At 43.9% G+C, this 57,115-nt stretch overlaps 1 protein-coding gene across 1 annotated transcript; it reads left to right on the top strand.

Moving 5' to 3' along the window:
- Window positions 1-13,800: 13,800 nt before the first annotated feature.
- Window positions 13,801-41,221, top strand: TTC9 (tetratricopeptide repeat domain 9). The gene is made up of 3 exons (XM_066321327.1): window positions 13,801-14,303; window positions 34,751-34,933; window positions 40,066-41,221. The coding sequence occupies exons 1-3, from the start codon at window positions 13,937-13,939 to the stop codon at window positions 40,143-40,145; spliced, it is 630 nt and encodes a 209-aa protein (XP_066177424.1). The 5' UTR covers window positions 13,801-13,936; the 3' UTR covers window positions 40,146-41,221.
- The last annotated feature ends 15,894 nt before the right edge of the window (window positions 41,222-57,115 follow it).

The raw sequence follows: 57,115 nt of genomic DNA, 5'->3' as shown, positions 1-57,115 counted from the left end.
CAGTCTGCAGAGACTGAACAAATAAACTAGCTATACACCATCAGATGAAAAGTATTGTTTATGAATCCCTATCATTAAACTCTGGGTGGTTTCCAAAGCATAATAGAGGCTCCTGAACAAGGGTATCATCACAGCACCTCAGATTCTGCCCACCTGTATTTGAACTCACAGATTAATAGTAAATATCTTCAAGTCCCATTCTGTGTTCAAATAAATCTAATCCAGAAATGAAGCACAAGGGAAATTTAAATTCTTATGCTAATGAAAAATTGCTGGGCTTGAACTACTTATGAAACGAGCAACTTGCTACTGGTTTATAATAAATAGGAATGGGAAAACACTCTTTTAAATCCTTATCTCATGGTTTGAGGGAAAGACATGCAAACAAACCAGACAGAGAAACGTATGGGCAATGCAAAGAAAATGCTGAAATCACAAAATTTGTAAGGAGGGAAAGGAAATGTTTAAGGGGGCTGCTATGAGTTCATCACCTGTATTTTGTTTTAACATTTTTGCTTGTGAAGTTTGTTTCTTTCCACCCTGAAAACACTCATGTTGCTGGTATATTCAGATGGCATTACACATGCAGTCATTTGCAAAATAGCTTCCAGTAGGCCTCAAAAGCCATCACTGAATTGTGCTTTAGAAACCCACAGCACAGCCAAATTGCAAAATTCTGATTTTTAAATCCTTAATCAGGCACTTTTGCTGACTTCAGAGTCTGTTAATTTCTCTTTTCGCTCAGTGCATCTGCGTGTTCTTTTCCTTTTCCTGAGATGCTGTTTTCTGCACAGTTTTTATAAATACTGCTAATCACATGCATTGACTATAAAAAAACATAGCCAGGCTTGTAAGCTCTTTTTTTTCCTCTGGAAAAATGCCACTGGGAAAATCTAACTAAAGTGGCTGCAATGATGGCTGCAGCTGGTGCCCTGCTCAAAATTGTGTTCCCCCCCACCTTGTTGCTCTCTGCTCTGGGCTGTAAAGAGCAGAGGAACTGGGGGACACTAAAAGTAATGTTCCTGGCATCCTCAGAGAATTTTAATACATCTCAGAGTGCTTTAGTAGGGTGTCCTGTTTGAAAGAATGGTGAAAGAAAAGATGAAACCCTGCTAACAGTCTAAAAACTTCCTGAAAACAATTAATCTGCCAGTAAGCCCCAACAGGCTATCTGTCAAGAAGTTAATAAAGATGAAATGTCAGGATGCCACATGGCTGCTAACAACTGCAGGCAGGAGGGGAAATGAGCTTCCAAGCAAAGAAGCACAAATTGTGTCATCTTGCATTTGATCATGTATTAAAACCAGCAACTGCAGATGTTGTCTTTTGTGTCTCTGCAGACATCTGTGACCTTGGCATCTCTGCTGCTGCATTGGCATTGTCAATGCAAAATCCCAGGACAAAGAAAGATGCAGCAAGTACAATCTACAGGTGTTGGATCACCCAAAGGGGATTGTTGGGAGAAGCAGAAGCTGCCTCCTGTCCCTAGAGCTGCACAGGTCACATACAGGCCAATGTCCAGCAAGAGGCAGATGAAGCTCTCAGGCAACTCTGGGAACAGCCTCCATCCCATACAGCTTTACTTGTGTGCATTTGTTTGCTGGATTAGGAGTCCACGAATGTTTTATTTCCCCCCCATTTCCAAAGGGCAGATCAGGGCCCTGGAGTAGAGCCCTGGCCCAGTCACTGCCAACAAGCAAACAGTGTCTGCTGACAATGAAGGCTTGCCCAGGACAGGGATGGGGAGAACATAAAAACAATCTTCTCACCATATATCCTGTTTATTGCACATGTCCAGCAATCTAATATTCGCAATCTCTGGACTGCAGCACAGTCTTATTGTTTGGCAGATACCTCTCATTAGGCTTTGAATGCCATCACTTTTCTCTGCATTGCAACCCCAAGTAGGGTCAAATTGCAAAGTCTATCTTGATTTCTATGCCTCTAAGTCAGGCACTTGGCTGATCTGAAAGAGCTCTTTAATAAAATAGTCTCTCTAGTCTCATGAAGAAATCAAGAATTGTTTTCCTGATTTACTTTATTTTCTATTGAAAAACAGAAGGCTTCGGTTTGGCAATGAGCCCTGTGTTTCCCAATGGGAGGATGCAAAACATGGACAGGCTGACCAGATCAGAAAGTGAAAAGAAACACTTAATTTATATGTTTTAAGATTGGAGAGAGGTACAAAATCCAGCAAGCAGCAATGGTGGCAGAATTTTAATGAAATTATCTAGCAATATCTCTGTTTTGACAACTGCAGGCCTTATAATGCTAAAAGGGATCTATTTCACTTCAGTGAAGAATTTTCATTTCTGCTCTGTCCATTGAGTCACAAATGCTTTTTTTCTGCAGGTTCCATCTATCTAAAACAGATATCCTTGCCCACCATTAAATCTTAGTGTGCACACTTCATCACTTGTCACAGGTACCTAATGGTCCTGGCAGGTCTTTAATTGGAGCCCTTTTTCCCTGCTCTTCTTTTGCATTTTTTTTTCTGGTGTTGGTTTCCTGTTAACTCTAACACCTTTTCTTCCTTCACAGGAATTTTACATGTCCATCCCTCAATGGGTACTGAAAAAACCACATTATTTCCATTCTGGCTGCACTGTTCTTCTTCACCTATGTCTCCACACTATACAAAATTGAAAGTAGGCAAGTAGCCCAAGAGTTGAGCCCAGGTAATGGCTGCATAGCCAGGGCTGCTCATCCCTGGGTTCAGAGCAAGCAGGAGTTTAACACAAATGTCTGAGCTAATCTATAATCTACAACCTGGCCTATTTGCTGGGCCTGTGAAAAATGATCTATAACAAAGTGTTCCTTCCCTGCTGGGTAATACTGCATATATCAAAGGTTATATCAAAGGTAATTGGACACTGTTTTGGAGAGAGAAAAGGCCCAGTTTGGTAGAGGTGGCATGAGTTTATGGGGGCCTTTCATCTCAACAGCTACATGGGCTTTTGACTGCTTAGTGTGATCAAGGTATTTTCAGAGAGGGGATTTCCTTGGTCACTACAAATCTTGCTGAGAAGGTCTGTGTTCCTCTTACCTTCCCTTCACAAGTGGCTGCAGAGAGTGTCATTATAGGCTTCACTTTGTCGCCCTATAGCCTCTAAGGTGCAAGGTCCTCTATGGGGTAGGAAATTACTAGTGAATTGGTGATCAGCATTGGCTCTGGGATCTGCAATTTATAGAGAAATCCCACTCTCAAGAGCATCTATCCCTTCTTCTGCGGGACTAACAAAATTCCTATTACAGGCTACATTAAAAAAATTCCAGGTTTCCCTACCCAAATACAGGTTATCTTATACTTTCCTTCAGCAGGATCCCAAAGAAGCAAGGTAGATCCCTTGGGTATCAGAACAGTATCAGCCCATCATCATCAAAGGCTGAGAGCAGAGTTGCTATGCCTCTTCACAGAAACTTGCAGAGCCTGTACTTGAGACCCTGAGCTCAGGATGTACAAAGCTGGGACAAAGCAGCTTAGCAGGAGGGCGCTGTATTTGCACATGTGAGAACCCTCCATCTGCGATATTCTCTCAACCACATCAGCCAAGAGTGAGCCAGTTGCAAATACTTTACACTGGGCTTTGGTGGGAAAGAGGAGGTTAAATTAATTAAGCTCACATCACAGAGATTCAGCGTCTGCTCCAAACAAGTGATGTGCCCACACTGATACCAGAGCCTCATCTGTACAATGGAAAGAGCCACAGCACCCCTTTGCTTTGCAGATCATACTGAAGTCAGCAGGTATGTGGCAACTTACAGAACATGCTGGGATATTTGCACATCCAGCAAAGAACTAGTAATGTTTTCCTATCAGTGCAATAGAGACTGGAGCAAGGACGCTTACGGATTAAAAATCAAATTATCTTACTTGATCATTTCCTCCAGTCTCTTCTCCCTAGTGTTTTAAACATTCCATTTGTTGAACAGAAAAAAATTAGAATAGCAAGGCAGGAGATACATGAATATAGCTGATCTACTGGAGTGAAGCCAAACCAGCAAAGCCAGGCATGCGTTTCTATAGTACTTAGCGCAGTGGGGCTCCACTGGGACTCAGAAGCTATCGTGATGCACTGATAAATAATGGTAATAGGAACATCAGGAGATGAATACAGACAAACTGTATGTCCTACAAATCTGTCAAAAATTAGCATTTACCATCAGCATACACCACATGACTGTCCTTCACAGCTTGATTCAGTGCCATGAAGCGTATACTGTTGTTCAAGGGAAAAAAAACATAAGGCAGGGCAATGATCACCCTTCATCAATAGGGCTGTTTCTCCAGAATGGACTTCCTCAGTATGGGAACAAACAGCAGCAAAGTGTTTTGTTCACATATAGAGTGCTGCATCTGTAAAAATCTGCATCTGTGGGAAATTGCATTTCTGCCCAGCAGGATATGTCCTTACATGATCAGCTGGGGCTCTGTACTGAAAAAGGACAGCTTGAGCCTTACTGAGCTATGCACGCTTATACAGCTGTACAGCCCCAAAATGATCCTTGTTTAGTGCCTGAGACTTTACTAAGTCTCTCAATCATGTTAATATTTGTTTTAATTCCAAGTTGTAACAAAGTTTAGATTTAAGGAAGGGTAGGTTAAATGAGTTTTCTTGCCTTTGTAAATCCACTACAAAACCTGTGGTGAAATCAGTATCTTTCAGATTTTAATTCCAGAATTACTGGAGTATCTCTTCCATCCATATTATCCATCTATTCAACTCACTGTTGTTCCTTCTTAAAGAGGAAAGGTGAGTGGAGAGGAACATTATATGGCCAATGACTTACCAGCCTTTGAGATGAAACCTTGGACTCTATTCTGGGCAGAATAATTGATCACTTCAAACTGATTCTCAGCTGAGTATCAAGGATACAGAAGCAGTAGCCTGAATTTTTGTGTTGCTCATAGGTTTTCTACTTTCTCATCCATACTGGCTTTTATGGCAGATCAAATGCCGCCTCTGTCTTTGAACATTTATAAAAGTGGAGATGGAAAGCTGCATTTATCCCGTATTTCTCTTTCTAGATGAATTTTGTCTTTTAAAATACATGTGTTTATCCATTTTATATTCCTCTTTAATCAAATTTATTCAGTACAATTTAAAAATTCCCAGTACAGAATAAGCAATGTTGCTAAAAAGGTCAAGCATAGCTTATTCTTCTAACTATTCTGCATTCTTAGTATTGGTATTTCTAAGCCTAGAACTGTGGTGAAAACAAATAATTGTAGGTAGGTAGGTAGGTAAGAAGGAAGGAAGGAAGGAAGGAAGGAAGGAAGGAAGGAAGGAAGGAAGGAAGGAAGGAAACAGCCCAATGAGAGATTTGTGGGCTGATCCTCACAAGCAAACCATACTTACTTGAAAACCAATGGGTTAAGAATTAAACGAAGTGTGGATGCTACAGTCATTGGGTAGTTAGTTGACAGGACATGCAATCAGAGAAGCAAATAGAGGCATGATCAACAAGTAACTTAAAAAATCTATATTAATACAAATATTTTCATTTTGGAGGAAAATAGTTCATTTTGATTCTATTCAGTCTCCTGAACACCAGGAAATCTTTATTTCCTCAGCTGCCGGGACACCCCTGCTCAGGGCTAGGAAATTATTGTGACAGGTGTGCACAGACAAGTAGGTCCATAAGGACTGCTCATCTGACTCTCCTCAGGGCAATATTGTTAATGTACGCTGTGCATTACAGCTTATGGGGAAAGAAATATCTTTCAAACAGCCTACAGTGTGCTAATATAAATAACAGTGTGTTGCAGGAACGACTAAATAAATTTTCTGCAATGATATCCTCAGTGAGCTTCAACTAAATAGGGATACTACTAATCTCTACATGTTCACACTTGAGACCTTACATAGGCAATATTACACGGACCTACTAAATGAGTTTGAAAATTGTTCACACATCAAGATCCATTAGAATTTCTCTTCTCTTTTTAGGATGAAGCAATGGTATTCCCTCACTCAAAGTTCATTTAAGCTCTCAGTATACACACAGTTATACCACACAATGCTGGCCACCTTCCATCACTGCAGTGTCCTCGAAGATGAGACCTGTTCTGGAAAGCTGTTTGGATAGGGAATAGAACCATTTTTGCAACAAAATTTGAAATATGAGAACCTCATGTAAACTGCAGGGCTGATGCTACTGAGATTGTACACAGATGGTAAGTCTGTGACCACACTGCCTGGAGCTTTGTGCTCATCAGATCTCACAAATTTGTTTGTAGGAAATCTGGGAATACGCGTCCTCAGGAAAACCCCATATGCTGCACGATGAATGCTGGAGATACAGCAAGAAATGTTCCTCTTTCCTATTTTTTATTCTTTTTTCTTATAAGCAAATCACCCATATATGTGGTAAATGAGCTTAACGATCTCCATGCAGCTTTTACTCAAATGGTTTCACTTGAGCACTTCTTTAGATACAAGAATCCCTGTGCTCAGAACTGGATCTGTCTCTAGGATGAAGTGAGCCATCTGCTTAGCTGTGCACTGCAGCACCCTCAGCATATTAGGAGAGAGAGAGAAAAGCAAACAGAATAACTACATCCAACTGGAAAAGCAAGTACAAATGCATTTACACTGAAATTTGACCCAGGCCCTGCAGTTTACCCTTCAAACTCAGTAACAGCATAGGCATGTTAAAGGTCAGGACCATAAAACACCTTTGTCTCACCTCTCTTCCAAAGATAGCACAGCTAACTGAGCTGCAGGCCCTGCCAGTCTGCCGACAGAGTGGCTAAGTGCTCTCTTAGGGGACAGTACCATTTACTGTATCGTCAGCCACACTTCCTGAAATAGCCTGTTTCTCCTCAGAGGCCACTCTGATCACCATCAACAACTTGCAGGGACTTTTGAGACCAGACAGGAAAACAGCACAAACTCTTTCTTTGACATCAGCCCAATCAAGTATGTCTAGCACGGCAAGAACCTTCCCAGAGGCCAGGGTTTGGTATCCCTCTGGAATGACAAAGTTAGTAGGCATTAAACTGTTACCTTAGCAAAGATTGTGCCATGACATAAGACAATGAAAACAGATGGGATATGCAAGACAATTCATGTAAGCCCTGGTTTTCAAAGACATTGCCAAACTAGGAACTTTCCAGACAACTCTGCTTGTTGTGAGACAAGTTAACTCCTTCACACACTGCCAGACCAGATATTTAAAAAGCAGACACTTCTCTAGCAGGTCTGCTTGCTCTATAAAATTGCTGCTTGCAGTTTTCTTCTTGCAGTTCACATGAAGTTGGGAATACCCGTGTCTCACACAGAGCAAGCAATTAGAAGCATAAACATTTCCATTTGTTCCCATGTGTCATTTTTAATCTCATAAAAAAAGGCTAAGCCACAAAATTAAGAGAGATGTTTTTACCAGCTTAGAGGTAGTTAGATGCACTTTTAATGTGTGCCTATATGATACCGTAGAAGAATTCAGCTGTATGAGTTACAGCTATATGTGTGAGTTGAACCCAAGGGTGCTCCTGTGAGCTCTTTAGGTAATGGCCAAGTAACATTCCACTTATCCTGGAATGCAGTTGCAATCAGTGCTCGATCCTGAAGATGTAAGCATGGTGTAAAGACTAGGCAACAGCCCTAATGTAGACAAACTAAGCAGACCTTACTGCTGGTGACCATTGGATGGCATTTCTCTTCAGAGTACCAGCAATTCGAAGCTCATGGGGAGTCAGTGCATTTTAGGATTCTTTTTTGTGTTGTTCAGTAATTCAGTTTCCAGTTACACTCACATATTGTCTCATTAGACTCAAACCCAAGTGACTTAGTCTGCACTCCTGTACATACTGAAAACAAAGTGTCACCTAGTCACTCTTGGAGTTAAGTGACCTTTACTAACATTGAACTACTTGCCATTTACCTAGGCAGTAGGAGGATGCCAGACATGAGCAGACCTGCAGTAACTGCTTCTATGCAGTCTCTGATTCCTCACTAATGCCTCTCCATATGCATCTTTCAGCATTACAGGAATGAGAGCCTTCACTTCCATGGAGGGTTGGAACAGGCACCCTGCCAGGCTGGTGGAACAGCTGATGCGCAGTAACTCGAGCCCATAATGGTGTGGTGCAGCATTAGGCAGTTCTGTAGGTCTCCCTGGGGCAGTAGCAACTAACAGTGGAGCAAGGGTCTGCTTCCTTAGGGTCTCAGAAAAAGCATTGTTCTCAAGTCAGATCTAGGTCACTGCTAACTCAAAAACCTCACACCACTCTCCTTTGCCTGGCATAGATGTGCCTTCAGAATTAGGACAGCTTTGGATGCTGGAAGATAAGATAGAGGAAAAATGAGGGCTGAAAGATATAGGAGTGCCTACTTTGTGGTTCTCAATATCCGTCTGATAAGCAAGATGTGGGTGTGATTTTTCCCAGATCTATTCTTTTCACATACAACAGAGGAATCAACCTTGCTGCTCTTAAGTTCAGCCTGAGTAAGGTGCAAGAGCTACCCAGAACACTGGGGTTCACTTGGGAGATTATAGCTGCAGCCTTCAGATGGGATGTCAACAACTGATTAAGAGGTTAAAAGTGTTTTTCAAACTTTTTTTTTTTTTTTTGCATCATTCCCTTCCAGTGTGACTGTTCTGCAAATCAGAGTACTCATTTTTAATTAAAGTGCAAAAAGAAACACTGGGAATGATGTTAAAGTCTTTGATTTGACTTGTCCTAGGTTCATGGGTAAGCCTCTTAGTTAGCAATTTGTTACCACATTTATGAAAAAGAAAGAAAGAATCCTAAAACCAGAATTTAGAACAGTTGTTTTAATTTTGAACAGCTACTCTGTTTAACCATCTACCTCTTAGCATTGTCAGCAAGCATTTTTTGTGACAGAGATGCTCATATATACACACAAGCAACCTCTTGTCATGGAGGCTCTCTTATTTGCCTCCAAACACTTCTGTGGGCTATTCTTCCTTGATTGTATACTGTTCCTGGGAAAGTCATTGTAGTCCCAATTAACCATTCTCAACCAGGCAGTCAGCAGGCATCAAATAGCCAACAAGATGAACTGACTCGACGCAGATTGCAGACTGGGGACGAAGACAATACTCTCCAAGTGTGTTGCATTTGATGGACACTTGTAAATAAAGGATCTCAAAAAGGAATTTTTGACTGCAACAAATTATATTAAGAGATCAAAGAAATTTGTACCAAGGTGGCACCTTCTGTTAAATGTGATTTTATTTCCCTCTCTTCCTTGGATATAACTACATAAGACAATTTCCTCAACAAAGGATTTCAGAAGCTTCTCTGTTTTTGTTTTCCTGGCCTTTCACAAGTTCTTTCTCTTCTTTTCCCTGTATATGGATATAAAAGGCTACACTGCAGAGCTTTACATACAGTTTGGAAATAAATAATGGATGATTGACTAAGCTGGTGACAGACTGTAGCAGCAGCAGCTGTGTATGCTTGAAGCTTGCTGCTGTTTGGAATTCTGCAGCTGAATGGAGGCAATGAGGGATCTCTTCTGTTCACAAGGGATTGACACCATTTTCATCACAATAGGAAATAGGTGAGGCTTGTGCTTCAGCAGGAAGGATTTGATGAAACAACTCTCACATGATCAACAGTCCCATCAACATGAATGAATGCACAAGAATTGGACTGAGGCTTTACATGCTATACCACTTTCCAAGTTGATATCTGGTTTTCCATGTATATAAACTTGCTTCCCCATAGCGGCCCTTAGAGTTCCAATTTATAAAAAAATCACCTAACAGCATAAATGCTACAGTGGATTCACATCCATCTGGAAGAATTGTAGAATGGTTTGCGTTGGAAGGAACCATAAAGATCATCTTGTTCCAACCTACCTGCCATGGGCACGGACACCTTCTGCTAGCCCAAGGTGCTCAACTCAAAGCCCCATCCAGGGCCTTGAGCATTCCTAGGAATGCATTCTCTAGAAGCTTCTCTGGGTAACCTGTTCTCATGCCTCACTCCCCTCATCATAGACAAATGTCTCCTTTATGTCCAGTAAATCTACCCTCTTTCAGTTTAAAGCCATCCTCCCTTGTCATAACACTACCTGCCCTTGTTGAAAGTCCCTCTCTGACTTTTTTCTAGCCCCCTTTAGGTAATGAAAGGCTGCAATAAGGTCCCCCCTCCAAGCCTTCTTTTCTCCAGGCTGAACAACTCCAACTCTCTCAGCCTGTCTTCATAGGAAAGATTCTCCAGCTCTTCAATGCCCCACCAGAGCCCAAGTGCCCAGCCTCCTCAACTGTCTCGGAGCCTTTCCAGTTTCCTTACAGCAGTACCCTGAAATGCAGATAATCTGGTTCACATGCCTGTAAATTAATTGTCGTGTGTGCAGGCAGAAACAATTGCACCTGGAGGAAGGCTGAGACAGCTCACAGATATGTAAGATCCAATATTTTTCACAATATTTACCATTTCCCCCACATCTTCCAGCGACGAACAGGACTCCACAAAGACAATTTTCTTCAGGTAACCTGTGAACGGGAAATTATGGTTGAGTGAGTCACAGATCCTAAAATATCCTACGAAACATGTGACCTCTGCATAATACTATTAATAATAATTAAGCAATACAAGTGTATGCTTTTGGAACATGCTGAGGAAAGCTCAGTGTGGAGGAGGAGAGACAGGCACATTCAGGCAATTTTAGATACTCACAGCACCTGGGGCCATCCAGACAGACAGGTACACCCCATCTATTACAGAATAGGATAGATAAGCATGTTCTGCTTCTATGGACAGAAAATCCCTCACCACTGGACAAAAGAAAGGCACAACAGCTAATCCTGACCAATACCATGACCTCATCTCATGGCATACAGGGAATGACTGCAAACTGGCTTAATTTTATCTGAATGTACGTATGCTTTATTTCACAGTTCAGTGCATCAATATAATACATAAACTTACTCTTTCTGATGTTTTCAGGTTCCTGTCATTTCTCAAGCTGAATATCACTAAAGGTGTTGACCTCTGGCAAGCCTGTATGGGGAGTCTAGTGGGCCTGAGACAGCTGAAATCTAGACCTGAACATCATGTCATATGTTAAATGAAATGTGAGTTCTCTCTGAATCACAAATCTTGTCTGACCTGGACAGGTGACAGCTTCTCATGTTTTCCTCCAAGCACCACATTCCTCTTGAAAAGGAAGCAAACTAACAAAAGCAGTGCCTTATGCTGTGGTCAGTGTGGTGACCCTATGACTGGGTAGGGTCACCACACTGGTGGTGTGATGCTTCCTAAATGTTTTAGTACAGCCAACACTACTTAACTCCTCTCCAGGAAGAAGGATCTGGTGGAGTAAACTCACCTGTGCCAGTCATCCTGCATATCTTACAGCAGCTTTGAATTCTCTGGCTGAGAGATCCAGCTCTCACCTGAGGGATACTCTTTGCTATCAACAAGGAGTCTAAGTTGGCCAATAAACACCAATCATTCAGACATTTCTGTTATAGTCAGTTTTGGGATTTACAAGGTTGTGGCATTCATCTTCATAGGCACCAGCAATGTCAGGAAGAGAGTTTGGACATTTCTGGAAGAACTGCAAGGCAGAAAACTCATTTGCGTGCCTAGGCAACACTGGAGACTACGCCACAGTTTGGTATATTCAGTATAGTTCATAATGCAAGGACCTCCCAGTTTTATCACTATTTTGTGACCATTTCTGGCTACATCTGCACCCATAATGCCAATGGCCACTGTCAAACTCTTCTGTAAGAAAATTTACACTTTTCATTGCTTGTTTCAGACTAGCACTATTGACCAGTAACCAAATGAAGAAATCTGAAAGATCCCTTAAGCAGAGGGGGTGGGACAGAAGAAAAAATCACTTATATCTTAGTGCCCCCTATGCCATGTAAGTCCATGGGCTCAGGCAAATGCTGAAAAAAGGAAGCAACTACTCACAATGTCACTTTGCTACATCACCCTCCAAGAAAACAGTTCCTTCTTTGATAGCTTCTGCAGCTGCTCAGATCTCAGCAATTAATCCTCTGTGGCAATCTCCTTTCCTCTGGCAAAGTCAGCGTTCCAGCACAAAGGATATATGTTGTCCTTGTGAATTCTCCCAAGCAGCAATCAATAATGGTACAATGAAACCTCTGAAATTATTTAAACTTACTTGGTGTAATATGACTAGTAGGCAGACTAAATCCCAACAGGAATTTTCATTCCTTAATGTTTAGATTCCATACATCAATTCCACTCTAGCTACTGTGACTAATATCCACCCCTGCCACACCCGCCCCCCAGGATTTCCTGATTTTAGACCACATGTACTTTGAGCAGGATTTGTAAGTAATTTATCTCACTCTTGGCTTGAGGTATCTGAAAATGCCGAGCATCCATTTTCATAAAGTAAGATTTCTTGAGGATGTATCTAGTAGGGCACCTGGAAATGAAAGCACTTGAAATCATGTAATCACTCCTGAATATCTTAGCTATAATCCTCTTGTAAAAGCATTTTCAAAATTGTACTTCTATCACAATAAGTGTGATGCTGTTTGCTTCTCCTTGTGGCTCTGGCTTTTGGACTCAAGTGAGCAGATGTGTGTCTGTCCCACACTGTGACCACAACCACAATAAGGTCCAGAAACTTAGCAGCAGGGAGTAACATTACCAATGCATAAAGCCCAACTCATTGGCCCTCCTAACACGGAATTATCCAAGCACCAGTCCCAGACCTGCATTAATACCTTTACATGGAGCTATGCCACATAGCTATCCCAGTTTGCCCAGCAGTGCAACACCACATGGCACCACAATAGACTGTACATACCCCAGAAAGAAACTCAATCTCCATTTTAAAATGTCCTCATGGTTGCAGAGAGAAGCTTGAATGCATTGCACCATGGCTGCAGCCTTACCATGTAAGACTTGCATGGGTAATGAAAAGATGCATTCCAATATATTATTGGGGGGAAAAAATCACTGTGTTTTTTTTTAATCCATCCTCTGTTTTTTAAGCACAAGGTAAGGCACAATAATGCACCAAATACATCCAACTGTTCTAATATTCAATGCAGACATGGTGTTAGGCCTAACAAAACAATGTTTCATGCTGTGCACAGCTTTCTGCAGTTGGTCCACAGCAGGAGAGTCGCTCCCCACTGATACCCCCAAACCAGGACATGTTCTAGGCGTCAGTGAGCATCAACTCATTTTCCAGCAGCAAATGGGAAAATCTGTTTCAGGAAAATAGAAGTCCCTGGGTGACTGGCGCCAGGGCAGTTACCAGGCCTTGGCTTCTGCTGCCCTGGTGCAGAAGACACAGGAGATTTCATGGTCTGGCACTTATTTGCCCAGTGATATGGTGTACGCACACCAAAACACTTAGAGGGACCATGAACAGGTGTTGAAGGTGGATGCCCACCGATGGGATCTGGGAGAGAAGATGGAGCGGGGAAACTGAGGTGAGGAGGGGAATGGAGGAGGTGGAATCCCAGCCCGCAGACGGGGAGGCGAGACGCTCAGGTACGGGAGGGCAAAGGCACAGGGGAGCAGGAGGGACCTGGCTGCGGGGGCTGGAGGGAGCCCAGTCCCAGGGAGAGCAAGACAGCGGGCGGGAGATCTGTGGGGTCGGCCGGTGCAGGGAGCCGAGGGTCCCGGCGTACGCTCACCCTTTGCCGGGCCGGCGCGGTGAGCGGGGAGCGGAGCGGACGCATCCCCACGGCCGGGGCTCGCCCCCGCCGCCCCGCGCTGCGCCGGGCGGGGGTCGCGGCGGAGCGAAGGGCGGCGGTGCCCGCGGCGGGCGGCGGGGGCGGGCGGAGGCGGGCGCCCCGCGGGCGGCGGGGCGAGGGAGGAGGAGCGGCGGCCGCCGGAGGATGGGAGCGAGCGGCGGAGCCGCGGAGCGGCGCGGGGGCAAGGCCGGGAGCGCGGCGGCGGGCGCCGCGGCATCGCCCGCGTAGGGCGGCGCGGGAGCCGGGCGGCGCCGCGGCCATGGAGAGGGCGAGCCCGGCGGCGGGCAAGCTGAACGCCGGCGGCCGCGGGGCGGGCGATGGGCACGGCCCCGCCGGCGGTGCCCAGCCGCGGGCGGCGGCGGCGGGCAGCGCCGAGCCGGGCGAGCTGATCGGACGGGCGCTGGATTTCAAGAGCGAAGGGGCGCAGTGCTACAAGGACAAGAAATTCCGGGAGGCCATCGGCAAGTACCACCGCGCCTTGCTGGAGCTGAAGGCGCTGCTGCTGCTGCTGAGCCAGGAGCCGGCCGGGCAGCGCCCTCCCGCCGCCGCCGCCGCGGCGGGGCTGAGCGAGGAGCAGCGGCAGGCGGTGGAGGCCATCGAGGTCGACTGCTACAACAGCCTGGCAGGTCAGCGGGGCCGCGGGCGAGGGGCGGCGGGTCCCCACCTGCGCCGCGCACACCTCCCTCCCCCTCCGCAGAGCAGCGCTGCCGCCCCGCTCCGCTCGCCGCATCCCCTTCCCTTGCGCTGGCTTCCATTTTCGCGTTCGCGCTCCCGCTGGGCACGGCCGTGCTGCCCCGGGCAGCTCTGGGGAGGGGACGCGCGGCCGCTCCTGGCGCTCGGGCTCGCCTGCGACCCCCCAGCGCTTCCCCCGGGCGGCTCCATCCGCCCCCGATGAAGCCGTGCCCTTCTCCCCCGGGAGACAGGTGGCAGGGCGGCGGTGCCTGCGTGGGGCGCTCCGGCTGCCAGAAATCGTGGCTCGCGAAATGGCCAAAATTGCCTGCTGTGCTGTACCCTCAGCCCGAGATGTCCTTCAGTCCCTTCGCCACAGCTCCGACTCTGGAGCCTATAATTAATGGTATTACAGAGAGACGGACTCCTACCACATTTGATGTAAGGAAGGGGAAGGGTTTGGGCGCGACTGCAATGCCTCCAAATAGTTCGATCAGATATAAAAAGAATTTTTTGGCTTCTTAGCTCTTAAAGTTGAAAGCCAATACAGTCCTGGCTTTTTGCTGGCTTCCAGTCGTCATTGTGGTCAGCAGACATTTGATCATGCCTCCCTTTGCTCCCTGCCATCTGTTCAGAAGTGCTGCAGGAAGGTGGAGAGGAGTGGTGGGGGGTTTAACTACTTTGTAGAGAGATTCTGAAGTCCTTACAGAAACAGAACTCCTGTTGACTTCAAGGAGCTTTATCCAAACAAGTGCAGGATCAGATGTTACTTTTGGTCCCCAGCAGCACGTTTCTTTCCTTTCCAAGCCTGAAAGCATCTCTACAACAAAAACTTGTGCCTAGGTACATATGGGGAAGAGAGCATTAAAAACTTGGACAAATACACAAAATGACAGTATTAAAAACGCTCTGCTGTTTTCCAGAAGGATGAAGGGTCACTCATCACCCTTTATATCCTTGGGGGTAAAAAATGGCGCAAATGAGGACATTAGCTTTTGGTTTTCTAGACAGAGTTGGTTAGCTTTGTTTCCTGTTCTCTAGTGCTAGAAAAGATGCAGTGTGAAGTGAACGGTTTGAAACACCAAGCCAGCATCCTCTCGTCATAATGCATGCCAGTCTCTTACGTTCAGCATGCCTTTTGGGATGTAATGGGGAGCACAATTTAGCTCCTTTTCATCATGTTTCCAAATACTCTTCCTTCGAAAGCCTATTGAAATCTTGTAGGTGGAGAGGCAAGTGAGATTTCAGAGCAATACCATAATTGCACAGATGTAATTATGTCTCTACAAATTTCTGTTCACAGGTTTATTAAAATCCATTGTATTTGGCAAGGGTCATTAAGATTGGCAGGGTTACACAAGAAGCCCATAATACTCTGAAAAATAGACCTTGGTGAGTTTCTGGGCTTGAAAAAGTGCTCACAGCCACTATCTTTGCTAGATACAAATGAGACATGGTAGATGGAAGGTAAATGAAGAGGGAGAAATGGAATTTGCTTCTGAGGCACTTTCTGCCAGTACGCAATTCCACTTGCAAGAAATGTCTTGATTCCTGCTGATGGAGTTGTCCTGTGTCATTGTCATTGTCCAGCTCTTTTTTTTACAATTTCTTGTTTGTGCAAGGAATTTTTGTCACTGTTGGTTGTATTTGATCTTGTCAGCAGTAGCAATTGGTGTGAGAAACATTCTCCGTCTTTATCCTAGATATGAACAGATTTTTTCCTAAATTTAACCAGTATGAACACAGGAGGAGGTGAGTATAATTAACCCTGGACTTACAAGCAGTGCTTTTCCTGGGATAACCTCACAGCAGGTCAAGCTGTCATTTTGCACAGGCGGTTGTCACATGTTTTCAGTAGATGGCATGCACAGAGCAGAGAACAGCATTTGTCTTAGAAATGCATAGTTTTGTGTGTGTCTGCTGGGCTATCTGAAGCAATTTTAAAGAAATGCCCTGCATGCTGAAGAGGGGAGTGTGCAGTTAAACTGGAATTGCAGTGTTTTTACTCCTAGCCCAGTCACAGAGCTCCCATTCTAGCAGGAGGATCAGTGAATTCATGTTGAAAGAGAAAGGAAGGGAGGAGAGAGTGTTTCCCCAGAAATGTAACAATAATTAGTATATATTTCTAATAGCAGCTTCAAGACATGCAGCAGTGGGACTTCATTTTCTAAGTGTGATGCAGCAGGAGACACCAGTTTCTTTACACAGTGGGCTCTAGCAGCGGCAGAGCACGTACTGTTACAGCTGAAGTCAGTGTTACTTGACATGGGGAGCAGAGGAGATGCGGGGAGTTTTGCTTCTGAGAACTGCTGGCTGCCTAGAGGTGTTTCTAAAATAAATAAATCTGTATAGTGCAGAAAGCGTAACAGCAGTACATGTTAACTCTGGAGAAGGCAGCTTTTCACTTAGCTCTGAAGTATAGCCGGTAGCGTTACCAGCTGTCATCTGAGTGTCCTTATTATCAAGTTCTTTTAGCACCTCCGCTTAGTCTCTAAGCCTGGCATTTGAGAAGCCCACCTTGCCTTCTCACTGTCGTTTTTCATGTGGGCACCACACATCCACCTGTCAGAGATGCTTTGCAACACAGCTACAGATGCACACACACATTGACTTGTTTGGATGCAGCATGAGAGTCAGAAGAGAGCATCAAGTACAGGTAAATATGCACATAGGTGAGAAATACACCCAGAGGGGATTTTGTGTGATTTCATGGATAAATGCTAGGGTTGTTAATTTGTTGGTTTTTTTTTAATCTGACCAATTGCATGAGTAGGCACATGTGGGCAAATACTAAATGGTTGTCAGTGCCTGACACTGCCGGCCAAAGGTAAATTCAGTCAGAGATGTGCTCACAGATTCTTGTTTAGGTCCACTTGTTTTGTAGAGAACCTCCAACAGGCAATTCTACTGTAAGACGGCATGGCCAGCTCTCATATTTATTGAAAGCCCCCCAATACTTGCTGTATTTTCCAAGGTCTGCTGTGGTAGAGCCATGTGGCACACCCACAGCCTAAACTATTTAGCCCATTTGAAAGGATCCCAGATCTGCTGGGTTTTAAGTTCTTGTAATTTTTTTTTTTTTAAATTACTATTTTAAATCAGCCAAGGATTTTCAGAACTTGCCATTGGCAGAGCTGCTCATGTTTCTTTCACTAAGCTGCTAGCTGGGCTTCATTTTAAGCTCCAAGAGTTTCACCTGAAAGGGACTGCCCTTCACATCTGCGCTGCTGCGTTCTTGCGTGGGCCTGCCAATACCCCATCATTTTACCACAAGTTGTTGTGATGAATGTCACCAGAGGCAAGAGCAGCAGCATGGCCGAGGCTCCCAGAAATTGCTAGGGTAGGCAAAGACAAAAGCCTACCAGCAGCATAGAGCCTTGCGGAATGAATGCAGGGTTGTAAGGCAAACAGTCCTTTCTTTATGACTCACTGACGGTCTCTGACCTTGAGGAAGTCACTTGACCTCTTTTTGCTTCTCTCAGCCCTGTTGAGAAATAAAGAACAAGGACCATGATCCCATCCTGATGGTGCATTTAACTGAGTTTTCTGCAAGTTAGTGGTTTATGTTCTTTTGAAAAACAGATGGATGTACAAAGAATGCTTGTGGAAAAGTAAACTGGCCAAATACACCTCAGGTCTTAACCTCCCTTCCACTCGTACAGCGTATTTCATCGAGAAGAAGCTCAAATGCTTTATGTACTGCATGCAGATGGGGGTAATTTACCAACTACAAATGCAACCATTAAATGCAAAGATTATTTTATTCTACCATTACTGCCTAGAAATTTACAGGATTAAAAGTACTATGGCTGCTCTGCAGAGAGGAACAGTCCTAGTCATTCCAAACCAGCAAAATGCTAAGGGTAAGCACAGTTTTAAGCTTCTCTGGTGAGTTAGTGTTGCTGTGTGATAAGCAAACCTTTGTTGATTTTCCTAAGCATGCAGAAATTCTAGAGCTAATTCTGGCAGGAGAAATGGAACCAGAGAGAGAGATCTGGGGATGACGAGTGGCACCAGGGGATCTGCTTGCTAATCCTCCCTCTTTGTATTAACCAGCGGTATTATCTTCACCAAATCTTTCCTTAACTTCAGTTTATCCATCTGCATTTTTGACTTCCTGGGACTACTGTAAAGCATGTTTACATTGCCATTCAGGTACCTGTAGTTTACTATAGGAGTCTTGGCAGAAGGCCACAAATGCCTGGACAGATGATTAAAAATTTAGCTCACCTAGATATATCTCAGTTTAGAAAATGATATATGGCTTCCTATGCTGATAGAAATTTGTACTGGTACCACTCTAATGACTATGTGAAGGTCATAGTGACAGTCTCACAGAATATGACACTTCCAGCAGCATAGGAACCTTCTAGCATCCTCACGCTGGGGTGTAGGTACTACTTCCAATTACCGCCAGTTGCATGGTCTTCTGTGAGTAGTTCAGTGAGAAATCCAAACAAAAATACTTAAAATACGTAATCCAAGTAAAAATGTAATGAAACATGAGAAAAGCTGGTAAAACTTTCCACTGACCACCCACAAGGAGACGTCAAAAAGAGTCTCTGCTAAAAGCCCATCCCAGTATATAGCCGTTAGCAAGTACAGACTCTACCAGGACACATGGTACTGTGGGTGTTAAAGCAGTGTTGGATTGTTGCTTGATGTGATTTTTTTAACGTGCTGCATCAACAAAAACACCCTCTATAAGGATGCCATACAGTGGGAAAGAGGGGCAGCAGTAAACAGAGCAGCAGGATGTGGTCTGCATTTTCACTGCTTGGCAGGGGATGTTTCCTGACACTCTTGTTTTAGATACATCTGACCAGCCCAGAGTGCTTTGAAACTCCTTGTTTTACAGGACTGATGCAATTACTGCTCCAGGGAGGTGCAAGTGCAGAAGAGAATAAATGCTAATGACTGTGTGTGGATTTTTTAGTGATAGGCCCAAACTCTGACATGTATTTAAGAAAGATGTAGAATTTCAAGCCATTGTCATGAATTGCTCTTTAGAAATACTCAGTATTTACCTATTCCTTTTTATTTAGGATAACAAAAATCTCCCTTGTTCATGAAGTTGCTTGTGCATTGAAAGGGTGGGATGGAAATACATCCAGATACCAGGGGGCTGAGAGGGAGGGAAGAGAAAGGATAGCAAGCTGCCACTAACCTTGGTTTAAGTAATACATGTCTGAGAGCACCTCTAGCTGAGGCAGGAGATGTGTTTTTCTGCATGTGTGTCACTATTCATCCCAAGCCTTTTCAAAACTTGAGGCTCTGTGGGTTGCAGATTTTTTTGCAGCCACTTCTATCACAAGTTTAATTCCCTTTGCATGAGGAGAAGCCTATCCCAGCTGACCTTGTCAGCATTCGCCTGAAACAAAGAACTGAGAAGGTGTAGATCCCCTGGCCAGACTGTCCAGAGGAGCTGCAGTCTTGGTGACCTGAGATCCCTCAAAGTTTAGATAGAGTTTACCATGGGACATGAAGCAGGAGATACCAAAAATCACAAAGCTTCTCCAATGACAGTGGTTGTTTACCTAGAGTACTGCTTGTTTTCCACTGTGAGAACGCTGCTGTTTTCTCAGAGTTCTGTAGTAGCACATCCTTCCAGCTTTACTCCATCCTCTTCTGAAATGTTGTCCTAGAGTTTCCTTCGGCAAGAGTTATGCAATGAGTCACAGCCTCTTACACCTCCACAGGTTCCCATCAGTGCTGTGCTGAAGATGGTTCAGCTGGTTCAGTAAAACCAAGTGTTAAAACTGGGTCCCAGTCAATTGGTAAATATACCCATGAGCTCCATAGTTACCACCTTTTCTGGGAGCTGGGCCACTTCTGAATAGTTCAGCAGGTGGAGCATCCTTCTCTTCTTGCTGTTCACTTGGGCTCAAGCCCAGAAATGTCTAAGCCAGCTCCAGACCTCTTTCTCCAGCCTTTCTCTTAAAACTCCTTATCAGTACAGCAACACATCCAAAGATCCTTGTCACTGTCCTCTAGCATTTCAATGGATGTTCCAAAAGTGGAGGATCAGCAGGAGTTCTCATATTAGGATTTGAGGATGGTAAAAGAGCTGCTGTGAGGAAAGGAACAGTAAAAAGTAAAAGTAAACTGTGTAAATAAAAGGGGAGGTCTAAATGTTGCCAGCTTCTTGACATTGTGTAGTCTCAGAAAGTAACATACAAAGGACTGTGAAATGGAGGAAACATGAAGAAAGGGAGAAAATGCTTAATAAACTTTTGAGGAAAAACTACTGGCTATTTATTTGCTTCTTTGTTCTCCTGCATCATGGATGAGAAACTGATAGGGAAGGAAGACAACGGTTTATTAATTCTGGTTTCAGCTTACTCAGATGACCATACCAATGCCTAATATTGAGGGTTAAAAATGCTTTGAAAAAGAGCCAGAATTAATTACTGTTAACTAGAAAGGTGTTACTAATGGCTTCTCAGGAATCTTTCTCCTTTTGTTCATTTCTGCACTGCATCTTGGATGGGAAACAGTAGGCTCAGGACATTGATGGATGAATGCAGGTAAATCTTAAAGTGGCATGGAGCACTACTATTCTGTTCTGTTTAACAAAGATTGTAGAGTCAGTGCAGTTTGTGGAAGCTTTGCTGGAATTGCTGAACATAACTCCAGCTGGGGCACACTTGCTTGAGTGAAGCTGAAAGGTGGGAGTAGTGGTTTTATACACTTGCCTAGGCAGTTGAAAATGGCAACCATTGAATGTGGATCTGGAGCAGAAAAATCCATCTCAGGATAGCTGTTTGGAGTTTAGGACACTGCTAGAAACAGTACTAAGACAGTTCATGGAAATGGTTTAGGCACAGTCATGTTTTATCTCTGATAACCTAGTGATAGCTGGGAGCAGTGGTCTTTAGTTGTCATAGATTGACTTGCCAGAACTCATCTATTACTATGCATAGGCAATAACTTGATGTCATGATCAAAATCTGCTCCATTTTCCCCACTTTCCAAAATACTTGACATGCCTTTGCTCTGAAGCTCATAGGCTGGATAGCACCATCTGCTTCTCCTTGTTTTTGTCCAGTGTACCCAGTTCTCCCATCATATGTCTCAGTACAGAAGTCAGGGCTCCTTGCACAGTCCGTGCCTCTACCCTTTGAATTCCTTTACTCTCTGTCCCAGTTGAAACACAGCTATTCAGACTTTTTGACAGACTCTCACACAAAGCTTTGTTCCTTCCCAGACACCCCCCATCTCTGTTCTGCCAGTGAGGTCCTCTCATCCCCTCGGTGGGCAATGTGACATTTACAGGAAGCCAGTCAGTTGGTGCTGGTTACCTGTTTTTGTGTGACATCTCTACAACAGACTCTGTGTGCAAGCATGAGACTATATTCCCTATCTTTACATGCTGTATCACTCACCTTGATAAAATTACCAATTCTTCCGATCAGGGCCATGAATTCTAACGCATACTTGTCCTGTGTGGCCATGACCACAACTCTGCCCATCACAGTAGCACATACTTAACCTGAAAGCCTTAGGCAGTGTAAGTCACCGTCACTGAACAGTTCTCAATAGCCTCCCAACAGAAGTCTGGGGGGTAAAAAGCAATTCCATGCTGTTTGCACCTTCAGTAGTTGTGGATGTTTTACAGAAAAACCATAATTGCCTGACAAGTCCTGTGCCTCAGGGTCCTGACTGTGGTGACATCTCAGTCCTTTTCATTCACATGTACCATCAACAAGGTAGGAACTGCAACCCTGTACATGTTCCTGGGTGCAGAGAACAGCCATCCTTATATTGGTGCATAAGCTTTTCAGGACCCAGGACACGGATTGTTGCTTGCAAGGCTACAGCATTTTTCCTTCTCCAGCACATCTGTGTTTGACAGGTCAAATCTCTGCCCTACTAAAGCAACTACTTCTATAGCCATTGCTCAGTATTCCCTTTCTTTCTTTAGTGGGAACACTGCCCACTGCAGTTACTTGCTGCCAGTTTAGGGGGCTGTCATGTAGATTGTTCTGCATCAATGGCAACAGCAACTCCTTTCATATCAGAGTGGCAGACAGCAAAATTCTGATAATCTAGCTGTCGATCCAGTTGCCTGGGAGCTGCTGGAAAGAAACAGCTGGGTCAGCCAGCAAAGAGCCACCAAACTAGTGTTCCTCAAATTTTGATTCCAAAGCTCCTTTGATGCCCTGATTACAACTGTCAGTTTCCACGCCCCCGGCAGTGTTCTGGCCAGGCCACATCAGTGACATCTGACAAAAAGCTCATTTCCTGCCTGATGAAACTCAGATGAGTGTAAGTCACCTTATTCTTGCTATAAGTCACCTTATTCGGTAAAGCAAAAGGGTTCAGGGCCCTCTTGGTAGAACCCAATCAGGCAATGGTGAAAATTTGCCCATCTGATGTGTCTATAAGGTTTAGCCTAACACCTAAAGACTGCTTTCAGATCAGCTCAGTTGGATGCTGCTTATCTTCATCCTTTTCCAGCTTGAAAGACTCCACTCCAAAGCTGTTTACTGCTACCTGAAGCAGAAGGAGAGGAGAATACAAAACAAGCGGTGGGGTTTGTTGCCGCACACATTCCTTGGTGTATGGGAGAGGAAATTTACTCCTGGAAGTAAATTAAAAGCAGAGGACGTGTCTGGGACTTGAAAATTTACGTCAGACCTTTAGTGCTTCCTTTGTCTATTCCTGGACCAATGTGACTAACAAACATCTACCCCTGGTGTGCTGTGTTATCCCTGCAGTCACCGTGAAATCCAGAAATGTACTGTGACATGAAAAGCATCTTTATGATATAATGGACAATCTAAGAATCTTTCAACCATCTGTAGGGAAGAAGCTGTGAGAATTCACATTCCTCTGCTCCACTGAGGAGCAGTGAGAGAGTGCTTCCAGAGAGGAGGAGGGCAGAAAGATTTTATTTCATCCGCACTTTCAGAGAATAAATCCAAGCAAGCAGGAGCTGCCCAGGGAGATCATCACTCCACCTAGTTGATCATGAAAAAGCAGAGCTGCAAGATCAGCTGAAAGACTGAGAGAAGGAGTGTCTTGAGTGGGTTTTCCAGAGTGGGTGCTCTGGAAAACCATCCTAAGCCAGCCCTAGCTGTTGTTCTGCAAAGGCACCTTTTTTTTTGTCTAATGATTCAGAAAGGATCAAATCAGAATCTCTGTACCATGCCTGAAGCAATCTCTCTCATCAAACAATGTGGTGGAAAGTTAAGTCTCAACTCCTTTAGTCACCATATATTTTTAATACTAACATAAGTCAAATCCTAGCTTACTGTCCTCTTAAATGCTTTGCAACGATTAATTGCTTAAGACACAGTAGTGTGTCCATGTTGCAAGGAAACCAGAGCAGTGTAATATCCTCACCTATACCAGAAGTACAAAGCAAATAGATTGATTTTCCTTTTTACATTCCCTAACTACTTGTGATGGAGCTCAAACTGAGGCAGCTGAGGAGTTTTGCTCATGGGGTGGGGTGGTAAATTAAATTAATAGATTAATACAAAATAATTTTTAAGCCCCAGGTCTGATTAATTTGGAGCACAGTGCCAGAAGGTATCATGGAGTTAAAGAACGTAATAAGGTTAGAAAAGAAAGCTTAGACATATAGCTAATCAGAATATTCACTGCCCTATTAAATAGGATAAAAATTGAAAAGCAAATATTACATTTTCATGCTTGAGAACCACTGACTGGTTTGAATTTTTGAATAAACTTCTCTAAGATTTTCATTTCCCTCTCTACAGCCATGTCACATAAGTGACTCAGTCATTCTTTGATCATCTGGTGTATTCACACCCTTTTTCCTCTTAGTTTTTTTTTTTTTTTTTTTTTGTTGTTGTTGTTTGGTTTTTGGGGTTTTGTTTGTTTGTTTGTTTTTGAGGTTTTTGTTTTGTTTTGTTTTTTGGTTTTTTTCAGCTCATGAGCTCACAAATTCAAGTACAAATTCTTAGTGGTCCCATAGAGTATGGTCTTAAATTTTGTATCACCAAATTCTATTCTGAATAAATTTACTTCTGTGTACCAGGTTATGTAGTTCTTTATATATCACATTGTCATCCTTATCCCTTTTGACAGTATCTTTGAACTTGACAGTCAGTAGGTCACTCTGACTTTTGCATAGGGCTATTAATAAAGCACTAAACAAGCTCCATTCTGAAATTATTCCTGAGATACTCTACTAGTGATCCCTTTTCAGATCCTTGTCATCAGAACACATTTCATCACATAATTGTTACACTGTACTTTCCCCTTCCTCAGCTTAATCAAAAAGGCACAGTCAAGACAGAGAATTGTCTTGATTCAGTGCAATGATTTCGATGTTCCTGGTGCCTGAACACAGCCCCTGTTGGGGTGGAAGTTACCCCAATCAGAAATTCACTCCTACCTCATTCTTCCACTGCCAGCAATTCATCACGCAGATGAGGTTTATGAAGGTTTTGGGAGTTAGCTGAGATTTTTACCTGAAGCACTTTGCCACAGCTTATATTAAAGAGCAGACATTGTATTAAAGGACTGGCTTATGCTTCTGCATAGTTCAAACCCTGACTTTTTCAAGCAAATAATATTCTGAATCATCCCTCTGGTCTTTAGTTTATTCATTTTTAGCCTGATTTCCAAAGGAAATGAGTCATTAGTACATATGTTTTCTGCTGTTTGCCTGTCAGGTCCCCTCTCAGTAACTTTCAAACCTGTTGGCCAGCTCAATTTGATAGGAAGACAGATGTGTCAATGATATCAATTAATATGGTATAAATGGAGGATAGGGAAGAAGCAGGAACACTTGAGGTCCAACTGCATGACAGGGTGATGCTTAAACTGCCCCTTCGTGGTCTGTGAAAGCTCAGGCGGGTGGCAGCCTGGTACAGGCAGGGTTAGTTTGCTGTTGCTGACCAATCACTCTTCTCAGTAAGTTTGTTTAATGCATTTTTAAGGAAAATAAGGTTGAGAACTTTGTTTTACACCTCTGTTCAGTTAGCTAAAAGACAGATGACTTAGGCATCCTCTGCCTCTTTGATTCTGTCGGTTGTTCTCTGCATCCCTCCCACAAAGGCCATAAAAGTTTCTCGCTGTTTCAAAACATCATTAAATTGGAAAGGCTTTGGGCTACAACGGACCTGGATAAAACTCATATGAATGAGTAATTATTTAATGAAGGAAATACTCCTCCTCATTTGACATCTCCATCTTGCCAGATGAATCTTTTCAGCTAGAGAGAGTGCAAAGAAAATCCAAAAGCATTTCAGTCCCTATCAATTTTACATGGTAAACCTGCTCTCCACCCCTCAGCAGACTCTGCAAGGGTCAGCTCTTTCATGTGTCCTGGGAGGTGAACCATGAGTTGCCACAGGGCACAGCACACAGATATTACCCAGCCACGTCATTGTGTCTTGTTTGTGGTCATCAACATCATAAAGTGCTAGCTTTCATCCCAAACTGAACATGCTGCAGTAAGCCAGGCTTGAGGCCATCATGGCATACACAAGTGTTGTGACTTCACTGGAGAGCCTTCATGCTGTTCCAGCTGCATTTCACAGCACTGCTGTCAGTTGTTTGAACTACTGTGAGCAAAGGGTGCATTTCTCATCAGCAGAGATAGCAGCTTGAAATCCCCCATATCCTCCAAAGTGCTTCCCTATTTACAGAAGTCCCCCTTTGTCTTATACGGGTTTTGAAAAAATACCATAATTTCATTAAGACCATAACTTCAGTATTTAGTATATTCCAGTAAGAATTTAAAATATTTGATAGCACCTGTTGGAGTTGACTGCTGCTGAACACCAGATATTTACTAAATGGTTGTCTGGTGTTGCTGATCTCTGTTAAAATTCGGTGTACTTTTCCCTTGTGAAAACCAGTCAAGATTCCCTCACTGAGTGTCAGTAGCAATAGGGGGCCAGAGGAGGAAAGGGTACCACAGGGGGAAGGTGCCACAGTGAGGAAGTAGAGCAACACAAGGTGAGCAAAAGCAAACAGCAACAAAGAGGCAGTGGAATAAATAGAAACTGGAACAGATGAACAGATTTGAAGGCCAAGCGTGTCTAGTTGACTGGACTAGACTGGATTAGATCAGCACTGATTCTAAAAGATAAAGACAGGTCATTACCAGATAGTCATAGAGGAGGAAACCTCCAGGCTGTTTAACCTAGCAGATCAACAATAACAGCCTTGGCAAAAACAAGCAGAAGGAACTTCCACCTCTTCCAATGTAGCTACAGTAAGAGCTAGTATTTATAGAATCAAAATGTCGTAGTAGTTAAAACCTGACTGAATCTCTTGTTCTATCAATGCTTTGATAGGATTTTGCTCCTACCTCTTATGGCTGAGAAAAACGAAGGCATGCAGATTAGAAGATGCAACATGAAGATCATCTCCATGGGAAGCTCTTTATTTTGGTAGAATAAAGATTTGCTGGTACACAGCTGGAGGCAGATTTTGGCTTCAGAAAATTCTTGTTTGCTTGAAATCTGGATTTTAACTAATGCTTTAATACTACCACAGCCAGGGGTTTTCAGTAAGCCCGTGGCTTTGATTTGAAGGACTAATAACTACAGGAAGTGGTAGGCCAAAATACTTTTACAAAACAGAAGCTATGGGGATCAGATGAAAAGTTGGCTGAAATTCCTTGTTTCTCAAAGCCTTGGCCCTTTGAAGGAAAACTGCAGTATTACATCACTGAATTTGTGACAAAAAGGAGGGGAAAATCACCAAAAACTTACCTTGAAGTAACTTAAGAATCATCTTACAGAAATAATGAACACTTAAATAAGCTCTTCAAACCTACAGAAGCCTGAGACAGCAGAATATAAACACATAGCAAAGGCTAGCAGTCATACCAGCTGTTCTTAAATGGTTACCTGTTCCATGTCTGGCCAGGATATTCCTCTGACATCCTCCAGCGGGACCTTCTGATAGGAATTAGAACTAAATGGTAGCTGTCAAGGGCAACACAGGTTTGCTCCTGTGTGTTCAGAACAATCAGGACTTAAGAGCTGTCATGAGTCTTCTATCCATACCCATGGGTGGTACAAGTGTACAGGTAAGACATATCCCAAGTTACATTTGCTTAAGCTGTTCTCAAGTATTTGCAAAGCTATGAACCTTCACGATTTTCCCAAGCAGTCTCTTTCAAAGGTTTGCTCTTTTCACTACCATAGAGTTTTTCCTAGCTGAAATGTAAGCCCTCTTCTTACTTTCTGAGTACAAGGGGAACGGATGGTTTCCCAGTTATACCCTTCTTTGCATTTGAGTTGCTTTTTTTCTTTTTTATGTAGATGAATAGGGTTAGCCTCTCTTCCTTATCTGTCCTGGTAAGGCTCTGTCCTCTCTGGACCACTTCTTATTGTCAGGGTCCTCCTGTGGATTTTCAGCAGAATTGCTTTCCAGCTATCTGTACCCCTACTTAACTTACACATTCAGGTTTTTTCTGCGTATCTGTAGGACCTTTAACTTGCCCCTGTCGAATTACATCCTGTTTTTATCAGAACACCACCACCAGTTTGTGAGGATCCTTTGGAATTCTGCCTCTACCTTCCAACAGATACCAGGTCCTCACATCTGCAAATTGCCAAGACAGTCTGCAGTCTGTCATTTCGGTCTGTATTGACAATACCAAATACCATGGGGCCTAGGACAGATCAGTGCAAACTCAACTCAGCTCTACTCTACTCTACTCTACTCTACTCTACTCTACTCTAATGTTGCCTTCTGTTTTGTTAGCAGAATTAAGCCTACTCATTTAGACCATGCTCCTTCAACTTGCTTAAGAAAATGTTACAAAAATCTGTCACTTGACTAGCGTAAAAACCAAGATATCTACTGGTTTTCCTTTATCTTCAAGATTGATCACCCTATCACAGACTGAAGTTAAACTGATCTGTTCTGACAGCTCATATTAGTCCTAGGGTGGGCTGCCAGCCACAAAAAGCCTGACACACAGGCTCAGCAGCTCCTCTGAGAACTACTAAATACCTTTTAATGTGTACAGTGGAGGAAGCATCAGCGTACTTTACTGCCTCTCTCTCTCTCCTAGAACAGCTAATTGGAATGATGAAGTCAGGATCTTTCTTCTGGAAGGGGTATGAAGGATTCAGGAGCAACAGAGGACTGAAAGAGACCATGCTATGTGTTGGAAGGAAAGCATAGCCAGGATGGCAGGAGGGGGAGGAACAGTTGGTATCTGTTCACAAATTGAGTCAAGCTGAGAAGGGGAAGGCTGTTTGGAAGAGGTGGCTCACTTTGGGCTCTACAGACATTTGTGGATCCACACTTCATTTAGCATTAATCCCTCCCTATGGAGAGAGGCAACCTGTCATACAGTTTGGATTTTAATTTTCCACCCGTTTCCCTGCAAGCAGAAACATACGGGCATGTTTAGGCCTTTTTGGTACCTGGAGAGGAATAAATGAGAGCCACTGGCTGGAAAGTTGTACTGTCATTGTGATATTCCCTTTTCATCCCATTAAGTTTGTCTGGGAACTAGGAGTCAGCTGATCAGATTATTGCCAGACATTATCAAGCTGTCTATAATTAGCTTTTTATTGGTGAGAAGCCAGAAAATCCTCTTTGTTTGCAAGCTTGGACTACAGAGAAAGAAGAGAAATATTTAATGGAAGAGATTGTTTGGAAACTGTAGATCCTAATTAGTGTCTCAGTCTAGTAGGGAAACTGCATACAGCATTCCTCTGGAAAAAAAATAGATAGTTTAAGCATCCTCTTTTGAGGAATGCTGGTTTGCATTCTTGAAAGGCACAGCACACATGGGGCTCTGTGGAGATATGGATGCTTTTCTCAGTTCCTCTACTGTAGGCTTCTTACACTCACACATTATGTGGCTCTTTTCAGTGCCAATCTATTGAAAATTTAACACAAGTTAAAACATAGGTTAAAACTTAGGGCTGTGCCTTCTACATGTAGCCTGTGCAGTTTATAAACTCATGATCAATAAATCCAGAGAAATTTGGATAAGCATTCCAGTTCTTTTTATGCTGTATATTAAAATTATAGTATTTAAGTCCAAAGTGACTTTAAATCTAAAATAACCCTTTACATTTTCAGCATAATCTTGTGAGTCACGTGTTACCTGATTTATTTTAGAAGTTAATTATATTCAAGTTACTAACACATGACTGACATTTTTAGTCTCATATAGTAATGGTATCCCTTTTAATTCTTCCAGTGGACATTGTAAACTCATGTGCTTTTTGTCAACACCATTTACACAGTCTGCAGCAAACAGAGATTAATGATACATGCATTAGTGGCATGGTTAGAAGGTTGCTGTCTAATCCAAGACAAATATTTTTTCTTTTCACAGCCCCCGTCTCCTGCCCCCGCTGCCTCCTGTTTGATTTGGGTTTTGTTATTGTTATATTCCAATAATTTCTCTTCCCAAATGTCTAAACCAGAACTTATCACTACCATGTTTTCTCTTTTCTGAGGGAGAGCATCACCATGGAGGATACCAAGCCTTCTGGAATATAGGACTCTCTTAGTCTGCCCTGTTATTTTGAGTCTCAAAGAGATGTGAGAACAAAGCCTGTTCAATGATATATGAAGGTCTTAATCAAATGTCTGAATAAAACCCTGAAGGAGTTATATTAAAGTATCAATCATGTTTCCTAAAGTAGAACCCCAGAGCAAGAATAGGAACAATCTTCCTGCAATTAAATACATTTTAAGTGAACTGCTGGCTGCTATACTTACAGTGAGATCATATCTGAAAGCAAAGTATTTTGCAGAGTTTAATTGTGGTTATTTCTGGGAATGACACTGTCAATTTGTGAAATACAGGTTGACTTTTTAGTGGTTGGAGTACCTAGCACTTGATAAACAGGAACAATTCACGGATGTTGGTAAACTCCTGTGGTGGAGTCAAGAATAAATGCAGTAAAGAGGGAAGATCCACTTCAGGTTTAAGCAGTAATTAGTTTAGCTACTTCTCTGCATTGCAACTAAACAAATCAATACAGGCTGTTTTTTCCTTCTAAGGGTTAAAAATAAAGGTTGTTTGGATTCAGACCTTTATGCACAGGTATATAAGAGTGGTTGAACCACATGACTTGCCATTAACTCTTGTACAGGACACCTATTCCAGTCTCCAGGGAATGCTTGGAAGGGCAACCTTTCAGCAGTGCCGGTTAGTGTCCCTTGGTGATATCCCAGCATAGAAAAAGGTGATTCAGAACTGGGATGTGGTTAAGTGATCTGCTAGAGATGTTGCTGCCATACGTAGCCAGGGAAGCTAGTTTTTTCTGCCTGGATTTCACTGCTGTAATTTCACCTTGCTCCTCTTGGTCTCCAGGCTGGCTGCACTGTGTACTACGTCCTTAGCACATTGTCCCAAACTCTTAACTTCACATCTCTACCCAGTCTTTACTTCCCCAATAGACCTCAGCTCTCACTCATACACTGCTTTCATCAGAAACCCCTTTCTGTGCCTCTGCCTCCCCATCTTTCTGTCATAGCTGAAGCAACACCTCTTATCTTGGTTTCCACTTTTTCTTTATTCCTGTGACCAGTGAGCCAAGAAGAGGATTTTTGTGATCTCAAAATTTTCAGATCACAACATTTTTCTAGATCGGATGGTGCCCAGGGTGGACTGCATATTGAAAGGATTTGGGTACCAGATTCTAAAGCATATCTCTACAGAGTACTATATGCAGTACCATACTGGTTTTATTTTCAGAAGGTTATCAGTTGGCCAGCTCAGGATTACCTTGGATAACAGAAGGCACTTGCTTGACACAAAGGATATCTGCCAGATTTCCATTTGCAAAGCCAAACGATGAGGGCATGAGATGCATCCAAAGAGGCAGTCACCAGAGATCTTTAACAAGGGAAAAATAAACTATGTTTCCCTAGCCTGTTTTTCAGAAATACCTGAACAGTCTTGTCCGACATTTTTCAAAAGCAGACATCAAAGGCAGATATCACACATGGAATATTTTAGCTCAAAAACTTATCTACTGGTAGCAGATCCATGCTGCACCTCTCAAATGGAGCTGACTGGCATAGATTTGAATCCACAAATTAAAATGTACAAATCTAGGCTTAACGTTACTCTTGTGAAGAAAAACAGCCAAATTTCCTATTTCCTTGCTTAAACATCAGCAGTCAGTTGAGCAGCATGATGGACAGGACCCCTCCTCTGGAGCTAATAGTACTAACCCTCTCCCTGTTCCCAAGGCACATTACACCCAGTAGTTTCAAGATGGCTATTATTTGATTTGATTTTACAGCAGATGGGGATTCTTCATCACTATGTGACATACATAGGCTTAAAAGTTAAGTATTACTTATTGCTTAAGCTGACACAAAGAATCAGCTGCCATATTGAGAACAATTACCAAATGTGGTGGATAACCATCGCATGTTGCTGTAAGCAGGGCAAGCAACATTTCTGAGTGGGGGAGATGTAATCACTAGGTGCTGCATTACAATGACAACGAGACCTGCATGGAATGGGTGACTATAGTTTTCCTCTGCAAGTAAAGGGCACCCTTCTAATCAGCAGAGTTACTAGAGCTGGTGCTGTGCAGAATCAAGCCCATTCAGTTTCTAGAAAGCAGGAGGAGGATCTGGATAAACCTTTAGATTTGGTCTCTCTGAGTGAGCTCTCTTCCTCAGAGAAATTCACCGGGGGCCTATTATGAACTTAGATGGAGTATGATAAGGTGTTTGATGTGGTAAAGAAACACTCCCAGCCAGAGTTCCACATCTGTTTAGGAAAACAACATGTTTTCAAAACAATTCTCCCCTGACTGAATCAGGTAAGAAGTACAAAGATTCCATGTCTCCTCCATTTCTGAAAGCTGAATTACTACCAGCCTCAATTTTTTTGTTGGATCACAGTAGATTAAGATCATTTCAGGCCACTAAGAACTGGAAGCACGCATGTCTAAATATTTATAAGGGAGATACTCCCTTCAGGTTGATTTCCAGCAGCCACTTCCAACACTGGCTCTCCAAGTGGCCAACTCTTCCAGCAGAACTGCTTCCTGCACATCCATCTGCTCAGTTTGTTCAGATAAACACACATCTCTCCTGCTGGCCATGTGGTGCTGACTTCTCCCCACCACGTGCACAGTTAGCAGGGATGCCCTGCAGAAGCTTTACTGTGAGTATGAGTCACAGAGAGAACCCAGCTGGATATCCGGAAACCCATTTGGGTTTATGAATTAGCAGGATGTGGGAGAGTTTTTCTTTTCTTTTCCGCCAATACATGAAGCAAGTCCAGTTTTTTCAACTCCATGGAATTAGTGAGTTAATACACATTAATAGATTGCCTGTCATTTTTCAGAGAGTAATTTCTGTGACTCTCACTGGAAATACCAAGTAGGAAATTAACAGAGAGACTGAAATTCCCCCCTAGTTGTTCTGAAAGTCAGTTCCACAGAACGTGAAAAGCTGGCTCAGATTGGCAGTGTGCAGAAAGCTATTGCCACTGCTGTACATGCTACTGGTCAGCAGATAAACAAAGCAATTCTGTTTCCAGGGCAGTGAAGCCAGCAGTAATTTACACAGCCATCTTTTCAATAGGGTTAAAAAATAAGGAAAAACAAGGTGCAGTCATTTCAAGCTCCATTAGAAACAGAGTGAGAAAAATCAATGTGTGACAAATAGCAAGGGGCAAACTCTGGATAAGGAAATGCCACGAAGGTTTTAGAAATATATGTGTTTTCAAACTGGCAATCAAATAACAAATGGTCAGAATCTTTCAAGATACCTATGCACATAATAGCAGGAGCTGTTAGAACATTGACATTCTATTATTAAAGCAAATGGGACAAAGCTCTTGTTAGTAAAGGCTCTGTCACTTAAACAACATACCAGCAGTGGGACTAGTTCTGCAGTCCTTGTTAAAAACGTCTCTAGCATCAGTGCTTGGATGGTTAAAGCCTGTTTGTGATTGTTCCCAGTAAGCTGTTTAAGCTTTGAAGGCATACTTGGGTTAGAAGTGTATTCTGTCCACATTAAGTGATCATGGATTTGGACTAATTTAGGTTGGAAGCAATCTCTGGAGGTCATCTAGCCAGCCCCCTTCTCATGAAGTAAAGTGTGATACAGAAAGGGTTGTGGGGCTCACTCTGGCGGTGTGGGGAAAGGGGAAGAAGAACTGTGTCATATTTCTGATCCAGCACCATATCCTCTCAGCTGCAATTACCGTGCACGAAGTGAAGTCTGGCTGTTCATTGGTGACACCTGACCTAGGATGACTTGGATTTCCAGGAGCCCTGAGTCTCCTCCTTGCCAGAGACACACTGAGTAACACCACCTGCCATGGGAAATTTCTCTCCATGCCCTGGCACTTCATACTGCCAGCCTCTGAACTGATCCTTGCAGTGGCATTCTGCCTTCCTTCCCAAATTGTGTTCTAAAAGTTGCCTTGGATTGCAGCACTAGATGGGCCTGTGTTGCAGCACAACTTTATTTCCCAGGAACTGTGACTGCACTGTGTCCTATCCTTGTCAGTGTTCCCCAAGCCATTCCTAATGCTCAGGTCACCTGTATGAAGTTCAGCCCACTGGAGTAAGCAGTACAGAAAGCCCTAAGCACAGCTGTAAAGCATGGCTATGGGATCTTCCCCTTTCCTCTTTATTTCACTCCTAGTTGTGGGAAGTTCACTATGGGCATTTTCTTCAGCTCCTAGACATTTATGCAACAATTGTTCTTCAGTACACAAAACCCTCAACATGTTTATTTACTGTTTGCCTTTTCCTTCAGGAAGTCAGCAGACCTCACCTCTGGGAGTGAGCTTGTGTTGCAGTGCTTAGCAGGAAGCAGGCAGCATAGCCCAGTTGTTCCCTGTAGCACAACTCCAGGTGTCTCTGGTTTGCTGACAGCACATTTCAGCAAGGCAGAGCCCCTTGTCGTTTCCTATAGCAAGACTCTATGCAGGATCTCATGGATAAAAGGCAATTACATATTATTTTTAAACCTAAGAGCCTTGAATTAAGCCAAATACAAAAATCTGATCCAATTTATCCCCCTTTTTCCTTGTCGGATAACTGTTAGTCTGCCTTTTTGCACTTTTCACAGCTCCATCCCTCAGTCCGGGAAGCAATTTCACAACAAATCGAACATGGCCACTGCCACAAGACTGTGTGGCATTGCAGAGCTGTGAAGGGGTGTTTATGTTCTCCCTCTCCCCCCCAGTGTTTCATGTGCCTGTGTGTCTCCCGGGAGTAAACACAATCCCTTTGCTTTGCAATGGCAAAAACAGAACCATTGGTATTTAAATTACGAACAATTGGGTTTGGCAAACAATCCATATGGCTGCACCCTTTCTGAATCACGGGCCTGAGTCATTTCCCTCACCTAAGCTGCTCTCTTCTCCCGTGCAGATTGCAAGAGCAGGGGGAAATCCAGCACTAATGTTTTCCTGTCTGTCTGTCTGCCATCTTCTCTCCATGCCCTGCAGCCTGCCTGCTCCAGGCTGAGCTGGTGAATTACGAGCGGGTCAAGGAGTACTGCCTCAAAGTGCTGCAGAAGGAAGGCGAGAACTTCAAGGCGCTCTATCGATCGGGAGTGGCATTTTACCACCTGGGTGACTTCAACAAGGCCCTCTACTACCTGAAAGAGGCAAGATCCCGCCAGCCGACAGGTATGAGGAAGGGAGCAGGGATGTGGCTTTGCACTGAGGGCTTTTGTATTTCTTTCCATTAAATGTCATCTGTCCCTGACTTGATTGCATTGATTTCCACAGGGATGAGCATGACTCACTGTATGTCCTCGCCTGGACTCCCCTTCAAGCACTCGTGGGTAGTGCAGCAAGGTTGCAGTGCTCAAAGATTAACTGCTGCCAAGGCTGCAGCATGGCCTGGAAGATGACAGTATTTCTGGAATGCTGTCGGTGTGGAGGGGATCCTGCCTCTCTTTTCCTCACTAGCTTATTTTTGCAGAAGAAAGCAGGCTGCGGAAAGAGTGTACCCCAACCATTACATTTTCTGACCCTTGGTGAAAAAGCTTCTTCCCCTTAGCAATGCCAGGAGACTATTTGTCATCCTCAGTAGCCTTCTGCCATCTCAGTAAGGGGTTAGTATTTTGCTTTGATCAAGGAGACAGACATTTACCCACAAAGCATTCATCAGGATGCTTCAACTTCTGCCTTGAAATCAGCCAATTCCTTGTTAAGTGTCTGTCATCCATCTGTCAAAACTATACAGTTCATTTGGGGACAGCAATGAAATTACATATCCAAACAGCTGAGCCTTGCCAGAGCAGCCATCCTCATGCTAATCTGCCCAGCCTCAGAAGGTGGGTGAAAGGCCAGAGATGAGGGTGAGGTAGAGAAGATGCTTTTATTTTTTCAGAATTCATAGGGAGATAAAACAACACTGTGGTTTTAAACAGAAAGGAATTTTGTAGAACTTGAAATTAAAAAATTTCAAGAAAGTGAAATGGAAGCAATGTGCAAAGAAAATCCTACAGAGCAGCTCTTCATAAGAATCTGAGAGGAAAGAGTGAGAACTCTTTCCTGAGTAAATTGGGCAAGCCTGGGTCCTGGTGGAGGGAGCATGGTGGAGCTGACATTCATTAAACTAGAGGAGGGAAGGGAGGCTGTTGGAGCTGGCTGTGCTTGACGTCCTACAGGCATTGGCCCTGCAGGGCTCCTGCAGTGGCTGTGCCCTGGAGGACCATGAGGGAGGGTGTGCTTGGGAGTGTGCTGGGATCTCCTTCCCCTTCCACCTCCCCTAAGGGTCCGTGGTCCCATCTGCTGTTCTTGGCCATGGGCTTCGGGCAGTCTGACAGCACAGCTGTGCACCCCACACTCCCAGAACAAATGTGTTTAAAAGCTCAGTTTAGCCTATTTTAGTTTACAGTGTGCCCTTCTGCTTTCAGCCCTTGCCAGAACCAGGAAATGGAGAAGCATATGCAAGAGAAAAATAGTCAGTGGAAAATAAGTTATCCTAACCTTGAAGTTTGACTAGGCTCAGATGTGAAAAATTTCTCTTAGCTGAATGATTTAGCTTCCATTTTTTAAATATGTGTTTCTTAGCTTCCTTACCACCCCCCTCCTCGTGATACTATTTATTTGGTATTCCTCATTGCTTCTTGAAATACATACTAATTTATTCAACAGCAACAACTTCAAATACCACTTGCTACAAAAACATACCAGAAAGTATCCCTGAAGGCGCTTAATGTATACAAAACCCAGTTCTGGCCTTCAGTTCTGCATCAGACTCTTTCCTGTTATTTGTAGACCATTCAAGGCTGTTGTTCCACTGTTTTATTTATGATTATGGAAAACTTGAAGGGCATTCGGGGGGAAAGAATTGAATATGTACAGTAAGAAAGGATGTGGCTGTTAAAACACAGTAATAGGAATCAGGTAGCACTATAAAAAATTATTATGTGACCTGGAATAAGTCACTGTCTCCACTTTCAATGTCTCCATCTGCAAAGTGTGATTGTTTTCCTTTATCTGAGGTTTCACCAGGCTCACTGGTTATTATTGCAGTCATGTTCCTGTGTGCTTTTTTTTTTCTAATAAGGAATGTTTTTGGCACAAATCACTGGCAGTTATTCTCTTTGGTGGGAGAGATTTTGAATAGGAAAGAAGAATTAGTTAGCAAAGGAGTTTAGTGTTCTAAAGGGCTGTCAGCACAGCAGATCCCTTGTGGCTATTCACTATCTGCCCAGGGTGAAGGAAGGTTGGATTTGGCCTGATTTCTTGTGCCACCTCCAAACAAAAATCACAAAAGCAGATGGAAATAACACGAGATAGTTGTATAACCCTCCTTCTAAGGGAGAGAGAAGCTGCTATTAAGTCATGTAAAGCATGCATGGACCCTCCATGAGGTCTGTGTCCAGAGGTTGGTGCAGCACAGGCAGCCAAACATGCACCTTGCTGAAAGCCTTGTTCAGCCCTCTCTCACTGGGACTGCATTGTCAGGGCAGGGACTGACTGGGATTGAGACCATCAGCTGGCAATGGCCTGGTCATGTCAAACAGTGGTTCCTGCTGTCCCTGTGCTGGGAGCCCACGTTCAGACATCCCGTGGGCTGCCCTGACCAGACGGGTTTTGTGCTGTGCGGGGCAGGCTCGCGGCTGACTTCCTGCACCCCTGTGACTCAGAAGTCCTGGGAACAAAACACAGGCCATGGTGTCTGCACAGCAGATAAGCAACTGGGCCCTGAAGCTACAGGAGAAGCAGAAATGACCTTCAAAAAAGAATTAGGCTGCTCTGAAGAGAGACACAGGTACAGTCCTAAGAACCAGGAAACACATATCCATTGCAGCTCTATCAGTACTCCTTTGCATGGATCTGTCCCCTCATCTGAATTTTTCTTGTTATTTCCTCATCGGCCAAAGGGGATCACTTCTTCTCCACTGAGAGATGAGAGTCTTCTCATTAACATTTACACATAACTTTGAAATATTTCTGCAGGCAAGCTAGTATGGTGCAATACTCTTTGGTAGAAAAAACTAGACAAAGACAGGGCTCCACTGCTGTAAACAGAGTGCTGCTCTCATTATTTTTCCTTGGTAAAATAATGGCCCTCACAAAGGGAGCAAAACATGCCAAAACCAGCCTGAGAGGTCTATAAGTAGCTTGCAATGGGAGCATCTCCCATCCTCTGTCAGGCTACACATTATTTTGCCCAGGGCTTCCCAGGCATGTGAAAACCTCCTGGGTGAGTGAAGCTGTGCCATCAGCAGTCACTGCCTTACCTGAAAGCTAAAGGAGGCTGGCAGCCTTTCCCAATTATGAGCCCATCTCTGCCCCCTCAGTGAGATGCTGAGTCCCTGTAGGCCCAGGCAGGTGGGATTTCCTGACATGCCCATGCAGTTATCCCTTCTTGCCTGCACCAGGCAGGCATTCCAAGTGTGTACCTCAATGGTGGGGATGTGTACCCAGAGCACAGCCCATCAGAGCCTAGAAGAGCACAGAGCAGAGGTCACACGGAGATCCACACAGCACAGCAGGACCTTGCTCAGGCTGTGTGTCCTGCCCTGCACTGCTGGGAGTGAGTCAGCCAACTGCACCCATTTCATTTTAAGCCTAAAATTCAGGGCTACCCCCTCAACTGAATTTCTTCATTCCAGGAGGCTGCACAACTACAATAATTCTGTTTTTTAAAAGGCTAGTTTAAAATTTGGTGGGCTGGTAACAAGTGCTAATGCATAAACAACCCAGGATGCCGATGCATCTTGTTTGACAGAAGCAACAGCAGAATTCTTAGCTCATTAAAAATGTCCCAAACAGGTCAAGTAGCTTAGTCATCAAATCCCACCCTCTGGAGTGCCTAGGATGATGCAGTTAAACCTGCAGAAGACTCAGCAGGAGACCTGCCTCACCAGAGACAACTTGAGAAGTCACAACAGCATGGCCATGGCCCACAGATGCCCCGTGGCATGTTTGTGGATAGCTCTGTGTGGCAGGAAACTGATTTGTCTGGCACTGATTCAGCACTGGCAGAGAGGACAACAGAGATGTCCTCATCTTTAAAGGAAACTTTGCACCTACAACTGCTTTGGGGGGTGCAATACCCACACTCACTAGTGCTGGACATGTTCCCAGTAATTTGTTCATCACTTCGAAAGCTTCTCATTTCCCTAGCTGGTGTGGAATACAATGCAGTTTGGACGAGGAGGAGACAAGATTGCCCTCTCATTAGACTGCGTTGCACTTCTGATTGGTGTCTGAGGGTCTAATAACTTCAGTGGACCAAGCTGGCCCTGGTTGGTTGTCAGAGGAAGGCTCTGAGCAAAGAATCATTTTTTTATCAATGCAGAAGTAAAAGTGGCTATGTTTTTACTTGCTTGCTTCTGGTACTACATGGCTTTTTCCACTTCGTGGGTGCTATGTGTGTGTGAAGTTACCCTCATGACAGAAATCAGCTCGGTTTAAGAGAGGCTTGATAGGACTGCAGAATCATTGGCTCTGTCTGGAAACACAAACTCATTTAGACCAAACTGTGATCCAGGGTGAACGGGTTCCCTTAAAGCTGAGGCCAGGAGATAAAGCCAAACTCACATAGTCTGGGTGACGTGTTGATGCTCTGAAATGCTGGAAGGAAGAAGGCTCAGCTTATCACCTGCACAGTGCTGGGGTATCACAGCTTTCTATGAAGATGGATCTGTGGTTCTGTGCCCCTAGTAACTTCATTAGACAGGACAGACAAGTCAGTATGCAGAATACAGCATATGACAAAATTGCAGAGAGAGTGTCATGGTGGAAGGACATCCAAGCAGAAAATTTAAGAGAAGAAGGGGTGTAAAGACAATGTGAAGGATGCTCTTCTCAATTCTATTCATCATGGAAAAATGTGAAAATAGTGGAATATTAAATAGAGTGGGAGAGTGAAAAGGAAGAGCGTAACTGTACGTAAAATGCCTTTTTTTTGCATGCAAGGGGCTTGCATACAGGTACTGCAGGAAGAGAAGCCAATGGAGGTGTGTCATTCCTCAAGTACAGGCAAGGATGACCTGGATAGTTTCAGCTGTGTGAGTTCAGCTGTGCTGACCAAAAGTAATTGGAGAGAAGGTAAAAAGTAGCTGAGGCAAGACTGTGAGCAACAGGGATGGTGAGCACAACTCAGACCATGCTCTCCAAAACCAGAGGTTCTGCGTTTGGTTCAGAGGCCGTTCCAACTGATGCTGTTCCAGCACACAGCACTGGAGCCATGCTGCTCCCTTGTGATGTACCAGGGATGAAGGTGCATTCTGTCTGTCTGCCACAGGGAGTTGTATAACCACCATACCTGTGTGTGTGTTCTTTCCCTGCAGATACCAATGTCATACGATACATCCAGCTGACAGAGATGAAGCTGAGCAGATGTTCCCAGAGAGAGAAGGAAACCTTGTGAAAATGAAGCCTCTTCAGCTGAAGTGCCCAAGGGGGAACATTTCCATCCTAGAAGCTCATTTGGTGGATTTTCCCATTTGCTCTGCCTCATCCTCATCTCCTCATCCATCCACTTTCCCTTGCTCTTCATTGAATACCAGTTTTGAAATGAAAGAGACTTGGACGCTGGATATGGCTGCTTGCCAACCATGGTAATACCCCTTCCCTGTGGCAAAAGAGCACAACAACTACAGCCAGCCTTGTTCCCAGACAGTGTCACACACCTGGAGTAGGCAATGCTGAGGGACCTGTCTGGTCCTGAACTGACTGCCTTTCACCTATTAGGAAGCAGCCCCCAGAATAACGACTTCCTGACCAGGCAAGCTGGAGACAGAGGGTTTCTGCTCTGAGTGATCACTGGAGCTTGGAAGAGCTAAGAAACCAAGAGAGCCACTGGTCATTCCACAGGGGACAGCAAATGCCTTTTTACCATCAGTTCCCTCTGCCTGCTTCTCCAGTGTGTGTTATTGGTCTCCAGTGAGAGCTGACATGCTCCCAGTCTGATGTCAGTGAAAACTGTTTCTAAACATCCTCTTGATGAAAGCACAGAGTACCCTATGAACCCCCTGCAGAGCTGTCCAGGTGCTGGAGGAGAAGGCTGTGGGCCACCACAGAGCGCTGAATGGACTGTGGAAGCATGGTGTACAGTGTGAGGGGAAAACTGTGAAATAATTCATTAAAGGCAAATAAAAATTATTCATAGGCAACAAGTCCGGGCATTGCTTTCCAAAGGAGCCTCTTTGGTTCCCTCTGTCCAGACAGACAACATTATCTAGGGAGGGGGCAGCATGGGGTGGGGAACAAGGGACGTCTCCACTCGTACCTTGGCTCTACCAATGCCTTGCTGTGTGATCCTGGGCAAGTCACTTTTAGCCTCTTGGTGCCTCGGTTTCCCTATCTGTACATTAGGGATAATAATACTTCCCTACCTCGCAGGGGTGTTGTGAGGATGTATCAGTTAATGTTTGTAAGTAACAGTACAGTGATGTACAGTGCTAAGTATTATTAGTACATTGGATTGAGGTCTTGATTCTCCCACCTTGTGTTGGTGCTTCCTGTGTCCTGTTTTTTTCTTTTGTAGGGGAATGTGGTGCTGACAACAGGGCAGGACCAACAGCTTTGGAGCCTATTTTGGCAGCCCAGAGGGCCTGTTTAGACATTCTCCAGCAGTTTGATCTTCTCTGAGAGCTCTGTCTCCTTGATTCAAAAGTCCTTTTCTGAAACTGCCAATAATGGGATCAGTAAGTGCCACAAACATATTCTCAGTGTGACTTGCCCCAGCAGTGGCCCAGTGTGTTCCCAATTGCAGGATATACGTGAGTGGTTTTATCCCATGGTGGTCAGTGTCAAGTGAGTGTAGCCAGTTGTTTCACTTGGCCCTCAGCTGAAACACAGAAACTGAAACAGAGCTGAACAGACAAGTTTGGCCAAGTGCTGTGTGCTTTGGTTCCAGCAAACACGGTATCTGCAAACAGTTGGCTATGGCATCCCACATTCCAGCTGTGGTATCTGGCCACATTTTTCTCCAGCCAAAATTCTAGAGAGTTGTTACAGAAACATCAAGAGAAAAGGCAAATTGAATATAAGCCAACAGTGTGCCCTAGCAGCCAGGAGGGCGCCAACTGTGTCCTGAGGGGCACTGGGCACAGCATCACCAGCCAGGCAAAGGTGCAGGTTGTCCTGCCCTGCTCTGCACTGGGGCGGCCTCACCTTGAGTGCCTGGGGCAGTTTTGGGCACCACAATATAAAAAAGATACAAAGCTACTTGAGAGTGTCCAAAGGAGGGCTACAAAGATGGTCAAGAGCCTTGAGGGGAAGCTCTATAAGGAGTAGTTAAGATGACTTGGTCTGTTCAGCCTGGAGGAGACTGAGGGGGGAACTTCATTGTTGTCTTTAACATCCTCACAACAGGAAGCAGAGAGGCAGGCACTGATCTCTTTTCTCTGGTGACCAGTGACAGGACCCAAGGCAACAGCATGAAGCTGTGTCAGGAGGGCTTTAAGTTGAATATCAGGAAAAGTTTCTTCACCCAGAGGGTGGTTGGGCACTGGAACAGGCTCCCCAGGGCATTTGTCACAGCACCAAGCCTGACAGAGTTTAAGAAGTGTTTGGACAATGTTCTCAGGCACTGATGTGACTCTTGAAGTTGCCTTGTATAGGGCCAGGAGTTGGACTTGATGATCTGTATGGATACCTTCCAGCTCAGGAAGTTTATGAGTCTAAGATTGTATAATATCTTTGTCATTGTCTCTGAAAAAACTTCAGTCGTATTCTTTAGTACAGGAACACATCCAGCTCACACTGGGGCTGGGGATGAGACCATCCAAAAATTACATGCAAATCCCTGAAGATCTACCTCAGTTGTGTAAAACTTAGGATCAGCTGGGATGGCATCAGAAGTTCATGTTCCTCAGGTAGGCAGTGCTTTGAGAAGCAGCTGCTTCTCAAAATCAGGAACAGTGTGCAGCTATGTAAAGGAAAGGGCTGCTAGAGGCAGCACAGTCACCTTTTTCAGATAGCCCTTGGCTCACTCATCAGGGTCACAAATAGCAAGCATCACTACAGATAGCTAGGCAATAAATGGAACTACAGCTGCTAGGAAGACAGGGAGGACAAATGAGGGAAATTCTGTATGTGGTTGTTAACCAGACCAGAAAATAAACGTTAGGCAGAGATGTGCTTGGGTGCACGTAAGGTGTACCTAGTACTGCATAAAAGACAACAGTAGTAAGATTCTGGTTCTCAGGCACATGCAGTCTTCTATATCCTAAATACATCACAGCACACAAAAAATTCAAATAGAGGTGACTCTCCCCTGCTTCATATATTGCTGATGACAGTTCATCCTGCAGCCGCATGTGTCTCTTCACTAGGGATGAAATGAGGATTCATCCTGCAGGCAGTGCAGAAGAGGACACCACCTACGCAAACAGTCACTGCCCCAGGAAAGCTCATGTAAGCAGAGACAGGCTTGTTACTCATGACCTTAATGTAAGAGAAAGGGCATTCTCCAGCCACTGGAGATGTAGGGCCATGACTGTCATTTTGTCTGGGAACAATTTTAGCCTTCACAATGGCTTCACTGACGTACTGTCACTGCATCAGTGCTGTGTATATATTAATATAAAAAGGGCACAGCAGGCTCCAGTCTCCTCAGTTTTCAGCATCTTTCCCTCCAGGAGCACTGCAAAGGGTGGAGTAAAGAGGGAAGTTTTTGAATGTGCGTAAGGAAAAGATTTCAGAGAGCCTTCAGGTACTACACAACAAGCTATTTTCTTCAGAAAACTGTTGTCCTTACATACACTGACAGCCAGAGCACCCGTAAACAGTGACACTCACAGCAGAGGCTGGAAGAAGGAAGTCACCGAAGAGAACAGAGTCGGGGACTGTTTCATGCAGTGACAATGAGTTTGAGAGACTTATGGACATGGCTTTTCCAATGAGTGGTCCTTAGCAGCCAGATGTGGAAGTGTGAGCAGTACAGTTCCACCCAAGTTACACAGACCTTGTTGAAGTGAGGTGTAGACACACTGTTGGAGGTAGCCATGTCCCCTACAAGTTGATGGTATATTTCTGTGGAGCAGTCAAGTAGCAATGTGAAGATAACACATCCTGGAACCCCAAAAAAGTAAACAAAGCTTTAGCTCAGCCAGGTGGAGTATCTGTATGTCAACACACAGTACACAGGGGAATAAACACAGGCCTCTACCTATACTCAGCAAGGCTAAAATGTCCTCAGTGCAATGAGAAGTGAGCCCGTTCATCCATCTCATGGTAAAACAGCAAGAACAAAATGGCAGGTGCCAGGCAGAGCAGTAGGACAGCAAGCAGGAACTGAGATGAAAGGAGAGAGGGTTGACATGATCATGAGATGCAAAATATGAGCCAAACCCAGGTTCATGGGCAGAATGATAATTGAACTAGAAAAAAACCTGACCAAAGGCTTAGACACACTATTTGCCGTTCGTAACAACACCCAGTTTTGGCAGAATAAACAGCAGAGAAAAAAGACAGCGAAATTAGATGTGATTTTTCCAGTTGGAGGAGGCAAAAGAGGGGGAGGCTTCCTTCCTGCTGCACAGTCATTTTTGAAAGTGCAAGGAGAGGACAAACAGATGCTGGTCATGGAAGTTTTCCAAATACACGTTAACAGTTGCTGTTGGTAAAAGTGGTTTGAACAAGGTGGAGAAGTCTTTGTTTAAATTAGGGAGAGGATATGACTGGTTTCCAGAACTGATGGGAAGGCAAAGGTCTGGGTATTCTTGCTTACCAGTGAAATACAGGAGCCTCTAAGATGAAAAGGAAGGTCTTAAGTGCAGAGCAACCCCTTGAGCTGTGCATCTCCATTCAGCTTCCCCACAATTCCTCTGCAAGCCTCATCTGTGTAAATGATCTCCCCAAAATACAGCCAGCAAGCCCAGGAGAGGCTGTGTTCTCATGCTTCACATAACATCTCCAGAGGGTTTATATGCACTGTTTTCTTTATGCTCAGTCCCTTGACGATACCTTTTCAATTTTCTTTATTTGTAGGAGCAGGAGAAGGGAAGGAGGAGGGTATGCAGTGGGTAAAGGTAAAATCAAACTAAATTCACACCGGTCCTGCTGACTATCCATCTTCTCTGGTTGTTTATTCATCTTTCCTCCTGCACCCTGAAGGACACTGATGTTCTTCCCAAGTCTCTATGGTGAAATTTCTTGATCTGCACAGTATTTTAGAGGCTTGGGCAAGAGTTACTTAAATAAGGAGGAACACTGGTGGGCTAACATGCCCCCCAGGTGGGATTCAGAGGGTGCAGTAAATGATCAGGTTTTTTAATACTATCTATGTATTTGCATAATCAATTGCTAAGATCACTGCAGCTGCTACAAAGTACAAAGTGTATTCCAGAGGTTGTTCTTTAGGAAGTTCCTCTGTAACTAAGGTGCTGTAGGCTGTATACCAACCCCTCCACACACCCCCCCGCTCCCCCAACAGCCTTGATGCTGCCTCAGTGAAAGTGATGAAAAGACAAGGCACTGTCCTGGCTCCTCCCACAGCTGCAATTGAAGGAAGGCAAATTCACGGATACATAATAAGAACATAAGAAGAAACCCGTGGCAGTATGTAACTTCGAGGCAGCTTGCAGCTTGTGAGATAGAAGGGCATGGAAGTGGTTCCACAGATGTAGGAAGGGGAAAACCTTCCCTCTCCTTTGCTTCCCAGAGACAGTTGCTCCCTCTGTGGCAGCACGGGCCAGCTCAAACTCTGTTCAGCCCAGACAGCTGTGCCTACGGCAAATCTTTCTAGTAGCAGTTGCGGTCTGGAATCAGGAAATAAACTGTAGTGCCCAGGAAATCACTCTACCTTCATACTCACTCCTCATCCTTTGGAAGCACTGTTGTTATGTGACAGACAAGGGGGGTACATATGACACTATTCAGCCATGGCCATGATGAATAAAGCTGCTCCCCAAGAGTGGCTTCACAGGCCCTACCACAGCCTCCTTTTTTCCTTTACTACCAGCCAAGTCTTATAAACAGCAGCAGCTCTGCAAAACCAATTTCCACAGCTTTTCCTTCCAGAGGGCTCCCCTTCACTGCATTTTACCTGAAGGCAACATGAGCCTGTGCCAGCTGGTAGCTACCTCTGGCAGCTCCCCATCCTTTCCCCATCAAGTTAGGAAATAATTTGTAATGCAGCCAGGTAGAACTGGCAAGGGCATCAGGAAATAAGAAGAGGAATTTGGCTGGGGCATTGGGGCAAACACAGATTCTCATACAAGCAGTGCCACCAGATCTTCAGTGATTCCACGTGCCCAGGTGCAAGAATGCCCAGGACCACTGTATATCCATACACAAGGCACTCAGAGAGCTCCCTGTTGCGCTCTACAGCCTACAGAGGAGATGGCAGATGAGCTCAGAGGAAGGGTGAATCACCAGTGTACTCTCTGTGTTGTACTATTTTCTCCTAAGAGCTGAGCTAACAGAAGCATATGAGCATATGTTCTCTTGTCTATTGTTAGAGCTTCAAATCAAAACTGTCATTAATCTGAAACTGTACATTTTTGGTATTAGACCCCAGCTTACCTCAGTACTGTAAAGATTTGGTGTTAACTTTGTGTAATGTTTACATCTAAAATGCAAAATATGAGCACTGAGTATGACAGAACAGCTTTCAGTAAAGAAATCTGCCAAGAAAAAAATCACTTCAAAAGAAAAGGAAAAATACCTGGTTACTAATAACAGAAGTGATATTTAATATTAAATCATCTCAACCAGTGATTTTTTTCCCCCAACATTTATGGAGGCACTCCTCAGTCTATGCATATATGAATGTGCATGTGGGTTGTGCACAAGGGGGTTGTGGGGTGCAGTCCTAGAGGGAAAAATGTACAAGACAGAGCTGAACCTGACCACATCCTGCTGCCTAGTCCATCTCACAGCAGGAGCTTCTCCACTTCAACCAGTCCTGACATGTTCTTCCCCACTACTCTCTTGAAATGAGATCAGGGCAAATGCTTGGTTGCCAGTTATTGCTGTTACCAGTTCTGAAGCTTTTCTCTGGCCATGAATCTGACGTGAACATAATGGCTTACACATGCTCCCCATGGAGAGAGAGGAAGGAGAAGGTATTCCAAAGGAAGCAAGAGCTTCACTGAATGTGAAAGCCAGCCTGAGTGAAAACTCTCATGACAAATCAATAAAAGCACATGCAATTCTGAGTCTGGAATCCTGTTTGAGCAAGAAAGCAGAATGAGAGTATCTCAAAGAACAGTTTAGGTGGGAAAAGGAACACAGGAGAAAGAGACATAGACACCTGTACCTGAAAGTCTAAAGGACCTGGCAGGAGCTCTGACTCCAGGGCAGAGGAGGGGTTTTTAGAATGGGAGACACAAGGAGTGAAAGAGCAAATAGAAAAATGGAATGTAGCAGAAAAATTAAAAGATAGAGCTGATAATAAGTCTTCCCACCTCAGTAGGACTCAGGCATCTGAGTAACCAGACCCCACCATAGCTCTGAATCCGGAGGCAGAGGGAGGAAGAGTGAGGCCAGTATCATCCTCAGGACACAAGACTTCAGAGTGGCTCTCTGCTGGATCTTTAAATGCTGATCCCTTTCTTTTTCTTTTGTATTGCTTTCAGTACAATGAACCAAGAGACAGCCCAAATGCCTTATCCTGATTTATTTCTTAACACATGACAGCACCATCAGGGCCAGGGGGACAGGGATAACAGGGTTATCATTTTCAGACCTATATTATCTAGAAGTGGTAAGCCACCTTCATTATGCTTTTGGGGACAAAGTTATTCTGAGCCCTGAAACAAAGCAAATGACAGCTGTTTTCCAAGGCTGATCTTTTCTTGATAACTTCAAATTCCAGCCCTTATGCCACAGTTGTCCATAAAAGCAGGCTGCTGTTCCACTTTGGTAGGGGGAGCTATTGCTGTCAAATGCTTCAGCTTCAGCAGTTGTCAAAATGCAGATGTAGTTGCACTTGGCTCCTCCTGCAGCAGCATCTTTAACTCATGTTCTGAATGTTGTTCAGCACGTGATACTAAAATTAAAATGTGTTTCAATGGCCACAAGAAAAAAATACATATTCAAATTATCCAGGATGAAACAGATGGACTGTTTCTCTGATTTTGCTTAGAAAAGACAGCTGGGGAATTTACAGTTGGGAACAAAGGATTTTCACTTAGCCAACAATGGATGGTTGGCAGCCCGTTTAGCTGCCAGTGTTATTTCGTGATGGCAGCCCAAAGAAAGCAGCTTAGTATGGCCGGGAACAGCCTCAGGGAAAGCCATGTGCAGCATGGACCGTGTTTTATGGCTCCCTGAAAGGAGCAGGTGATAGAGCTACAGCCTCTGCAGGCTTCCTCCACTTCACACAGCAGCAGTACTGGGCTGCAGCAGAACTTTTGGCAGCAGATAAACCCCCAGCTGTTTCGTATTACCTCCTACAAACTTCTGGTTAGAGAAATGGCCACATATAAATGGCATATTCCTCACTAAGAGGTGGTCTCCCTTATTTTGTTGGGGCTGAATTAGATCCAAACTAACAGCTTGCTGAATACAGTAGGTTGTCTTTGAGGCTCAGCTGCCTCTTGGCAGGCTCTGAGCATTGACTCAGGAAGAGCATATGAGCCCAAGGATACAAGCCAAGATGCCAGCCCTTTCATGGGGTCCTTTGGACGGCCTCTAGCTGAGCAAGATATGGGGGCTGAGCCCGGGTGCCCACAAAAAGCAAGGTCTTGGCATCAGCTGAGCAGAACAGATGTGTGGCCCTTTCGTGGTCCAGAGTCCATGGCCTCACATCAGCTCCCCAAGCTGCAGGGGGTGTCACAAAGCCAGGGCTGACAGCTGACTGGCACATCCCCACTGCTAACAACCCTCATGGGGTTTGACTATCCCAGTCTTTGGTGCTGGGCCTCCACTGTCACCTGGAGGTAGAGGTAGGTCTCTCTTTTGAAAAGACCTTTAAAACCTCAATATGAAGTACTCCAAACATCAGCAAATAAACTGTAAAAATCCATGAAGTTTTTTTGGAGCTCAAAAGGGCTCAGCTTATCCCTTCTTAATATCTGTGGCAGGCAAGCCTGCCTGCTGTTGTGTCACACAGGCCTGGGCATCCATATAAACAGAGAAAAACAGTTACTTTGTTGGTGGCCCAGCAAAATGGAAGGGCTGAGCAAGAGAAAATCTTGCCTTGAGCATCACCATCACCAAACTAACATGTCACAGCAACCAAACTCCAGTTATCACCTCAACCTGGCAAGCTCAAGTTGCTGTTCAACAGGCTGTCAGTCTGGGAAATTTGATGTTTGGAAAATTATTTCCATATGACAGAACACAAAAAGCTGTACACAGGAATAGAGTCTGAATCTGCAGTTTACAGGTAACTGCATAGCTTGACTCTCAGATCAGTGGTTAGGAATACAACACTCTCAGTTTGGAAACTCCTATAACTTAGAGCATACACAGTATGCTGGTTTTAGCTAGGGTAGAGTTAATTTTCTTCATAGTGGCTGGTATGGGGATGTGTTTTGGATTTGTGCTGAACACAGAGTTGATGATATAGAGATGTTTTTGTTACAGCTGGGCAGGGCTTACACAGAGCCAAGACCTTTTCTGCTTTTCATACAGCCACACTGGTGAGGAAGTTGGGGATGCACGAGAGGTTGGGAGGGGACACAGCCAAGGGCAGGTGTCCCCAGCTGACTAAAGGGATCTTCCAGACCATATGATATCATGCTCAATATATAAAATTGGGAGAAGAAAGAGGAAGAGGGGGACATTTAAAGTGATGGTGTTTGTCTTCCCAAGTCACCATTGTGTGTGATGGGGCCCTGCTCTCCTGGAGATGGATGAACACCTGTCTGCCCATGGAAAGCACTCAGTTAATTCCCTGTTTTGCTCTGCTTGTGTGAACAGCTTCTGCTTTCTCTATTAAACTGTCTTTATCTCAACCCATGACTTTTCTACCTTTTACCCTTCCAATTCTCTCCCTGATTCCTTGGTGGGGGAGTGAGTGAGAGGCTGCATGGGGCTTGGCTGCTGGCTGGGGTTAAACCACAACACACAGTCAAAATTCAAATCAACAGAAAAATAAAGAACCCCACAATATCATTAGTACTGGTTCCCGTCCTAAAATGAGCTCTTTTTTTTTTTTTTTTCTTCATCTCACGCAATGTCCTTCTAAGACATATGCTGTTGTTGAGAGACATCCCTCTTATTTTCAGCCTTCTGGGACAGCCATGTCCCACTCCACCTGTTATTAGTCTACAGACTGATGTGGAGCTCTAGGGATCCCAGATGTTTACACCTTTGTGATATCAGATGGACTCACTTCACTAATGAAAGATGACTGTCTAATAAAAGATGGGATCTCTCCTCTACACTCATCAGCAGTATAAACACAAAGTCCCTGCAGGGACTTCACATCTCCATTCATGATGAGCAAGCCATGTCATCTCATACTATAAATCTGAGGAAGTACCAGCTCTGAAAATAGGACTTGAAAAATCCTCAAGAGAGCATGTACGTCACCTAACTACCTTAAGGCAATTAGGTCAGATCGAGTTAAACTACTCCTGAGAGATGTTTATCTAACCTGTTCTGAAAAGCCTCCTATGACAGAGTATCACTGCCTTCATAGATAAAAAGTTAAGAGACTTCTTACTACAGCTTTAATTGTCTCCTTTGCAGTGATTTAAACCAATTACTTCTTGTTTCATCTACAGTAGATATGATAAAAAAGTTATCTCTGTCTTTGCAGTAAGTCATTATGTTTGTGAAAGACTCTTCTCTAGGACTGATCTTTCAGCTTCCATCAAGATTTCTTCAACTCAGCAAGTCTTCTGGTTCCTTGCTAGTTCTACTCATTCTCCTCTGGATTTCTTCCAGGTGGTTTACATTTTATTGGAGTGCAGTGCTGAAAGCAGGACAGTTCTCTAGCTTTGGCCTTCCAGCACAAGACAGACCAGAATCATTATTTCAGAAGTCTAATGTATGATAGGCCTCCTTACATATTTGCTGTACTAGCAAGATATTATTGACTCATGTTCAAGTCTCACCCCAGACTGCTTTGACTCACTCCAGTTTATCTTCTATGTTGTTGTCATATCCTTTTGGATTTCTGCAGCCAACATTCCTTACTGAATTGCATCCCATGTGGCTGAGAAACAGTCAGATTCCACAAAATCAGACATCACAATTCCTTTTCCAGTGTTTTTAAAGGATGCCTGAGGTCAAATTTTAAGAAGCAGCAAAAGTAAGGTTCAGCATAAAGTACCAGGTTTTGGGTGCGGAAAAAATCAGTATACCTATTCCACTTCTGTACCATTGTTAACAAGTTCTACTGCACAAGCTCAGCAGTGCTTTAGCAGCTACAAAAACACCTAGAGCTGAGAGTCACAGCCTGTTGGAATCATCACTCAGTGTCTTTCATCATGAAAAGCAGTTCCTCGCTCCTTTAAATTATGTTGCAGAGTCAGGCACATTCAGATCTTCCAAAATAAGCAGGATTAATAATGCCTGAACAAGATTGGAACATTGAAGAACAAATGGCACAAAAATTAAGTGTTGTTCACCACCCCTTGCAAGCTCTTTCCCCAGCATACCCCAATCAGGCAGAAGATTCATTTTTCTTTCAAAACCTTCTAAGCAAAGGTCACAGGTAGTGCAGCCCATAGATTTGAACTATCAGATCTCTTGTGTGTCCTGATTTTTTGGCAGCTCATGCCCCTGACCATGAACAGAAAACCAGGTGATGCTCAGCAGAAAAGAAAATTGAGAATGAAAGATGAAGGGGGAAAAAAAAGGGAAAAAAAGGAAAAAAAGGGGAAAAAAAAAGGAAAAAAAAAAAAAAGAAAATGCTAATTGAAGTTTGTGCAGATTTCGGTGAAGATTATGGCTTGGTTTCTCTTCATATATTTTCATTCTGCACTCTCAGGTAGAGAGTAGATCAGTGACATCCAGAAAGACATTATGAATGTCTGACTTGCTGTTTGCTCTTTCTTATCAAGAGAAAGTGTGTGCAGCCGAGGACTTGGTTTGGTAGGTCATGGGTTGCAATGCACACACTCCAATGTTTCTGTCTTTAACCAACATGTAAGAAACAAATATTGGTATTTCCCTGAGGCATTGAAGGAAATAATGCTAATTAGAGTAGCTGAGGATCTGATGGACTGGGTACAGTGCTGGAAAGTGGCTCAGAGGGAAAGAAAAGTTGCATAGGGCAATAGAGGCTAGACTTGTCTCCTAGTTCTGCACTCTCACTTAGCCCATGTCAGAGAGCTGTGCTGAGCCCCATTTCTGACTTTGCTGAACCCCATCTGTTGCTGCAGAATGTGGAAGAACTCAAGAAATAAAGTTTCCAGCATACTTTTGAAGAGACCCTATGAGCATGAAGTATTACTGCTGCTGTTGTTAGGACTAAGAACAGAGTCTGCTGCTGAATAATTCATTTGATGTGAAAAACAGCCAGCAAGTTGTTGAACAAAGATGATGTACAATGAGGCATAATTACAGAGTGGTTGCAGAGAGCAGGATGCAGATGGAGCTCTCAGGTTGGCTGCTGGTGACATCAGACCATGGACAAGCACAGATGCATGCTGGGTTGCACACTTCATTTTCTGAATTATTATATAACTTTGCCTTTAACCTTTGAGATACTCAAAGACTACCTCATTTGGAGGGACCATTTCTGGGGTAGAAAGAGGGTTCAGTATCCCCAGTTTTTCTAGTACTTACCATTACTGATAAGGCTCAAGAAGTAGTAAGTACTGCTGACTGAGAGGCAGTGTCCTGTCACATCAGTACTGGTTTTCATGACAGGAGGAATGGGCAGAGCTGCTAATTCTCCACAGATGTGTCATGTTGTGGACACCAAAACTTTCTGCAGCAGATTTTAAAACTTGGAAGGAAACTCTGTGCCTCAGATTGCTGCTTGCAAAAAGATACCACCATTCACAGAGCCCAGCCTGCAGTGTGGGAGCTTTAGAGCTGTCTCTGTTCTTCATCAAATCACACAGGAAAAGCTTTCCCTGCCTTGGCTTGGGAAGAAAATGAATTCCTCTCTACTCGGCTTTCTTTAGCTGCCACCTGGAGTACTGCATCGAGCTCTGGAGCCCCCAGTATAAGAAGGACATGGACCTGTTGGAGCAGGTCCAGAGAAGGGCCATGAAGATGACCAGAAGGCTGGAGCATCAGCAAAAAACAGACACTAAATCAAAAACCAAGCCAGAAACTGAGACCTACTTCAGCCAATTTGTCATTAGAATTAAAAAAACAACCAGAACTTCCAGATTCTACTGACAGATTCAAGCCTGGCTTGAGAGACTGAAAGACAATATCCCTCTTGTATCTCAAGTCTCTGGCTATTTCTGACCTATGAGCCAGATTCAAGGGATGGGGAGCTTGGAAGATATGGATGGCTTGGAGCCAGGGAGAGAAAGTGGAACACAAAAAGAGGCTTTATCATGCATTTCCTTTATAATAGCCAAAATACCCTTCTGTTCTTTCTCATATATCCTAGAGAGAGCACAACTGAAGTGTGAAGAATTGTTTGATGGATTTAGTAATAGTATTGATCTTCTGTCATTTAAAAAGGGAGTCAGGGCTTAATCAGATCTGTAGATGTGTCTCATTATTTACTTCGCCAAAGGAAAGGATTAGATATCAGAGAAAGAAAATGCCCTTCTGCAGGCATGGGTTTGCTCTGCAGGATGAAAATTAATTCCATTTATTCTTACCTGCATATGTGTTTAAATAGGAAAGAATCCAAACAACTCTCCGTGAGATTCTGCCTGGAGGAATCAGTACAGTAGCAATAAGCAGAGGTAGACTCAGCAGCACAGCAAACTGACTCTTAGCTTTCCAACATCCTGATTTAGCTCCATTATCTGGTCACATAAGCAACAAGGGCAAAAACTGTGTTGCTGATGACAGAGACAGATTGAACAAGTTTTCACTTTCTGAGGTACCATCCTGCCCCCATCACCTTCTGAGATACAAAGTGAGAAAGAATAAAGCAGAAACCCTCTGATGGCATTTTTATAGTCATCTTTGAGACAACAGAAAATTATCTTATCACACCATTACCTGTAATGCCCCTGCCTCAGGAAACACTGTGATAATTTTATTTCCTTGACACTTGAACCCATGTTAACTTCCCAGTCTCTCTTTCAGGGTGGCTACAGATGAGACACTCCATTTTGTACCTGAGTTGTGGCACTACAGAAGCTATGCAGACATGGAGTAGCAGCTGTAGAACTGCCTACTAAGCCCCTGTTGGGTCTATCAGCAGAGCAAAATATTTCAGGTTGAACACAAATATTGACTTTGCAGTGAGATTTCTTTTGTAATGATATTTTTTCATGTTAATATCCCAGATATTACCAGTGTGCCCTGAGATAGGCATACACACACATATATATACTTGCATGATAACTATGATGAATAAACTGGTTTGATTTGGCTTGCAGGAGATACTTAAACATCTTTTGATTTCAATTCCATGCAAACTCTACACCAGTTCCTACTACTGAAACAATAGAGAGAATTCTACAAACAATAGAGAGATTCAAGAACTTCTGTATTTTCCATCATTAGAAATGTTTTTCATTAGTTCTCTTTTTGGAGATTTTTTTCTTAAAACACCTCACTGTTTAACACAAGAACCTTGTAGATGGCTTACTTTCCTGGATCAACACTGATCTGCCTTGCTCAGCACTATCATTGTACTTATTCATTCTGATGCCCACTTGCATTTAGTCACGGACTTGCCATATCCCTGGCAGGTTTGCAGTGAAGTTAATGGAACATTTCATGGGACATGAAGATTTTGGACATCCCCCATGTCCCAACTACATACTTGAGGAAAGGAAGGTGCATAAAATCAAACTACCAAGAAAGGGCTAATTCTTTCATTTTTCTAACCATACAAAACAGGATTCTTCAGGGCAAAGATGAGCAGGTGAGCACTGGAGGGTATCCCCTTGGAACAGCACAGGCAGGCAATCCCAGCATGACCTTCACAGCACCGGGATGTGGCTCCCTGAATCAGAGGCTTCAGCATGGTAAGAAGAGCCACTGCTAAATTTAAAGAGCAGCCTGAAAGTGACTGACAAGCACACAGACTGTGCTGAAATGTTGAGAGCAACAGAGGGTGTGCTGCTCTGCCATTGCAGCTCCAGTGCTGGAGAAAAGTCCCCAGGATGGTGGCTGCTCCCAGGGCAGAGAGCCAGGCTGGCAGAGGCAGCTGGGGAGGCAGAGGGCAAGGGGGAAGGGCTAGTGGGAGTGTAAATTGTCACTCCTTGTATAACCAATGGATTTCACCCGGCAGTCACTGATGGACAATAAATTTAGCAGGAAAGGAACACCATTAGTTTAGTGTTCCTGTTAAGAAGGTGACAGCATTGAAAAGGTGCTATTTATTATTTACCTGAGCTGCAATACCTTACATACTGTAGTTTGACACTAAGAGTCCAGTATCTCAGAGACACTGAAATCTGTACCTTTGAAAGCCTGATGGAGATTCAAAAAGCTTGCAGAGGCAGGAGTGGCCAGCTGCTACAAATACATTTTCTGATTACAGGAGTTCCAAAGCAAGAGTAGCTTCGTCTAAAAAAGGAACTTTGCCTTTATGCTCAACCATCTATTTTGTGCAATAATTGAATGCCTGCTGAAAAACCATCTTGTGATGTGTTGCAATAAAAAGAGTACTTTTGATCATAGCTTGGTTGTGGTCCCTGAAATGTTGCAGCCTTAAAGTCAGAAAGCCTGACATGTTCTTTCGCAGAGCACCCCTCACTCATACTGAAATGTTTTGGGCCCCTTGCACATTTTCCAGGAAGGAAGGTCGCTTTCCTTCCTGTAGCAAAAGCCTTCGAACTCTCCTTCCAATGCTGGAGTATTTAGTACAGGGAAGGGTACCTTGGGCTTTCTATCAGGTTTGTAACCTCCTTCCCAGATTTCATGTTCTGTATTGTAGCCACAATTGATCACAAAAGTAGATGGCAGCTTTTATTTCCAGAGCTCAGCCCAAACCCTACTGACTTAGCAGGAGCAAGGGAAATGTGGTGAATTCATCTTAGCTTGTATCATATCCTCTCTGCACTGCACCTTTTTAGCTATAGGAGGACCTGCCATCTTATGAAACCAATCTACTGCCGTATGATCCAGACAGCAGCTAAATGTTTTACTTCTATTTTTTCATTTGTCATCACATTTAATCTAAATCAAGTCTTACAGCCTAAAACCAGATATTCCTTAGAACTGCAGATAATCCAGCACAAGTAAAATGCCTTTTTTAGAACTCTATTCAATAACAATCATCAGTAGAAATGCTGACATCATTAGGAGTGAGATGTTTTGGTTTGAAATTCCTGATTTCATGATGCTGAGAAGCACACCACAGTTGTTCTGTGTTGTACTCCAGTGGCTGTTGCAATGTCAGCTGTAACACCCTTTTGGAAACTATAAAGAATGGATGTGCTCTTCTGAGCTGGGTTTGGGTGCCTCCCCCAGCTCACACGTACTTGGGTGCATGCATGAGAAGGGACATGAATGCACAGGCACTTACACACTTTAGGGGTATTTTATATTTCCCTCAACCATATCCCACTTGCCAAAGGAGACTGTTGAATAATAGCCTCTGAAGCTCAGTGTGTAGCTATTCCAGCCTTTGCCTGGCTAATTTATCCCTCACTGAAACAGATTTTAGTTCTACATCAGACTTCCCCTCATGCAGATTAACTTCATCAATTTTTGTTTGGACATAGTTGACCCCAAGACACCAACAGATCCCTGGTCTCTTACATGGCACCTGCTCACCAGCTCAGAAAATCACATCCCTCCTTGGCTATTCTTCACCAGCTCAGCTATTCCCATCCTGCCCTCAGTCATACCCCAGGCAGTATGACTTGCATGTGAAAGCTTTTACATTTTGTTGTTCTTTGGAACAAAGAGGTGGTTTACTGGAGTGATGCCCAGAATATCATTGGTCCTTTTACACCACAAATAGGTAGGAGAGGGCAGGAGCATAAGGAGAGAAGGAATTTAAAGATGTGTCAAGGTCTTGACTTGCCTCTCTCTTACCTGTACAGGAGTGTATGTCATCTGTAACACCTATGTTGCTAGACAGACACTTGTCAGGTTGTGAAAATGAGAAAGAAGGAAGTTTATTTTGGGCTTCTGACTTACATAGTCTTTGGAATTTGATCAGGGATTGGGGGATGAGGTTGACACCTCCTTGACCCCACTGGTCACCTTAGAAGTCCATCAATTTTGTCCTTCCCCCTGGAAGGAATGCTCAATTTACAAACATCACTCTTTGTTAACGTTACAATGAAAGAGAAAACTCCAGTACAGAATGTAAACATCAGAAGACTGAAAAATCAGGGCGACACATCTACCTTAGGGGAGGTCAGAAGAGAAATTATTTTCCTTTTC

The sequence above is a fragment of the Sylvia atricapilla genome, chromosome 6, assembly GCF_009819655.1.
Source record: "Sylvia atricapilla isolate bSylAtr1 chromosome 6, bSylAtr1.pri, whole genome shotgun sequence".
In the NCBI taxonomy this organism is placed as follows: Eukaryota; Metazoa; Chordata; class Aves; order Passeriformes; family Sylviidae; genus Sylvia; species Sylvia atricapilla.
This window is presented reverse-complemented; position numbering and strand designations above follow the sequence as displayed.

Excerpts from the sequence above, each read along its gene's own strand:
- TTC9 (XM_066321327.1), top strand. The coding sequence starts at position 13,937 with ATGGAGAGGGCGAGCCCGGCGGCGGGCAAGCTGAACGCCGGCGGCCGC. Across the intron at positions 14,304-34,750 it reads CTGCTACAACAGCCTGGCAG|CCTGCCTGCTCCAGGCTGAG; the intron begins GTCAGCGGGGCC and ends CATGCCCTGCAG. Across the intron at positions 34,934-40,065 it reads AAGATCCCGCCAGCCGACAG|ATACCAATGTCATACGATAC; the intron begins GTATGAGGAAGG and ends CTTTCCCTGCAG.